The 72,089-nt window shown below is 31.5% G+C and overlaps 4 protein-coding genes, 2 long non-coding RNA genes and 1 pseudogene across 36 annotated transcripts in view; 3 read left to right on the top strand and 4 right to left on the bottom strand.

Moving 5' to 3' along the window:
- LOC146918289 (uncharacterized) overlaps positions 1-214 on the top strand; it is a 658-nt gene extending 444 nt beyond the window's left edge. The window contains exon 1 of the mRNA XM_085719947.1: positions 1-214. This exon is cut by the window's left edge and continues 444 nt beyond it. The gene's annotated coding sequence lies outside the window, so the exon portion shown is untranslated.
- Positions 215-340: 126 nt separating this feature from the next.
- LOC146918288 (heavy metal-associated isoprenylated plant protein 19-like) lies at positions 341-2,425 on the bottom strand (annotated as a pseudogene). The gene is made up of 3 exons (XR_015016139.1): positions 2,273-2,425; positions 2,068-2,149; positions 341-801 (listed from the first exon to the last, which is right to left on the bottom strand). The product of XR_015016139.1 is annotated as a heavy metal-associated isoprenylated plant protein 19-like (transcript).
- A 28,008-nt stretch (positions 2,426-30,433) lies between these two features.
- On the top strand, positions 30,434-32,559 carry LOC146918287 (Bifunctional inhibitor/lipid-transfer protein/seed storage 2S albumin superfamily protein). The gene is made up of 3 exons (XM_085719913.1): positions 30,434-30,830; positions 31,084-31,164; positions 31,388-32,559. Exons 1-3 carry the CDS (start codon positions 30,473-30,475, stop codon positions 31,531-31,533), a joined length of 585 nt encoding a protein of 194 aa, XP_085576039.1. The 5' UTR covers positions 30,434-30,472; the 3' UTR covers positions 31,534-32,559.
- Positions 32,092-34,864, bottom strand: LOC146918286 (AT-rich interactive domain protein). The gene is made up of 2 exons (XM_085719914.1): positions 34,420-34,864; positions 32,092-32,558 (listed from the first exon to the last, which is right to left on the bottom strand). The coding sequence occupies exons 1-2, from the start codon at positions 34,771-34,773 to the stop codon at positions 32,388-32,390; spliced, it is 525 nt and encodes a 174-aa protein (XP_085576040.1). The 5' UTR covers positions 34,774-34,864; the 3' UTR covers positions 32,092-32,387.
- A 16,593-nt stretch (positions 34,865-51,457) lies between these two features.
- LOC146918284 (uncharacterized) lies at positions 51,458-59,598 on the bottom strand. Of its 30 annotated transcripts, none has more exons than XR_015016102.1 (11): positions 58,871-59,598; positions 58,292-58,590; positions 57,843-57,862; positions 57,707-57,746; positions 57,417-57,562; positions 57,142-57,287; positions 56,714-57,071; positions 56,190-56,422; positions 52,698-52,755; positions 51,950-52,613; positions 51,458-51,818 (listed from the first exon to the last, which is right to left on the bottom strand). It is a non-coding gene; the product is annotated as an uncharacterized LOC146918284 (long non-coding RNA). The 30 variants fall into 30 exon arrangements; XR_015016121.1 differs by having other exon boundaries at positions 52,523-52,613; XR_015016120.1 differs by lacking the exon at positions 51,458-51,818 and adding an exon at positions 56,570-56,628 and having other exon boundaries at positions 52,366-52,613.
- LOC146918285 (uncharacterized) lies at positions 52,839-55,498 on the top strand. Its single transcript, XR_015016131.1, has 2 exons — positions 52,839-53,406; positions 55,184-55,498. It is a non-coding gene; the product is annotated as an uncharacterized LOC146918285 (long non-coding RNA).
- Positions 59,599-65,606: 6,008 nt separating the features above from the next.
- Positions 65,607-66,556, bottom strand: LOC146918283 (uncharacterized). The gene has a single exon (XM_085719911.1). It carries the CDS (start codon positions 66,479-66,481, stop codon positions 65,798-65,800), a length of 684 nt encoding a protein of 227 aa, XP_085576037.1. The 5' UTR covers positions 66,482-66,556; the 3' UTR covers positions 65,607-65,797.
- Between the last annotated feature and the right edge of the window lie 5,533 nt (positions 66,557-72,089).

The raw sequence follows: 72,089 nt of genomic DNA, 5'->3' as shown, positions 1-72,089 counted from the left end.
GCCTGCATTTGATATGATCAATCAGTAGAATAAATATGTGTGTATTGGTGTATTTTAAACTTGTTTTTGAGTCATGTTGTTTCATATGCATCATATCTTATCACCACCTCATGTAAGAGATATATATGAGGTGTATAATGATGGGATATATTGATTAATAAAATATGTATGTTGTATTAAGGAATTGATATATGTTGGTAACAAATTTCTCATATATTACTCATTCTTCTATCAATTTAAAATTCTTTTTACAATATATCAAGAAAAATTTGTAGACCAATTATTTGGATTGGTAGTTGAACTTCTACAAAATTGGTTTATAATTTTATAAATATTCATATCTTCTCAAATATGTAGACCAATTCCTATTTCTTAGAACATAACATAAACTTGAGGGCTTAAAGCCAAGAATCCATCTTTCCAAGTATATTAAACACACTTACAAAAATATGAGTATAAATTATGAAAAATTATCACTAAATAACCAATTACAAAATTTAGTGTTATTCTATAGATTCAAAACTGGCAATTTGTTGCATAGTGAACTCTATGGTTGAGGGCAGGCATTTCTCTCTTTGTTTCTACCAATCCATAACTGTTTCTTTCAATTGGTTTTCGGGGGCTGGTAATTGGTTTCTGCTCTTCAATATTTTCAGCATTGTTTTCACTCAAATCTTGTATGTCCAATATCCCAACTCTTCGATTTGTTTTTCTTTATCTTGATTGCAACATCTTGAGGGATGAAGCTGCCACACACAATTACCCTGTTTTGCTTCTTCTCTAAGAAATGGCTCTCCAACTCTAGAAGCAATTAAAATCAAAGAAACAAGATTATATTGTACATAATTATTTTTTTAATAACAAGTGTTAGTAAATTAGTTTTTATATTAGTTTTTTCTCCTTTGCTCAACTTTGAACTTAGGACCTTCAATTTCTACTCAATCCTCTATTGTACATAATTTTTAATTTCAAAACGATGCATGGATATGATTACTTGATCAGTAGTAAGAAAATCATACTACCAAAAAATGATTATTCTTTGAGCACACTAAAGATCAACATTAAGGAAATTGGGTTTAAGATTAGTTTATAAACAAAACTTGCATTCATTTTTTCACATACATGCTTGTACAAATGACAAAATTGTGATGGTTTTACACATGATCTAAAATGGACAATACTTAAGAAATAGGAGTCGAACATATGTGCTGCACCCGAGGCTAATCGACCAATTAGCCCCTTAGGCTTTGTTTGCGAGTTGGGTTTTGGAGGGGAGGGGAGGGGAAGGAAAGACTTGTGGAGAGGTAAACCCTTGTTTGGGAGTTTTAAAAAACATGGAAAGGTTTTGGGAGGGTTTTGAAGGGCTTCATTTATCCAATTTTAAAGTTCTCCCAAATTGGAGGTTTTGGGGGTTAAACATACAAATTGACAATTTTGTCCTCATAATAATTCAAAATTCCAATTATAATTTACAAGATAAATTACATAGTATAACACAATGTATTGATTTTAAGAGAAAAAAATGGTAAAATAGTAAAATTATCACATAAGCCCTCCATCTCCTTTCCTTGGTGGTTTCTTTAACTCCCAAACAAGGGGAAGGTTTTCCCTCCTTTCTCCCTTCCCTTCCTCTCCTAAGCCTTTCCTTCCCCTCCCCTCAAAACTCGCAAACAAAGCCTTAGTCTCGACATGGGGCTACTTTTTTGGTACACAACAAATTTCAATTTCATTGTTTGGGAATCAAGGTCAAGAGTATAAACAACACCGACACTCCTCTAACCATTGAGACGTCTTTCGCAAATATTGAACCATGAAGACTTATAAAGATTTACAACGGACTATATCTCAGAAAAAAGCACTCAATGGACTTGAGGTCGGAACAAATATCATCAAGAAAATTAAAGAAAAAATAATTTGTTTCTAATAGAAAGACATGCATAGAAAATATGGTTTTATAGAAAATTATAATAGAAAAAAGCGAAAGATAAAAAATGAAATTTGTTTCTAATTAATAAAATTAAAGACTAATTTCATTTTTCAATGTTGAACTTAAAATTTCTTTTTTACCTGGCATTTCAAGTAGGGCTCTCTTCACTTTTCTATAACAACCATTGCAGTCAATATTGATCCTCATCACCATACAAAAATACTGCTATACAACAAAAGAAAAATGATTTAGAATATGGTATTTATGAAAAGCTTGAAAAAGACACAAAACATGGTTATTAGTTAGAGCCCTTCAAATAAATGGTTACTAGTTAGAGAGCTTTGCCTTCACTGTCATGAAATCAATGAGAGAGGGAGAGAGGAAGAGAGTAAGATAGAGATAGAGAGTGTTCAAGTCCAAAATAATATGAATGAGCTAGCAAAAGATTAAGAGTGGACCTTAAAACTTTGAAAGCTAAAAAAGTTTATTATGAGCTGGTTAGCATTTTCATCATTTGATAAAAATGATTCTCATTTGAATTGTAGAATCTTATTCTATTAAGAACATGTTTACGCCATGTAATGCAATGTAGCGTTGTTCCTCAAATTATTCTTGCCTTCTTTGTTCTAGTTTGTGCCTGCCACTACCTAAACAAAGAAAGAACATACTTTTTGTGTTGAAAAGTTCTTAACATAGTGCAAGAATGAAGTGGTCTGATCCTTACAAATATTTTAATTTAATAGAGTGTGCATGTGTTGTGTATGTACGTTCTATGTGAAAATTATAATAATTAATGATATTTGAACAACTATTTGATGACAACCTTATTTTTCTCTCTTTTTATTGGTCAAAAATAATTGAGAGAGTAAGAACATGACATGACTATAAGATATGAGAGAGTTGTCCAAAAGTTGTCGTAAAATAGTTGTGATGATATTATTTCTCAATTTTAGTCATGAATATTTTACAATAGAAGTATAATCTCTTTCATACATAAACTTTAGTATCCGCTCTTGAATATATACAGAAGAAAAACTTTATAAAAAAATTTGGTAAAAGAAAAAAAAATTAGGGAAAAGAAAATTTTAGCGTATGTTTGTTATTTAAAAGAACACTACGTTTTTTCTTTTCCCTAGTTAGCGTATGTTTGTTATTTAAAAGAACACTACGTTTTTTCTTTTCCCTAGTTAGAACCAATTTATGGTTGTAGTTAAGGAACTCACTAAGATAGTAAATCTCATTATGTATAGTTTTAAATTTTTACTAATAAATAGGTAAAACGCAAAGTTTTCCTTTTCCCATTCAAGTTTTTGCAAAGGATTCTCCTTTAACCGAAGCTTATTAATCGGATGAGTTCAACTACTTGTCTATTTCATGTACTAGTATAGTGACTGTGCATGCAAGCACGGGGAAATAAATTTTTTTTATCAAATGTATAGATTTTATATTATGTTATCTTAAAGTTATAAGTGTGGTTATAATTCAAATTTGATATGGAAAAAATATCATCTTAATTTTGTATATATTTTGAAATATCTAAACATTGCACATAACGATTAAAGTATTTGGATTTATACTTATACTAATTATTTGTAGTATAAGATGTACTAATTGTTAAACTTAGCATATGTAATATTTTTGCAAAATTACACCGACGTACCGTATATTATTATTTGTTGACATAGTGTATTTTATTAATCATAAAAACTAAAAAATTTGTATTTTTTTATATAATAGTCGTGTAAGATGTATACACCTAGTTCTGTGAATGAACCCGTTAAATTTTTACGGGTGTGTATAAATATAGTTTGGGCTATAGAAACGCCGATTGTTATTTGTTTTTATTTTCACAAAACCAATGGTCTAATGTAAATATTAGACATGGCAACGGGGGCGGATCGGAGGCGGGTTTGAGTATCCCCGTTCCCTCGCCCCCCGCCCCCGTCCCCCAAATCATATCGGGGGTAAAAATTGAACACCCAACCCCGCCCCCAATGGGGACGGGTCTCCCGGCCCCGCCCCCACCCCCACCCGCGAAAACTTTATTTTTTATAAAATATTTAAAAAAAAACATATTTTCTCATTTTTTTCATAGCAACAAAAACACAAATAATTATATTAATAATTTTCTATCTAATAAACTTATTTCAAAAGAGTAAAATAATTATTATAAATATGTTTCTAAAGAGTAGTAATATATTAAAATAGGTTGGTGCTTATGGAAATAAGATTATAAAATTTAATAAACAAAATTTTAAAAAGCGGGTGCGGGGCGGTGTAAGCATCCCCCGCACCCGGCCCCGCCCCCGTACTAAAACTCCAAATTTCTCCCACACCCGCACCCGGTTAAATTGGATTTTCCCGTTAAATTCGGGGAGGGGGCGGCCGGGTCTGGCGGGGGCGGGGTTTGTTGCCATGTCTAGTAAATATTGTATTTTAAGGTAACAACGATGTAAAAAAAAAAGTTCCGCGTATTGTTATACCTGAATAGTGCATCAATTAAAAGTCAATGGTAGGAGGATCTGTTTATATAGAAATTGCATGTCTTGTAATGACCGGTACGCCTTACAAAGAAATTAAAAAAAACGACTTCCAAACAATACGCAACTTTAGTTTTCTAAATTATAGCAACAACAATTCTCAAACATAATCAATGATCATACTTTTTGAAAAAACTTCATGATACACAACATTTGTGGTCTCCTTGCAAACATTATTATCTTCATCCAAGATGAGCGACTTCAAACCTTTTCTAGAATTAACTCGAGAGACAACGACATAGAGTTGTCCATCCGTGAACACGGGTTAGGAAGATAAACTCCCACTCGAGATAAAGATTGACCCTGACTTTTATTTATTGTCATTGCAAAACAAAGTGTCGATGGAAATTGTACGCGCTTTGAATTTGAAGGGTAGTCTTGGATCACTCAGAATAAGATTCATCCATTCCCGGGAATGAATACCCCGGTACCTGCCCTTTTTCCCGTTATTACGGTAGCAGCTATTGTGCTCTTCCCTAGATGTGTAACTGTCAGCCTCGTACCATTACACGGTCCATTGGCACGATCGATGTTTCTCAATGATAAGCTAGTGTGATACCCATGCTAAGCACAGGAAATTAACGTACTTATTTTTTTTTACTCAAGGAATTAACGTATTTATTAATGTTTTATAAAATACTATTTTAAATTGAAAACTAATTTACACAAAGTTAGCGAGTATTTAAGTTATTTGATATATAAATCAATATAAATTTAAAATAACTTTAATATAAATTATAAAGTTTTTTGACAAAAACTATAACTTGTAATATTGGTAGTTTTTGTAAAAAATATTATATAGTTGTATTAAGATATTTACTTTTACAAATATAAAGTATATATATGTAGTTTACAACTATATATATATATATATATATATATATATATATATATATATTTTAAACTAATACTTTTATCGTAACTAATAAATGTTTCGGGGGTTGAGTAGTTCAAATGATTTGAGTTAAGGAATAAGGAGTTGAAGGTACTGGGTCAAACTCAAACGAAAGAGTAAATATTAATCTAACAACTAATTACTAACTTTTGTCATCGGAAAAAGGACAATTGTTTGAATCTCTCCAACATGATAATATTTACCCCAAGAATATATTACATTGACATTTAAAAAAAATAAATATTTACTATTGTCAAATTCACCTTTTGAAAATGGTTTTTCCTATAAGGTCTATGGTAGCCCATGTTCCTATTATGATTAGCAAGTCTTTAAAGATATAGATACACACTTCGAACTCGTACCGAATGCGTAAATATATTAATATGTAACATGCAAGTCTCTAAATATTATCCATACTTTTGAGATATTTTGTAACTTTTAGTCACCGTAATCATTAACCTAGTTTGAAATTGACTAATTACCTTACAAAGAGGTCAATTTGATATCAAATATGGTGTTGGGTGTTTTCCTACCTCAAATGGATTAGATTGATAAAAATTGATGGATATGAATTTACGGCAAGTAGGGGTGGGTTTAGGTTTGAGGATGAAATTTCTCCAAGACTTTATTTACCCTTCAATAGATATATTTTCAAGCTCAACTACCTTATTGTCTCATCCATTTCAACACTTCTTTTACCTCGTGTTCTTGAATGCGATGATAGTAGTTATAGTTTATATCCTCCTCTCCTATGTTTATCATGTTCGGGTATATATATATATATATATATATATATATATATATATATATATATATATATATATATATATCACAACCTTTATTAAATAAGTTTTGAAAATACTACTTCTATTTACCTTTTATATCTCTTTCCTGAACAATAAATTTACCATCTTCCTTTTTAATACACTTCACTTTATCCATATATGTTTTCTTTCTTAGTTGCCTCTTAGCGAGATATATATATATATATATATATATATATATATATATATATATATATAAACTTTTCTCTCTCATTGATGTGTAAGGTTTGGTATGACCCATCAAAAGCTTGTGTTCTTACTGCGTTCAATGCCTTCTTAGACCCTTTCTTAACTCTCTTATAATTTTCCTAAATATTTGTACTTGAACACATATACCACACTTTAAAACATCCCCTTTTGATTCTCACTGTAATTTGAACATGTTAGTGCCACCAAGATTCTTTACTCCTAGCTAGTTCCAAAACCTATTAATTCTTCTCGGTGTTTTTTTTTTGTTGCAACTTTTCTAATCTCATACGTCATCTTGTTCCACGTATCATTTTCGCTTCTATGTAGCTTGACGCAACCTTCCTTTAAAATATTTTGTAGAAAAACACTTTGTGTTTTCATCCTTTAAGTGCCACCATTTGATCCTTGTATCCCAATTGTGGTATCTCCTCTTCTCTCTTCTCTTAACCCGCATCAATAACCAATACTATATGTTGGATAGTCAAACTCTCTGTAGGTAAAACTTTAAGTTCAAACAAATCATTCTAGCAGAATTACTAATAAGAAATAAATCTATCCGAAAACATGACATCTCACTCTTGTATGTAATAAGACTCCTTTTTGTTTTCATAAAGTAAGATTAAAAGACAACAAAAAATATAGGATGGATTTACCCTATGCATTTATCTCCGCGAAGCTATACCCTCATTCACATCTTCAAAACTTATCAAACACTCCTTACATTCCCATTTAGATCCCCTTCTAGAAAAATATTTTCTTCTTGTGGTATGTCTTGAATTAAGTCTTTCAAATCCTTCCAAAATTTTATATTAGGATATTCTTCCAACCCTACCTAAGGTTCATAAACACTAATAATAATAAAGTTGTCTTATATCCTTTCAAAAAATATTTAAAGATGTCTTATTCAACTACAAATTTCTGGGCTACAATCCAATCTCCTATCCTCTTTACATGTACAATATCCTTTTTCCATTATTTATCCACAAGAATGCCTACACCGTTTCTTGATCCAACTTTTCCGGTGTACCAATGCTTAAATCTTGAACTATCTAATTCTTTCACCTTTTCAGCCAGCCCTTTAGTTTCTTGTTGGCACATAAAATTAATCTTCCTCCTAGTCACAACGTCAACTATTTTCATATATTTTCAAGTAAGGGTGCCTTTATTCCATGTTCTAAAACGAGGTTCTGCTCTCATGAACTAACTTCTTTACTCACATTCGTTCGAGAAAGATGTATCCACCCTTGCTCATTTAACATTGTACTTGAGTTATACAACGCGTTTCTTCTATGAACCGACCTAGTGTTCACACTTTGTTAATACGTAGTCCATGTCATAGAGATTCAAAGTGTTTTTTTTTTTAAGAAGAGATTCGAGTGTTTAAATTATATTCAAGTGTTCAAATTTAAACATTAGAATCTGGTCCAAGTCTTGAAGTTTTTATAATATAGAATGTCATTTAATTATATATATTTTTAAGATTTTTTTAAAAAAGTTATGTGTAATTATTTATTGATCCAACCTAACGAAACTTCATTGCATCGGGTAATAAATTACAATGAAAACCGATCCATCCTGTGAACATCTATAGGCGTGGATGCAACAACATGTATAAAACACCAAGTATATATAATCACAAATGGTTTGACCAATTTTCTAAACTTGCAATTCTACGGTTATCTTGTAGATATCTTTCACATGTAAATATTTTTAGAAAAAATTTGGTGTGATTATAGTCACACCAAACCATATGGTGCATCCGCCCATGGACACACACACACACTCATAAGAATGATATAAAATATCATAATATTTTTAAAAAAATCAACAAATAATATATTAATGTGATACATTTGTAAATGTTTGGTACAGGCGGTAAAAAGATAGATCTTGGACATTAAAGAGAAATCAACAAATTATATCAACTTGTGATAAAATGAAATGGACTGGTTTTCCCTTTTTATTTTAATAATACTTAATATTTTAATCTATTAATGTATAATTATAGTTATCAAAATCATTTTAACCATGTACCTTAGATTAAAAATGATTTGAATATTAGAAAAATCAAAATATTTTTATTTATACATTTTCATAAATGTTTAGTTTAATCGGTTAATTTTAGTTTGCGAGTGTGAGATGGTTTTGTAAAATACGGACTCATACCTTTGACTCACTAAAGTATTATTAATTGTACGATTAATAGAAGGAAATTACGTAGAAAGTAAAATATATTAATAATATTAAGATGTAAAATTGAATTAACAAATAATTAGATTTTATTTTTGTATCTTATCGAAAGAAATAATAGTTGACGATTTTACAATGAACGTAGTGAATATCTTGATTAATCAATTAACATTTACTGAAGTACTTTCCCCGTAAGATTCTTCTTGTTAGGTAAGAGTTGTGGGTTTGATTAGTCGTTGTGACCTCTTGATTTAACTATTAACGGTCTTCCAAGCCGGTCTAGGTCGAAGGCTATTGTCGTTAGGGTTAGAGTTACAGGCTTCGATTAGTCGTTAAAGAGTTTGATTATTCATTGAACGTTCGTCCAAGTACTTTGACTCCAAGATTCTTTCAGTTAGGGTAAGAGTTGTGAGTTTCGTCGGTCATTCTGAAATCTTAGAAGTAGTTTAGCTAAAAGAATCTTGTCATTAGGATGAGAGTTGTCGTTAGGGTGAGAGGTTTAAGCTTGGTTTGTCGATGACAAGAGTTTGATTAGTCATTGAACATTCATCCAAGTACTTTAACTACAAGATTCTTTCAGTTAGGGTAAGAGTTGTGAGTTTAATCGGTCGTTATGACAATTGGAAGTAGTTTAGGTCGATGAATCTTGTCATTAGGTTGAGAGTTGTAAGCTTTTCTTAGTCGGTGAAAGATTTGACTAGTCTTTAAACATTCATCAAAGTGCTTTGACTATAAGATTCTTTCGGTTAGGGTAAGAGTTGTGAGTTTGATCGGTCGTTACGACATTTAGGAAGTAGTTTAGGTCGAAGAATCTTGTCATTAGGATGAGATTTGTAAGTTTGATTAGTCGATAAAGAGTATGATTAGTTGATAAAGAGTTTGATTAGTCGTTGAACGTTCATCTAAGTACTTTAACTTCAAGATTCTTTTAGTTAGGGTAAGAATTTTGAGTTTAATCGGTCGTTCTCATGTCTTTGTATTTGTTTATGTCAAAGAATCTTGTCATTAGGGTGATAGATGTAAACTTGTCATTAGTTTCATCACTCGTTTTGTGGTTTTTCTACTAGGGTTGGAATTTATTTGTTCTTCCTTTTCAAAATCATCATTTTTCTAATTTTCACAATTTTGTTCCTTCTACTAAGGTTGGACCGTATTTTATCGTCCTTTTCAAATTCATCATTTTTTTAAATTTCCACAATTTTGTTTCTTCTATTAGGGTTGGACTTTATTTGATATTCATTTTCAAATTCATAATTTTTCTAAATTTCACAATTATTTTTCTTTTATTTGGGTTGGACTTTATTTGATCTTCTTTTTAAATTCATCATTTTTTTTTATAATTTTCACAATTTTGTTTCTTCTATAAGGGTTAGACTTTATTTGATATTCCTTTTCAAATTCATCATTTTGCTAAATTTCACAATTATTTTTCTTCTATTAGGGTTGGACTTTATTTGATATTCTTTTTCAAATTCATCATTTTTCTAAATTTTACAATTATTTTTCTTCTATTGGGGTTGAACTTTATTTCATCTTCCTTTTCAAATTTATTATTTTTCTAATTTCCACAATTTTTTTATATTCTACCAGGGTTGGACTTTATTTGATATTCATTTTAAAATTCCCCATAGTATAGAGCACAAAAGAGCTAAAAGAGGTTGTTTTCTTTATATATAGTGTAGATTACGTGAAAAGAATATATTAACAAAACAAGGGTGTTATTTAAAAAAAATAAAAATAAGTAAGGGAATGATTATTTTTTGTTGAATAAATGCAATGAATTGAATATTAAATAAAAAAACTTAATTTCACTTTAAATATTGTTTTTGGTATAAATCATAGTACTCAATTTCCCTTTTCCTCTTATGCCAAAATAATCAAATTTTATCTCCCTCCAATTTCACTTTTTCTTTTATGTCAAAATAATCAAATTTTATTCCCCTCCCATTTCACTTTCCCTCTTATGCCAAAATAATTGAATTTCATCTCCCTCTTACCACTATTTTCACTTTGGCTCCAACATTTCCCTCCATTTAATTTTCGGAAAAAGTCCCATATTGAATGAAACTAGATTAAAATCTATTTTTCTTCTCCAAATCAAAACCTAAAAAACAAAAGCCACTCCATATTTTCTTCTTCCTCTGTCGCTGTAGACTCTTTCTTCTTCTTCGTTCTCCTTTTTATCGTCACCACCACCACCAACTTCCGGATGCCACAACTCTTCGTCCAAACCTCCTTTAAAATTCCGACCACCACCATTGAATTCCTCTCTTCTTCCTCTACAAAAGCCCTCAATTTATTTTTAGATTGGAGAAGTTTAATTTTTGAGATCTTCCCCTTCTCTCTTGTTTTCCGGCCACCGTGAGTTGCCAATGGGAAAACCAAACCCGCCATATTCTTCCTCATGTTGTCGGCAACAAAACCTCTATGATTATTTTGCAATCGGAGCAACTTTGTCGGCGACCACCGTGCCGAGTTCACCTGCGCGCCGGAAAAGTTGTTGACGGCCATTTACCGCATTTTTCTCCTTCTTGGTGAGTTTCATCTTCTTGGTTCAAATAAATGTAAAAGTTATCTTTTGAGGTATTAACACTAAAGATGTTTGTACTTGCTTTTGTAAATTGATTTCATATTTAAGCATTTGTATCTTTCTCTTTATACACTCATATATTTACACTAATGTCGGTCATAGTTTTATCATTGTAATTGCCAATTGATTTCGTTTTGAAGTCGAATTTTAGTATTTAGACAAATTAAATGGATTGGAACGAGTTTGTGTACATGAATGTCGAAACAGGGCTGAAAATTTACTAAATTTTGACTGTCTTATTAACTGCTTCCAAGTAAGAAAAGCTTTTGGGAAGCCTTGGTGGCCTCTTCTCCAAAACATGGAAACCAAAGAAGACACGTACAATAATAGGCCCTGTTATTTTTGGAGGTTAATATTTTCTCTCCATATGTTTTCTTTTCTAATTATTGTGTTGTATCATTATCATAGGCATAATGTGCTTCATGTTATTTTTATCTAATTTTCAGGTGAAGTGTTCAAGAGGGCCTTACTATCACAAGAAGTGTAAGTCTAATTTTGCTTCAATTTAGTTGTGTTGATTCAATGAAGTTTTTGTTTCATTTTTGTTCATACCTTGTGATTTATATTAAGGGAAGTGTCACTATAGAATGAATTCACTTTCTAAATGTATACAATGTTGACTCGGATTCACAATATAATGTTGATAACATTCGATTTAAATGTTTTTTTTTCCATCAACTTCCCGAGCTTCACACCGTCGAGATTTATGCCGTTGAAATTCGACGCCGAGCTTCACCTTGCGGAGCTTAATATATTTTGCACAAGAAGCATGCTGCTTGGGCAAGGGGGTTGCTATATGACTTAACTTATATGGTAAGTTGCATTCGGCTGCTTGGCTATTAAGTCATCGTTTCTATCTAAGGCTTTGTCAATAGAGAACTATGCAGCAGGCAAAATCACAAGTATATCTACTTTTAATATGGTATTGGCCTTGGTTATAAAATATAGGTGGATATTTGTTTCAAATTACTTAAGTTTCGGTACCACTTTAGGGTCAAGTGCATCGAAATCAAAATTTATACGAGTTTGAAGTTTGGAAATTTTGTTATGAATTAAGTTGATCTTTTCAAGTGTTTCCCTTGTTGTGCTCCATTTAATATCTAAGTAACATTAGGGTTCAAAATAGGTTGGGGGTCTTGTTGCCAATATTTCTCAACTCTGTTAATAGAAATGGTTTATATATTCCTTACATGAATCACGAAAGCTCATGAATTCAAACTATCTATCTTATATTTAAGATTGTTTTACTTTTCATTGGACTACACTACTTTTATTCATATCATATTACCAATTTTACTAGTTGGAACTGAGATGTCTCGGCGTTGCATTTGGCATAGCATAATTGACCCGATTGAGAACTTCCTTTTGAGTTTGGCATTTGGCATAGCATAATTGACCCAGTTGAGAACTTCCTTTTGAGTTTGGCATTAAAATATTTATGCATGTTGACGCTTATTTAGTGCTCAATTCTCGGTGTAATGTGAAGCCCTTCCCCTATATCACATTGCAATGCCCATTGGGAGAAAGCTTAGTTTGTTGTTCACTTGATTTGTGATATTTATCCTTATAAAACACATATTTATGTTATATAATTGAGGGTTATTTCCAAGTTTTAATTTTTGTGTTTCAAGAATAAGTTTGACTCGGGAGCAGTGGCTAGCCTTCAAAGAAAATTGTGCACGACATAGAACAAGCCATTCGTAAAAGGAGTCACGCTCATAAGGATGAGAAGATTTCCATATGCAGGTTGAAGTATTCATGTCGTTGTCTTATGATTGCCAAGTGATGCGGTGATACTTGATGTCTCAACTCTCAAGTGACATGACTTTGCTTTGTACCTCAACCATTTTGTTCGGGACTTTAAATCACTAAATCATGTTTTGTTCGGTGTAGTGCAATTGAAGTAGAACTTTGTAGGAAAACTCTAGAGAAGGTGAAATGAATGCTATTCAATGCGGTAATATGATATTTCCTTCCAAATATTTCTCTCTGATGGTTTTGTGTTTGGTAATATGCCAATAAGAAATTCTCAAATGAAACATAATAATTAAAGTGTCATCAATTGTAAATTAAGGAACCAAAATTGAGTAAATTTATTTTTAAAAGACCAAAATAAAATTTAAAATTAACTTATAGATCAAAAATATAATTTACCTAAATTTAGAAACTATCAAAAATGCTATTATGTCATATATGGCTCGGCCTTGGAGACTACCTACCAAGCTTTCCCTTTCCTTTCAAAAACAATTTCTTTATTTTTAGGCAACCTATTTTACCTTTTCATTTGTCTAATCTAATCTAATAAACTCATAAGGTAACATGTGTGGTTATTTTTTTCTTCTCTTTTTATTTTATTTTTCCCATATTCACACAAAATACATTTTTAAATGGGGAAGGAAAAAAAATTTCAAAAAAAAATGGGAAGGAAAAAGAAACCATCGGCTGCTAAGTCAAGACATTCAATTTTACGAGGTTATTTGGTTTGCAACGAGTGTGAAAAATATGGAAAGAAAGAAACAACAGAATTTTTAAAGCAAAAGAAAGCTCAATTATGCAGTGGTGGACAAAATAAAGTCATTAACTTACAGATGGTTGAAGGAGAAACTCGTAACTCTTCCTTTTAATTATGGTGGCTTAGACCGTTTACCGTTTTAGACATACGCTAATTTTTCTCGTTGTTGTTTCTTGTGGTCCTCTGGGTGTTGGCTTTTGCCTTGTAATTATTGTTTAGACTTTGGATTTTTTTTTTTTGTGTTGGCTTTTGCCTTGTAATTATTGTTTAGACTTTGGATTTTTTTTTTTTTTTGAAGCAGTTTATACTTTGGATTGACTTTGTTTTTTTGGTAATATATTTTATTTTAGCCTATTCAAAAAAAAAAATTAAAACTATTTTATATATTTCTCCACGAGATTCCAACCATATCTAAATAATAATTACATCCATTAAATATTATTCATTGATTTAATACTAATTCATAGAAATAATATTTTAATTCCCTATTCGGTACCATTGGATCCATTTATAAATTTCGACATTTTCATTTCCTTTTTAAACTCCAAAAATTCAATATATTTTCTTTCTATTTTCTCAAGACCGAATATTATTTTTCCTCTTTCAAATTTTAGATTTTTTTTCTTCATCTAACTCTACTATTTTTTTTTATTTAACGATGAAATTTATGCACATGGTGCAACTATTGTTCTTGTTTAATGCTTTAGTTTCTCAAGCTTTTAATTTGATTTTTAAGCTTAAAATTTTAGTCTGTTAATTATTTTTCTTTTGAACAAAAATATTTACCGAGTGAAGTTTTGAGTGAAGTGTTTGAAAACATGGAGGCTAGTGGCGGCGTTACGGTGGTCGGGTCGGATCGGATGCTCCGTCGGAGTACCACGTAGCTCCGAGAACGGACAACCAAACTCCGACCACCGGATCGGATATCGTCGTCTGCTCCGTTGCCGCCGGTGATCGATTTCACGGCGGAGAAGCGTGCAAAAGTGAAGCCGATTAGCTCGTGATATGCTTCTCTCGTCAAACAAACATGAAGGATGGGGGAAAGAAAATTAAGGTGAGAGTGAGAACCAAGCTGATGGCACGTGTTTCTAAGGGGGTGTGAATTACTACTCTCCATGTTTCAATTTTAGTAGGGGGTATACAAGTAATTGCTTTGAGAAGTGGTGGGTTTTTTAGGGGGTGTGAGCAAGCAGAAACAATAAATGGAATAGTTTATAATATAATATGTTTCATTAAAATATTCCAAAGAGGTAAAAAAGCACTTTTTTACCGCCACCCGTCCTTAACTTTTTCCCCCGTGCATGTGCACAAATCTTTTGCTTGTGCAAAGCTAAATGGCACGCTTTGTAACCTTCATCTCGATAACTCAATTTTCCCACGTTACAAAAATAACACTTTTTACAACATTTTTTGTGAAAGAGTCGCTTTAAAAGAATCACAAATGAGGTGGGATTTACAATGCACAAGCAAAAGAGTTGTGCACAACACAAACTTGTGCAAATGGTGGGTCCAAATTAAATCTGGACCTTCATATATTATTATTTTAATGTCAACGGTTGAGATCCGGAGAGATAAAGGTATGGGTGACTGTGATGCTTTGTTGGAACGGTACACGCGGGTCCCGGCAAGTTAATAAATCCGAATATTTTAATGGTTTTTTTTTTGGCGAGATATTGTGTTGGGCTTATAACACAAAATGTGGCCCAAAGGGTGGTAGAAGGCACAAAACGTGGCCCAAAGGGTGGTAGAAGGAATTTATCACTTTTCCTTAAATCATAAACAAAATATACAATAAAATCATATTTATCAATTATATATACAATAAATCATATTTATTAATTAAATATACAATAAATCTTATTTATTCATTAAATCGAAAATGAATAAAAATTTACTAGAAGTTGTTGAAGTAAATTGAACCGCTTAGAATATGAATAATTGGATTTTTTTTTATTTTTCAAAATCATATTTAATTATTTCATTAAATCGAAATCATGTTTATAAAATAATTGGGTTTTTTTTGTTTTCCAAAAATTTAGAATAAGAATAAACATAAGAATAAATTGGGTGTAATAGTTGGGTAATAAATAGACAGTTTAGTCAACTGTTGTAAGCAAAATATAACATGTTAGGTTTATTTAATAAACGGTGTGTGTGATGTATATTAAAGACCACATAGATTAATTATTGAATAAATATAAAATGTCAAGTTTTGCTTATTTTGGTGACCAAAGTGTGTACGTGAGCAAGTTAGAGTTTATGTATTTTTAAGAAAAAATTTCGGTATTTTTATTCTTGAGTTTATTTAATTAATGTAATATTATGTTATTTTGATTTCAATGTGTTTAAAAAACAGTTGTAATTTGTAATCTATATTGAATTTATAAATTAGATTTATAATAATAACGATAAAAATAATTAAATACAATCCACGTAGTGAATATCTTGATTAATAAATTAACATTTATCCAAGTACTTTCTATATAAGATTCTTGTTGTCGGGGTAAGATGTGTGGGTTTGATTAGTCGTTGTGACCTCTTGATCTAACTATTAACGGTCTTCCAAGCAGTTTAGGTCAAAAACTATTGTCGTTAGGGTTAGAGTTACAAGCTTGATTAGTCGTTAAATAGTTTGGTTACCTATTGAACGTTCACCCAAGTACTTTGACTCCAAGATTCTTGCATTTAGGGTAAGAGTTGTGAGTTTGATCAGTCTTTATGACAATTGGAAGTAGTTTAGGTCGATGAATCTTGTCATTAGGTTGAGAGTTGTAAGCTTTATTAGTCGGTGAAAAATTTGATTAGTCATTGAACATTGATCTAAGTACTTTGACTACAACGTTTTTTCGGTTAGGGCAAGAGTGTGAGTTTGATCATTCGTTATGACATCTTGGAAGTAGTTTAAGTTGAAGAATCTTGTCATTAGGTTGAGAGTTGTAAGCTTGATTAGTCGGTGAAATATTTGACTAGTCTTTAAACATTCATCAAAGTACTTTGACTATAAGATTCTTTCGGTTAGGGTAAGAGTTATGAGTTTGATTAGTCGTTACGACATCCAGGAAGTAGTTTAGGTCGAAGAATCTTGTAATTAGGATGAGATTTGTAAGCTTGATTAGTCGATAAAGAGTATGATTAGTTGATAAAGAGTTTGATTAGTCGTTGAACGTTCATCCAAGTACTTTAACTCCAAGATTCTTTTAGTTAGGGTAAGAATTTTGAGTTTAATCGGTCGTTCTCATGTCTTTGTATTTGTTTATGTCAAAGAATCTTGTCATTAGGGTGATAGATGTAAACTTGATTAGTCGATTAACGGTTGGATTAGTCATCGAACGTTCATCAAGTATTTTCACTCTAAGATTTTTTCAATTAGGATAAGAGTTGTGAGTTTGATCAGTTGTTTTGAAATCTTGGAAGTAGTTTACGTCAAAGAATCTAGTCATTAGGGTTAGAGTTGTCATTAAGGCGAGAGTTTTAAGCTTGATTAGTTGATAAAGAGTTTGATTAGTCGTTGAACGTTCATCCAAGTACTTTCACTCCAAGATTCTTTCGGTTAGGGTAAGAGTTGTGAGTTTGATCAGATCGTTTTGAAATCTTGGAAGTAGTATAGGTCGAAGAATCTTGTCATTAGGGTTATAGTTTTTAGCTTCATTAAGGTTGGACTTTATTTGCTCTTCCTTTTCAAATTTTTCATTTTTTTAATTTATTTTTTTTTGGTACAATTAATTTATCAATTTTGAATAAATGTAATGAATTGAATATTAAATAAAAAAACTTAATTTCATTTTAATTATTTTTTTGGTGGAATCATATTACTCAATTTTCTTTAAGTTAGGGTAAGGGTTGTGAGTTCGATTAGTCGTTTTGAAATCTTTGAATTAGGTTAGGTCAAAGAATATTGTCATTAGTGTTAGGGTAGTAAGCTTGGTTAGTCGATTAAAGAGTTTGATTAGTCGTTGAACATTCATCCAACTACTTTTACTATAAGATTCTTTCAGTTAGGGTAAGAGTTGTGAGTTTGATCGGTCGTTCGACATCTTGGAAGTAGTTTATGTCGAATAATCTTGTCATTAGGGTGAGAGTTACAAGCATGATTAGTCAGTAAAGAGTTTGATTAGTCATTGAACGTTGATCCAAGTACCTTCACTCCAAGATTCTTTCATTTAGGGTAAGAGTTGTGGGTTTGATCAATCGTTTTGAACTCTTTGTAATAGTTTAGGTCTAAGAAACTAGCCATTAGGGTGAGAGTTGTAAGGTTGATTAGTCGATAAAATGAGTTTGATTAGTCGGCGAACGTTCATCCAAGTACTTTCACTGCAAGATTCTTTCAATTAGGGTAAGAGTTGTGAGTTTGATGAATCGTTTTGAAGTCTTTGTAGTAGCTTAGGTCTAAGAAACTTGTCATTATGGTTAGAGTTGTGAGCTTGGTTAGTCGATAAATAGTTTGATTAGTCATTGAACATTCATCTAAGTACTTTGACTCTAAGATTCTTTCGGTTAGTGTAAGAATTTCGAGTTTGATTAGTCGTTAAGAAGTCTTTGTAGTAGTTTAGGTCAAAGAATCTTGTCATTACGGTTAGAGTTGTCATTAGGGTGAGAGTTGTAAGCTTGGTTAGTCGATAAATAGTTTGATTAGTCATTAAACGTTCATCCAAGTACTTTGACTCCAAGATTCTACTTGATTAGGGTAAGAGTTTGTGAGTTTCATCGGTCGTTCTTAAATCTTAGAAGTAGTTTAGCTGAAAAATTATAGTCTATTTTGCATTTGATTACCGCAGTAAAAATCAGTCCAATCTATATTAGTTTTTTTTTTGATACAACTACATAAAACAATTTTTTATTGCAAAATAAGTTCAATTTATTTTTTGAGAAGTTACTCTTAACAACTTCCCGTTGAAGTTGTTTTTAGTTATTTTTTAAATCCAATTTTTTTAAAAAGCAGTGGCAAACAAGTGTAATATTCTTAAAAGTGATAACTTCTTTTTTTAAAAAAATTATAATAAATGGGCTCTAGCTTTCTAATACAATGATTTAGAGATTAATTTATCTTCGATATAATACATTAAAGATCAATTTAAGTTTTGTTTTTTGTCAAAGACTAAATCGACCATCAATAAAACTACAGAGAAATGATTTGAGTTTTTGCTAAAAAAAGAAAAATCTCAATTTCACTTTAACCACTTTTTGTTTGGCGGAATTTTTTCACTTTCCCACTTCTCCCAAAATAATCAAATTTAATTTCCCTCCTAATTTTTGTCAAAAACAAAATTTCCCTCATAGTTTTTCCCTCCTCTTGATTTCATCTCTCAACATGGCTCCAAAATTTGATTTCACCATGGCTCCAACATTTCACCTTATCTAATTTTCAAGAAATTACAAATTCAAAGAGACAAGATTTTCCATATTTTTTATCAAAAAAAGATTTTCCAAATACGAAACTTTCTCTGTCGATCCTTCGCCGTCCTTCTTTGTCGTTCCTTCGATCCTTCTCCGTCATTTCTCCCAAATCTGAAACTTTCTCTCATTTCTCTTTCTATAACCACCTCACAGACCCAATCAAGCCCTTCAAACTCCTAAATCAAACCCATCTCTCAATCTCACAAACAATCGAACTCTTAATCTCAAAACACAAAATCGATCCGATTCATTCCCCCAATCGCATCCACAATCGAACCCTTCTCTCAATCCCGTCGATGATGGTTGATTCTTTCACCGATGAACTTGTATGCTGTTTTATTTTTTGGGTAATGGGTGTTGATTGATTTTGTGTTTTTGTTAGCGTTTTTTTTTTTTATCGATCTTGTGTTATGGGTTTTGCAGGAACGTGAATCGGACGAACTTGAACGGAGTGTGGAACTTTCGTAGCCTAAATTGGTAAAGCTGTTGGAGAAGACCGTGAATAGGTAAATCGTCTCAAACATGTCACATATGTTAAGATACTTCGAGCTTCCTTAATTTTTATTTTTTTGTTAAGGATGGTCCCGATTTTGTTTTTTTTCTCTTCAATTTTATTATGTTTTTTTTTTAATAATAAGCTAAATAAACAATTTTTTTTGCTGTGATTTTAAAGTTAGTAAGTTTGGGGTGAATTGTAAATGCATTTTCCTCCTTGTCGATGAAATTATCCCAAAGAATGAAGGCCATCCTTGAGTTCCAATTCCATGGGAGTGGGTGAATTGTAGTACGCTAATATTTGAACAATTTCTCACTTTATGTTGCTCATGCCGGCCTCAAATGCTCTTCGTATAAATTGTGGTGGAAAGTCGGTGACGGTAAATGGAAGCACATACAATGATGATTCAGATACGAAGCACCATCTAGATTCCACCAGAGTGGAGCGAATTGGGGATTTAAATGCTGGTGTAGTTTAGTAACAAAGTCGAGAAATTCAAGTAAGTGTCATTATGATATTAAAACTACAAAATTGTAATGCTATCTTCCTGTTATTCTTACCCCGCACTCTTTTCCTGGTTTAAATGTTGTAGGAATGCTAAATACGAGGAAGCATTAGACAAATTTGAGTATGCTTTGGGAACAAAACCAACCCTAGGAAGCGACGGTAGTAAGTTATAATGTTGCATGATGTTACTCTAAGCTAAACCAAGTTATAATGATTGAAATAATTTTTATGTAATTCCAAGTTGATCCAAAGAAGTCAATATTGGTTTATAAGTTCCCTCATAACCTCAAAATACTTGTAAATGACCATTTTAAGTTAAAGATGCCAAAGTACTTTCTAATAGGGACGGATAACTATAGTTGTTATAATATTAATTTAAAATTTAAAACAAAGGACAATTAGCTCCCAATTTTTATGCACATCGATCAATTGGATGTACAATTTTTATTTATGGATTTAATGCGGTTTATTTGTGAAACAAATAATTAATCCGAGTTTATGTTTGTCGAGAGGAGTTTGATGCATTTCCAACGTACTATGTGCTGATGGGTGTTGTATGATTGATCGTAGAATGGTGAGTTTTATGAATTTTATTCATAAGCATTGATGATAGGATAAAATGATTTTTCTATGTAGATTTATATCACAATGACTTCAACTGTGTATCAAAACTCAAATAGTAATCTATTTTTGCTAGTACCGAATCCAAAGTGAATGAGGATAACAATCTAGCGAGAATTACTTTAGACGTACTACTTGCTAACACGGCATATTTCTGCACCGGTTGTCCCGATCCAAGCGCTCGAAGCTACTACGAAGGTTGTCTCGCGATCTTTATGCTCTTGATCGAATATGGAATGACATTGGAACGTACCGCAATGTTGATTATGTGGCTCCCGACAAAGCCAAGGTACATAAAAAATTTCTTTGAAATAAAATTATTATAAAACAAGGGAAAACAACGCCGAAGCACATAGTTGAATCCGAGATTTAGGATGTAGACCTTACTCTCTTTAACGCTATAATCTAAATTACCGTTGAATAATGATGTTTTTCCATTTCACAGGCAATCCACAAACCGTCGTAATATCTTAGTTTCCAAGTGATGAATATTGCAAAGGAACTTGTTGATGTATTTGATCTTCGGATCATGTAACAACTAACAAGGGCACCTATTGCCAAGCAATCAGAGCTTACTCTCGGTACACACAATCTGTGGGATTCCATAAAATAAGGGCCCCAAAGAAGATGAATATGTATTTGCAGGAATTAATATCAAAATTCATTTAAGTTCATTGTTGAAATTGGAGTAATAGTGGTTGCATCGACCAAAGAAACCGCACACACGGCTCATAATCGCGGCTATTACTATGGATTGAAATATGATGTGTTTCGATCGTCATTTGGTGGAATATGTAAAACACTAATAATTTCATTTTTTTAATACTCTTGTCCCTTTTTGAAAATGGAAGTGATATCGTTGCTTTGGATTATTGGAGTGTTACTCAATCATAAGCTACACCTTTGTTAAAGTTGTGAATGAGTAAAAACCCTTGTATTTCATGAACTTCTAAAATACCTATAAATTCTTGCTGCCATAATCTAATGATGATATTCATAGTTTTCATCTGCAATAATTCATCCAATTATGAAAACTACGTACGGTCAAAGTTTATTGATTTCTTCTATTATGTTTCTTACCTCGATGCATAAAATAATTAAGATTTTATCAATTAATCTTTGCTATGTCAAACCAAGTGTTTTGCTGTCCCAAAACAAACATCAATGAAGTAATTATAGTTTTTTTTTTTACGAAGTATGAAAAAATCTTAAGCCTTTTTAACATGAACCGACCATCATTTACAGATGCTCCATCTTACAAATTTCTTTTTCGAACAAGTACAAGGAGTCAAGGACCATATATGTTCATAGTTTTTTTTAGGGTGTTTTTCATATACGTTTGAAATCTCCAAAGCATATAGCAGCCCAAAGCCCGTAGTTCAAAATTAACATTATTCGGCTACGATAGTTCCGTAATATGCATTTCGAGCCACTTCACTTTTTTTGCCTAATATCTTCATATATCTTCAACGATGCTTCGAAAAATTTGGTCGCCGATCAAGAACCTTGGTTAAACTTGCATGTACACAACACATTTGAAGACTAGCCATAAATCTTCACTTTTAAAATATTTTTTGCACGATATCTTCATACATCTTTTAGATATTGAATCAACAGAATAAATAGCCACTCTTATTCGCGATTGAAGATCCTTCACAACCCCGGTCTTGTCGATCACTTGAGTGCCTTGGTCTTTTGCAAATTGATGTCTAAGCCGGTAACATTTTCGATCATAGACCTTCCCGATGGGTATAGTAGTAGAAAAAAATGCACATTCAATGTCGGTAACTAGCGCACGACAATGCGTCAATAAGTTTCAAGCTTCGAGTCGAATCTTCCAAAGGTAAACGAACACGACCGTGTCATAATTGAGCACGATCGTGCGTTACCGAAGAACAAAGAAATCGAAAAACAAACATGGAGAACACTCAAGAACAACAATTTCAATGGTGACCACCTTATTCAAAATGCATTGCAATAATGAAAACTACGACTAGTATTCAACAACCTTACATCATAATAAAGAATTAAATTTGGTGACCCAAAAGAGATCTTAGCACAACTTACACTCAGATCGGTATACGAAGCACGTACAAATATGCTTGGCCCAAAAACAAAACTAGGGTAGAGTTAGTACCATCTTGGAATTGGACTTAGGTCTACCTCAACTCCAAAAACTAGTTTAAGAGGTGAAGGTGTTCTAGCCTTATACGAATAATTTAGCCATAACTCTAATCAAATTTGGGAATCTCGACGGATCTCATATAATTGTCGTACAATTGCATTCCGGTCTGTGACAAATAGTCAATAAAAAAACAATATTTAACAAGAGAGCAAGATAATGCATTAGCATATGTGAAATCAATATTTAGATATATAAAAATTCCTTAATGATGCAATTTCAATCCGTAACACAACCTCGCTTTTTCTTTGCCTTCTTTTCCCTCTCATTGACTCCACGTTTTGTTTTCCGATCACCTTCGGCTTGCCATGATGCCTCTTCTTCACGGATGAGTTCTTCTTGTCTCTTTAGAGCAACAACTTCTGTTAAGCAACCTCAATTTTTTTGCCGAAAATATGAGCAATTAAATTGTAACCAAAAAAATAATAAAAAATTAAATATGTTTAACAAATTCTTATACAAACCTTCAAGTTAAAAGTTTTCGAAATCAACAATGAGATTTAATGAATTCAGATCTAGAAACCAAACTAAGTTGCAATCTCCAAACTTTAATGGAAAGTGAAATAAAATTTAACAATCTTGTTCAAGAAGATGAAATTTAAGTTAATGGGTAGGTTGATAGTGAGTATCAATTTACGAAAATATGAAGAAAATGGTGGTAGATGAAAATGATTCTTTGTGAGATTCAAGTGAAGGAAGAGAGAAAGAAGACTCACGTGAGATTCAAAATGGGGGTTGATGGTTAGTAAGTTTGAATTGCTACTCTGCATTTTCAGTTTTGGGGGTGTTTCCGGCAAAAAAAATAAAACGAATATTTTCTATTATAATATGTTTCCCTTTTATTAATGATTTATTTTCAGCAGGTAACCCCACCCCCCAAACCGCCACCTGTCCAAAAAAAGCAGCCCGTGTATGTGCACAAATCTTTCCCTTGTGCAGGCTAAATGCCACCCACAAATGCGGTATTTGTTACACAATAATAACATGTAATTGTTCCATGCAAAAATAAACATTTAATAAACAAAATAACAACACAAAAGTACATATCATTTGAAGTAGTAATAGATATCATATAACATAGTATTATCTATATTTATTTAAACCTTCGATTTATGTAGTAGATTATGGCAATTGTTGAATCTCGCTAAACAACATATACATATATTATATATCAGATCATCACTACGGAAATTATTGAACCCCACTGCACGACAGATGCAAATATCATATAGCAGATCATCTTTATATATCGAAATTATCCAATCGCACTAAACGGCAGATAGAAATTTCATACAAAGGATCATCTATATGAAAATTATTAAATCTTGCTACATGAAAAATACATGTATCATATAACAGATTATAGGTTTACAAAGTCTAAGATGTATGGTGGAAGATATAATAGAGTACATACATTGTTAAGTCCAGCTATTAGGACTTTATGCATTGTTAAGTCCAGCTCTTAGGACTCTAGGTGCCAACTGTTATAGATTCTAACTAACTTTAGTTACATGATACATTTCAATTCTAGTTACGCTATATAAGGCAAACACTTTATTGTAACCGTTAACAGTAATCATAAGGAAAAAAATGAAAGCTTGCAAACAATAACTCTCTACTCATGAATTTCAATAAGATACAATAATTATTAAATTTGATACACGCAAAAAAATTGTATAACAGATCATTTATGCTTAAATAATTTTTGACTTATGTTGTAGACCGGCAATTAATTGATCATGCTTCACAATAACATATGTTATAGATGATTTCAGATCATAAACTAAAATTCAATGACCCAAGGAAAAACATTTATTAAATGTATCCTTCTCAAGTATTTGAACTCCCACTTAACTAATCACTAAGTGGATAATATTTTTTTGAAGTGATTTTGCGATGCATCTCTTTTCCATATAACTTTTAAGAAAAAAATTGTGTTTTGATGTGGGTTCAAAAACTAGTTCTCATCTTATAACATTTTCTTATAAAACTAGGAAACAGAACATAAAATTGTACTTTCACTCAAAGATGATTGGATACTAAAATTAAGTACATTTGAAAAAGCAAAATAACTTAAAATTATATACTAAACATTCTAAAATTCAAAAGAAGGTATATAATATTATCAACTATATGAATATTTTAAATATTGTGTAAAAAAATCATCTTTGATGTCTTGTTCGTACAAAATTATTCTTATATGTCGACAAAAGATGAGTTGAGAACTCTTAGCAGCGAACTCTCTTTGTCTCTTACAGTATCCCTCTAACATAATGATGGTTGGGTTAGTTGCACTTGGGTCTCACTAATTCAGTGGACCTCATTACCTAATTAGTGAGACCTATTTCATGGTGGAACCTATATACATTTCATCAAATTATGGAATGAGGGATGAAAAGAGAGTGTCTTGCTAATACATATCAAGATAAGTTATATCGTACACACTACTAGTTCAAAAAATATCACGTTGTGGCCTATTCTTTCCGATTTGGAATTGCTTCCAAATTGAGTGCTTATAGTGATGTCCAATAGGAAGGGTGTCATGATACTTGGTGATTTGTCACTGGTTGGTGTATGTTTTTTGGGTATTCCTTTATCTCATGAAAAAGTAAGAAACATGCGAGTGTCTCTAAATCTTTTAATGAATTTGAGTGTCATGTCATGTTTGTTGCTTGTTCGAAATAATTTGGCTTCGCGTTCTTTTGGTTGAACTTGAATTTTCTGAAATAGAACTAACCTCCCTTTATGTTGACAATACAAGTGTCATCCATATAGTTGAAAATCTCGTTTTTCATGAACACATCGAGCATATTGAAGTTTTTGTTTTTTGTTTTTACGAGAAGCATATTGAAGTTGATTGTCATTCAACCGGTGATGCCTATGATGATAGACTAATATCCCTTTCTCCCGTCAACAATCAATTGAAAGTTGTTGATATCCTTACCAAGGTTGTTACACGCCCACGTCATCGGTTTCTTGTTAGCAAGTTGATGTTCATTGATCAGCCGTGTCAATTTAGGAGAGGGGGTGAATAAGTTCATTGGCTCTCTTTATTATATTTATTACTCCCTCTGTCCTTTTTTATAAGAATATTTTACAAAAAATTCGGGTATTATGAAAAATTGTTAGAGTAATAAAATGTCTTTTGTACTCCCTTCGTCCCTATATCTAAGCGCTCTTTTGACTAAAAATTTGTCTCTATGTATAAACTCTTTTTCAAATTACTTGATACATTTATTATTATTTTTTCCTAAACGTACCCCTAATTAAAATTATTAACTTGTCTTTTTTTTAAACAATTACTATTAACTTGTCTTGAAATATGAAAAGTCAAATTTAATACACGGACAAACAAAGGACAATTTGGTAATATTAACACGCAAAATAGACACATTAATTGCATTAACGGCTTTTATTAAGAAATGTTAAAAATACAAAGGGTGCTTATATATAGGGATGAAAGGAGTATATAAATGCATTTAAGGTTATTTTTTCAAATTTCAAAATAAATTGGCGATATTAATAAGAGGTATATTTAGAAAAAGAGTAATAAATGCATCTAGTATTTTGTAGCGGGTCTTATATTTAGGGACAACGATTTTTTTGTAAATGGTCATATAATATTGGGACGGGGGAGTAGTTTGTTACTAGAAATAACGACTCAAATCAGAAATTGATTTGTTTTAATTAAGGAAAATGCTAACAAATGCCTTAAGATTTTATAAAAATTAAATATTAAGATTTTATAAAAATTGATGAATTTCATGCATTGGAAATTGAACTATTTAACTTTTTTAATAGACATTTTGTAATTATGAATCCTTAAAGAGTGCCCTTAAAACACTTGTTAGCAAGACCCTTGATTTATCAAAGCTTAAATTGGTGTCTAGGGTTTTGTCTCTCCGTGATTCATCAATTGCATTGCAAGCTCTTGATTTCAACCATAATGGTTGCGCATTGGGCCTCACCAATTCAAAAGGATTGTAAATTATGCTATTTCACACAATTTCTAGTGGTTAGGACTCTCAACAAATGTGACATCCCACAAGTTCAACCTAGCATTTTTTTCATTTACATTTAGCATATCTTAAGCTTTTGTTTACCATAGTAGAGGTTTTGGAGAAGAAACATTTTTTCCAAAATCTCTCAATTTGCCCGCCTTAACTACTTTTCACCTACAAAATTTCGAATTTTTTTGCGCATATATTGCAAATATGTATTGCAAACATATATAACACAAATATAGTAGAAAGAACTGATTCCTAGATGTTGATGAAATGAATGAAGAACTTATTTTTATCTATTAAAGAAATGTAGAAACTAGAATCTATGTGTTTGTGGGTACTCATGCACATATTGATCACTTGTAGGATTGGATTGAGAGCTTTGAAATTGAGGTAAGGATTTGTTCCTAACTTGTAGAAAAGATTTTTAGGTGCATCTTAGTCACATGTAAGACTAGGTTGAATTATAATCCAGCTCAAAGGAACTTTAGAAATGTTATATATAAGTTTACGGTAATGTAACAAGCGAGGGTCGGCCCAAGGATAAAGCTACTAAAACTCTCGTTTTAGGCCTCCCAACAAAAAAACATTTTTCATTAGATTTTATAAACAAAAAAGCCTCATATACAAATTAAAAATGTCTCATATTAAAATTTGCTTTAGACCTCACTTACAAATAAAATTTATTGGACCGGCCCTCGTAACAAGTTTTCATAAGCTTGCAAGTGTTCATGGAGAGACCATATAAAAGAGTTTAGGTTGTGGAATCTGAACTTCTAATTTGCAATATGAGTGAGAGTAAGGGAAATGATGGACCTTACTCACTTTAATCTAATTTAAAACATTATGTGCTTCATGAAGCCGCAAATTATAATCCGAAGCTTCAAGCTTCATACCTTTGGTCTTTAGAGTTTATGTTACAATTGTTTTTATCTTAACCCTCCGACTTATCGGAGAAAGAATCCTAATAATTCAGAATTCGTCCGAACATATTTCATTCATAATTCAAACTCAAATTCTTTTAAAAAATCCATCTTTAACATAAATGCATTAAACATTTGAGTCCAACCACTTGTTTAGTTCATGTATTGCATGAACACACAAAAAGTGCATAATTTTCCTTTTGAGATGCTTTTGCAAACCTTGGTTTAGTTAAACTCACGAAAATAGTCATTTTTAATTGAACTTTTTGATCCGTCAATTTTTATATTTGTCGCCGACTTAGTCCTAACCCATATTTTTTACCCCAAAATGATGACTTTAACAAAATAGTCATTTTTAATTGAACTTTTTGATCCGTCAATTTTTATATTTGTCGCTGACTTAGTCCTAACCCATATTTTTTACCCCAAAATGATGATTTTTAGTGACTTTTATCCCAAAAGTTATATTTTCTCTTGAGATTCAACATCCATTTTAGAGCAGAAAATTTGAGCTGAAATTAAAATTGCAACAAATATGAAAATTTATGGGTCAAAAACTTCAATTTCAAAAAGAGGATGGAAGAAAATATTTCAAAGAATTACATTCAAACTATTTTCTCATCAACTTTAAATACTATTGACAGTCTGAAGTTTATAAACACTACTATACTACTAATTTGAGTCGATGCGGGACTATTTAGTTTTAGTGCCTCTTTTCTTGCTCTTAAAAGTCGAACTCTTAGGTTGAAAAGCTACATATTTTTATCTTTCCACAAAAGCATCATAGACTCAATGATTATATTTGGACAAGGTTTGAATGGTATAATTCAATTGGCCATCCCTAAATGTTTATCTCTTAATCTATTCGAGCATTTACATTCTGAAGAGCTTAATCAAACAACACCAAATTTGAGGCCAACCTTACTGATGTATTCATAACAGGTACTAGATGGAACCAATTTAATTCGTAGGAGGTAACTAAACTAATTGAGGATCGAACTGAACAATCGTGATATGCTTTTGGGGTTAAAATACAATCCTGATATAATATGCTTCTTTTAAATTGAACAAGGGGCCTTACTTGATTGAAAACATATATACTCAGATATCAAATCTCACTTTGTTTAATTATCCATCCTGTTTACAACATGTTCATATTTTTTGTCTTTGCAATATCTATTATCAATCTTTTGTCATTGGTACTGCAAAATATTATTGTTCAAAGCTTGTTAATATAAGAAATTGAATGCACAATATTATTGTTTAAGGCATCACAATTCACAATTATGTGAACTAATTTCTGAAGTCATTGAAAGTCAAAATGAAAGCACTTGAATATGGATTTTGCATGTCACTGTTGGATATCATTGAAGGTCTACAACAAATATAGTAGAAAGAACTAATTCCAAGATGTTGATGAAATGAATGAACTAATTATTTTTATCTATTAAAGAAATGTTGAAACTAGAATCTATGTGTTTGTGGGTACTCATGCACATTTTGATCACATGTAGGATTGGATTGAGAGCTTTGCAATTGAGGTAAGGATTTGATCCTAACTTGTAGAAAAGATTTTTGTGTGCATCTTAGTCACATGTAAGACTAGGTTTGAATTATAATCTAGCTCAAAGGAACTTTAGAACAGTTATATATAAGTAATGTCAAAAACGGGGCCGGTCTAAGGGTAAAGCTACTAAAGCCCTTGCTTTAGGTTTCTCAACAAAAAAGAATATTTTTCATTAGATTTTATAAACAAAGAGGCCTCATATACAGACTAAAATTATCTGATATTAAAATTTGTTTTAGATCTCACCTACAAATAAAATTTATTGGACCGACCCCGGTAACAAGTTTTCATAAGTTTACAAGTGTTCATGGAGAGACCATATAAAAAAGTTTAGGTTGTGGAATCTTAACTTCTAATTTGCAATATGAGTGAGAGTAGGGGAACCGAAAGTAAGGTTCTTACTCACTTTAATCTAATTTAAAACTTTATGTACTTCATGAAAGTAAACATTATTATATGAAGCTGCAAATATCTAAGCTGAAGGGTAATATTGTTTTTTGCTAGTCTTTGATGATCTAGTGTTCTGTCTCACTACATTATTCATTAAATAATTGTTATTATGTTTGAGCTGATTTGACAACATATAACCACTTGTGGAGTTGTGATTCTAGTTGTTATTAATGTCCCTTTCTCAAGATTCTATTTTAGGATTGGAACTTCAACCTTCTTCATACTTTTGGTCTTTAGAGTTTGTGTTACAATTGTTTTTGTCTTAACCCTCCGACTTATCGGAAAAGGAAACCTAATAATCTGGAATTTGTACGAACACAAGTTAATTCTAGTCAATTATCGTTTCAGTCATAATTCAAACTCAAATTCTTTTAAAAAATCCATCTTTAACTGAAATTCATTAAACATTTGAGTCCAACCACTTGTTTAGTTCATGTATTACATGAACAAACAAAAAGTGCATGATTTTCCTTTTGAGATACTTTTGCAAACCTTGGTTTAGTTAAAAAAAACAAAAAGTGTGTGATTGACAAAACTCACACCTTTTTTACAGAAGATAAAACTCACATATAGTGCATGTAAAAACTCACAAAAAATTTCTAAATTTACTATTTAGACACATTGCTAAATATCTCTCTCTCCACACACTATCACAAACACAATGGCTTCTCTTATTCATTGCAACCTAGTTTCTCTTTTCTGTCACATTTTTCTTTTGTTGATAATTTCTTATCCACCCAACATACTTTCCCAGGATCCAACCTCCTCAAGCCCTACAATAGCTCCATGCACATCAAGCCTCCTTCCTCTCTTTCCCTGCATGCCATTCGTGCAAGGCGCGGTCAGCACTCCGGCATCCGGCTGTTGTAGCAACCTCGAGCAACTCTATAGCCAAGAGCCACACTGTCTTTGCTTCTTATTTAACAACACTACTTTTACCTCTTTTCCAATCAATAGGACACTTGCTCTACAAATCCCAACTCTTTGTAACCTTCATGTTGATAACTCAGTTTGTCCAGGTCACATAATCAATCACATTTAACCTTAAGATATACCTAAAGATTATATATAATTTAGTTGCATATTATTACATTCAAACCATGAGCCCTAGGCTTGTTTCTTAACTCTTACTTCTAATGCTACCAGTTTTTAATTCTTATGTTCAATTGTATTATTAGCATACTTAGGACATGAAAAAACATGTAAAAGTGATTATTTTTTGAAAAAGTGATTCTTTCAAACTAAAAACTGATTTTCCTCTATTTTTGTCAGGTGTGAAAATGCATGTGCCTCCTTCATCTTCACCAGATTCTCAAGTTTCTTTTCAGACAAGGAACAACTCTACTGTTGCTGGTATACAAACCATTTTCCATATTCTTATTAATTATTCATTTATCTTCTATATCATTTTAAGAAATCTAAGTTGCAAAGTGAATAGGAAATGTGAATCTTTAGAAAGATAGGTTAGTTTCTTATTTGTTACACATATTTGTAATTTTCTTAATTCTTTTTTTTTGGTCCTGGAAATTGAACTAATCATGCTTTCGCTGATCCTCTTTCTCTTTTGATTTTGTAGCTTCTCCATTATTGTCAGTGCCACCAAGATCCAGCATCATTGGATTTGGATTAGGAAGAAGTGAAGCCATTAACTTGAAGGCAAAGAATGGAATAATTGTTATCATGGCTATCACCATATTCATGTTCATGTTTATTTCCTTTTAGAGATTAGGGTCATCAGATAAATTATATTAGATTGGTTGTGTTATTTCCTTTTAAAGTTTGAGTGTGGATTGTTAGTTTGTCTATGTCTGTCTATGTAACTGTCAAAAAGTTGTTTCTTTAATTGAAAGTTGTTTTTGTTATATTTAAAAAATTATAAAACTCTGTCTTCCCTCAATTGTTTAAGGATTAAGGCAATTTAATAATGTCTTTGAACTGACCAAACAACACCCTATTTCAATAAACAACTTAGTTTGCAGTTTATATTATGAGTGTTAAACGCTTATGAATGAGCTATTTCTATAACAAGATAAAATAAAGTCAAATTGTTTATGTATAATCTATAAGTTGTTTTCATAAGCTATCATGGAGAGCTAATGGAAATAAGCCGAAAAACAGTTTATGAACATGTCATAAGCTGTTTTATTAAGTTCTCCCAAACAAGGCCTAAAGTGTATATGTTGGTAGATAAGCTCAGATAAGTCAATCCAAACATAACTTAAGTGAATCATAACATCATTTTGCCAACATTTGTAACAAAATAGTAAACCAAACAAAGCAGATCAAAACACACATTTAAGCCATACAAACCACTATCCATATTCAACATTTGAATCCAAATATCAACTCTAAATTTCAATGGTTTTTTATCTATATAAGTTGCAGCTTCTAAGAATTGAAAAAATATACAACACGGGCACCAACACGACAATTTTGCCTCAGAATTGATACACTTAAGTGTGTTTGTGCAAACAGAAGCATTGCCTTACAAATTGAGTGCAATAAGTTTGAAATTTTCATTCACTTGGATTCATATATGCTAAAACAAGGTATGTTTGCTTGTATCTATGGATGGACTAGTTCAAACTAGGAGCTACCTCTGTAGGATTGGACTCGAATATGTCCGATTCAGATGTTTCAGGTTGTTCTAAAAGTTCTTGAGACTGAGATTCCTTGTATGCAGGAGTTTCCTTAAAATCTGATGCTCCTAGATTGTAATTTATGGCTGCATACCCACCACCGAGTACCTGCAATCACGATGAACTTATATTATAAATTTATAACTGAACCTACATGTTGATATATGACAAGATTAGCAAGCTAAATTCTCTAGACAAGACATTCCTTGGCTTCAAAGAAACAAACGAATATGAACACAAGAAGTAGAAATGCAGAAACAACAGAGTATTCTCACAAACATGCCTAATCTATTTAGGAAGTTTTTGGCATACAACTTAATAAAGTACTAATCTATTAAACAAACCTTGTGCTTAAATTCAACAAACTGTTCACATTTTAGCAGAGCAATAAAATTTGAAAGGATGAAAATAAAAGAAAGAAGATTAGATAAAATCCACATAAGTAATTTTATCTTCGAAAACTTGGTTAAATAAGCTGAAATAAATTTGTGAGCGTATTGTAGTGAACGTTTAAAGCAGCGTTTCATCAGGATTCATAATATTGCAAAACAATTGTGGTCAAATATAGTATCATGCGGCCACAATAACGTTGTGAGACATCGAAAACCTTAACATTTAAATAACCTAGTTATGGCATGAAAAACCTTAATACTGCAGCACATAGATAAATGGGTATGTTATTTTTATGAACTTGTTTTAGGCAAATATTTACTTTTCTAAATACTTATATAAGTGAAATTGTCACTGCATATACTCAAAATTAAACTCTATCCTCCTCCAAATTTCTTCTTATACTAAAAAAAAAAACACTCACAGAAAACACACATATAAACATGACACACCTACAATTCATTAGCAGAAACTCGAAAGCTTGAAGTCGCAAAATAGCAAAAGAAAAGGCAGTTAAATCATATCGCGAAAACACAACCAAGATGGATCGAAATATTAGATCATGTGGCAACAATTAGGATCATGATGTAGTCATATAGACATAAAAAAAATCTTAACATCACAATCCAACCCAATTGTTCTAGTTACTTATGATTTTTCTCACTACTTTATTTTCACTATAATTTTTCTAACTACTTAGTTCATATTTTGAATTGGCGGTGAGTCTGACATGGTCAGATGACCCAGCGCAATTTTGGCAAGAAACAACACTTCAAAGTTTCAACAAAATTACGATGTCACCGTGCTTTCGTCAAAGTTCAAACTCCCCGTCAATCCAAACATGTTCCTAGATAAGTGATTATGTCGCCAGATAAACTCAAAAGTTAACTCTGCACTCTTCCAAATTTCTTCTTATACTAAAAAAATCAGTCAATCAAAATGCACACATACTACTAGGTTTCTATATTAGGCTTAACTCATCCCCAGTAAGCCCCTTCACGCATACACCCTCTCACGCTCAACACTATTGGGTATTTTGCGTGAATATTAATGGTTGTTGGCCCGTAATGGATACGCTTAATGGATAGTACTTGTGAGACTATTTGTACGGAGTTGCAAAAAAAGGTTATACCGTATATCACAAACCCTTCAAGATACTTATGAAAACAACTTGTACCTTTTTTTTGTAAGAAGCTAAATTAGCCCACTCAAATTGACACCGGAGAGAATCGAACATGAGACCTTGAGGAGGAGCACACTCCCAGTGTCCCAAGTCAATACCACCAGGCCAACCTAAGTGGGTTAAAACAACTTATACCATGTATCGAAACATTTTAACTTTATTTTATCTTGTAATCTTGTGTTATAGAAATAGCTTATTCATAACAACTTATATAATATACACTTATCCTATAAGCTGCACAATAAGTTGTTTATCCAAACAGGGTCATATATTCTTCCAAAATTCTTCTAATACTCAAGAACAATCACTCAATCAAAACACACACATACAAATAACACACCAACAATTCAGCAACAAACAAAACAAAAGAAAAACAAGATAGAAGTAGAATTATACCGCAAAAAGACCACCAAGAATCCACAACCATTCTCCAACAAACCCAACAGTATTCCACTGAGGACCTTCAAAGAAATCAGGCTCTTTGTAAGTACCAGGAGGTCTCCATTCAAAAGGCCAATCTTCATCAGAGTAAAACGGTATTTCAACTTCATTCCTTGGTTCTATTTCCTCATCAACAGTGGTTGTTGGTTGTTGGTTCCTTCTTGAACGTGAAGAAATCTTCTTAGCTGAAACTATGTGAAGTGTTCTTCTTCTAGAAGAAGGTGGTGGTAGGAGGGTGTAGGGTGTTGTTGTGGTGGTCTTGTTGTAGAGGATTCCTGCACCACCGCATGTAGCTACGGTGAATGCCATTAGAGGGTGTAAAGAGTAGAGAGAAAGTGATGATGATGTTGTAGGAAGTAGTAACCTTTGTATGGATAAGAGACAAACAATAACTATGTTTGAGGTTTAGATTGCATGTTTCGATTCTTAATAATAATATTTTATTTGTTGGAGATAAGATTATACAAATAATTAACTAATCTTTGATATTTTTTTTATTAATCTTTGAAAATAAATAAATGAAATGAAAAGTACTATCCGAAACTTATACGCACAAATACAATGGTGAATTTCGGTTTTAATTTGGATGAAGATGTCAATCTAACTATATCGATGTTGTTAGTTAAGTTGTTTGGGAGTTTATAGGAGAGTGGAGCGGAGAGTTTTAGAAAAAATGAAGAAACATGTGGAAGAAATAGAAGACGTTGGAAGGAGAAGACTTTAGGGTTAATTTTTTATTCATAGTAATATAAAATACATCTCGGAACTCAAAAATTATATTGGATGAGGGTTTTAGATTTATATGAATTTTTTAAAGAGAAATTCTTACATGAACTCTTACCTAAGAGATCATTCTTACACCCAACCAATTAAAATCAAACATCTCATTAAAATAATAAAAATAACTAATATCATAATTTTTTCTCATTATTTTTAATATTTCTCTCTCTTTTTTCCACTATCTTTAACCAACAAAAACCACCCACCACCATTTATTGTTTCCATTTCCTTAATTAAAATCACATTTTTTTAAAGTTAATAACATGTGTCATATTTTTATTGGTTGGGTGTAAGAATAATCTCTTAAGTAAGAGTTCATGCAAGAATATCTCTTTTTTAAATTCAATGTTGATATAATATTCTTAAAATTAAAAATATACTAATCAAGGGATTAGTTTAATATTATTTAAAAATTTGTTCTTTCATAAAATGTGGAAGACTTCTCCATCTTTCTATATATCTCTCATCCTCGAAAACCCTCTCTTCACTTCCTCTCCCTCCAATCACCTTAATCCCATTGCTTTAAGGGAGTAGGTGAAAGACAAAAAAGAATTGTCAAAGAATAAAATAAAATAAAATAAAATAAAACAACACAATGAGGTTTAAAAGCACAAATCTCTATCCAAAGAAAATCAATATACACTCATATACGTCCTAGCGCACTCGTGCGTTAGTAAAACACCAAACTACAAAAAAATTAGAAGCATAGGTTAACGAGCATCGGACCAAGATTCTTGAGAGCGAGAAGTGGATCCGACCGCCAACACGATAACTAACGAATCCACATTCACCAATCGGTTGTTGGATAAACCACAACTATATTAAGCCATTTATGTCCCAACGGTTTGAATTCAATCATTTCGGACCGAACCAGATTGAGGACGATAACAACCACCCAAACCACCACGTTGTGTGGCGATAAACCAAACCAAGAGAAAACGGCATATCTCTATGGATCCGGAAGAATCGAAATCAAGAGGTGATGCATCAACACAACAAAGACCGGTTCGTGCCGGCATAACAACACCAATTCACGATTCGAAACAAAACCCAATCAACGCCGGATTTTCAACATATCCGACCCGAATAAACCTAACAACATAGAAACCCAAATCACAATAACGAGCTCGATTTTCAACTCCTTCACTCACCCAAACAAACCGTACGCCGGCAACGCCGATATTGAATGAGACGATCGTAGCACCTACGTGATCCGTAACGGCGAGCACGGATCCATCTAGAAACAACTTGAGCATAAGACGCAACCGCCGACGACGAAGCATTGCCGTTAGCGAGCAGACAACGCGGAGCAACCCCAATTGGGGTTTGGTGGTGACGCAATTGGGCCGATCGCACCACCGAATTGAATAATATGTTTGAAACTAAAAATCAATTATAATAAGTTATTTTAAGTTCAAGTAAGGATCAACTTTACAGACAAAATAAGTTTTATTCGAAAACACTTGAAAGATCGAACTTAATCAACTTTGTACCATCCAAAATGAAACTAAAGATACTTAAGTTCACTAGTAGTGTCAACTTGTAAATTACTTGCTAACATTAATGAACATTCAATTGTATTTAATTAAAGTTTCTTTTTACAAATGTATTTAATTAGAGTTGTCAACAACTCATTTATGCTTCTTTAGAAAGAAAGAAGAAAAAAATCACTCATTTAGGCTTTAAAGAGTCCAGCCAAAAAAATGGAAAGGACAGCTTGTAATTTTTATACTTTTATGGGAGAATATAGGGACCCAAAGGGAAGAACAACACAAAAACAAATTATAAGTTAACGTAATTAGTTTTAGGAATAAACCATCGATTTGGTTTTTGAATTATTATTTTCTCTTTAATTTGATTCTTGAATTATATAAATATATTAAGCAGTCCTTGAACTATAATAAATCTATCAAGTTTTTTTTTTTTTTTAGGGATAAAATAAATCTATCAAGTTAGTCTCCTGATTTTCTTAAGAGAGAGGTGGCTCAGAGACAATCTTGATTGATTAATAACCCTAGAAATACTTAATACTAGTGTGTTAACCCGTGCAATGCACGGGCGCTAGGCTATTTTTTTTTAGTCTCTAAACTATATTATATGTTTTTTAGAGTATAAAAACAATGGTGTCCCTAAAAAAAATGTTTCAAATATTATTTATTTAGATAAAATTTTGATATCATAGTTAATATAAGTTAAATAAAATAGTATATTAAGAGATTAAATGCAAAATATTATTTAAACTAAATTTTTAGATGCTATAAATATACCATTTTTTATATTTTGTCCTTGTATACAGTTTTACATACGTAGAATTTAACGTAGACGATCAAAGTTGCAGATGAAAAGTATGCATGTCACATTTGTTTTAACTAAAACAATAGAGGGAATACAAACAAACAAAAAAACAATCAAATTACATGTGCATAACTACAAAAGATTAAGTCAACTCTAGGGTGTTAATCCGTGCAATGCACGGGCGACAACTACTATTTTTCAATCTTCGTAATTTTTTTTTTCAAAGAAAATTATTTATTATATATGTTTGTGTGTTTTTTTTAAATTTGCTCGTTTTATCTTATGTCGCAATGACAGATATGTATTCCTTACTTTTATGTTTATTAGTGATAAACATACGCCCTTTGTTTTTGTGAGTTAGTGAAAAACATACTTCCATTATTTTTTATATTTGTCAACAAAATATGTTTGTCATTTTTTATGTATCAATCACAAATATGTCTTAATTTTTGCAAATATATTTATTAGTAACAAAATTATGTTTGTCGACATTGTTGTTTTAATCTTTGCAAAATTATGTTTGTCGTCATTATTGTTTTAATCTTTGAAAATTTATTTATTTATATATTTATCAGTAACAAAATTTGTCCAATGCATTTTATATGTATTAGCGGTAGCAACGATTTGTGGCAAATTTTTATTTTAACTATCGGTGGCAAATATTTGTATAATTTTTGTTTATGAATTACTAAAAAAATATTTGTCTCCTGTATTTTTTTTCATATTTATCAATGATGTATATATGTGTCCAGTGTTTTTTTATGCATCAATGTCGAATGTTTTTCTATTTATTAATTACAACTCTTTGTCTCGTGATTTTTGTACCAATGATGAATATTTGTGTTGTGATTTTTTCAATATTTTTCCTTAAGAAATTTTTGTCTTGTGTTTTGGTTTTTTTTTTTGTTACATATTTTTTAAAAGAAAAGTATTTAGTTCATATTTTTTTTATGTATCAGAACCAAATATTAGTCTTGTGTTTTTTTTTTTATGTATCAATGGAAAATATTTGTCCCGTGTTTTTTTTCTTTCTATTTATCAATGACACATGTATATCTCATGTTTTTTAATGCTTCAGCGACAAAGATTTATCCCATCATTTTTTTCTTCATATTTATCAGGTGATGAATATGTATCTCATTTTTTTTGTCAAAAAAAATGTATCTCATTTTTTATATATCATTGAAAAATACTTCCCCACAGTTTATATTTTTATATTTTATATTTATTAGTGACAAATACTTGTCTCGTTTTTTATGTATCAATGATAAATATTTATTCCGTGTCTTTTCTATTCATCAATGACAACTATTTGTCTCATGATTTTGGTAGCTATGATGGATTTTTGTGCTTTGCGTTTTTCAATATTTTTTAGTAATAAACTTTCGTTATGTGCTTTTTTTTAAAAATATTTTTTTCAAAGAAAAGTGTTTGTTTCGGATTATTCTATGTATCAAGATCAAATATTAGTCTTGTATTTTTTTTTATGTATCGCTGACAAATATTTTTCTCATATTTTTTTTCTATTCATCAATGAAAATTATTTGTCGCTTGATTTTTGTACCAATGATGAATTTATGTGCTATGCTTTTTTCAATATTTTTCCCTAACAAATTTTAGTCATGTCCTTTTTTCGAACATATTTACAAAGAAAAGTACTTTTTTCATTTTTTGTTGTATCGGGAACAAATATTAGTCTTGGATTTTTTATGTATCGATGACAAATACTTATCCCGTGTTTTTTATATTTATCAATGACCAATAATTATCTCATATTTTTTATGCATCACCGGCAAATATTTATCCCATGATATTTTTTTCTTCATAATTATCAATGATAAATATGAGTCTCATATTTTAACATGTATTAGTCTCATATTTTATTTATTTATCATGTATTAATCTCATGTATTTTTTTCCTTCAAAAAAAATTATTAAATGGATTACTCATAGATTCAATTCAACTTTTTTTCTTAAAAAAAAAAAAAAAGATTCAATTCAACTTATCCTCACTCATTTTCAATTTGAATTTGGTTTAAGCAGTGGAAGAAACTGAAATTCAAAATTTATGTTATTTTTTTGTGGAAAAAAATTTATGTTATTTTTTATTTAAAAAAAATGTATGTTATTTTTCTTAAAATAAAGTTGAGGTTTCTAAGAAAAATAATTATAAGTCAACATATCCTTATTTGTTAATACAAACCAAGGAAATGCAATCGATGTTATGTTTTTTTATTTTTTTATTTTTAACCTATAATTGCTCAAGTCGAATAATTTTTACGATGTCATGTATTTTGTGACCCCGCATGAGAAAATAATTAAAAAAATACTCATATAACATATTAATCTTTTATAAATGACGAAAGCATAAGAGTATTATAATATAAAATTTTAAAAACTCACATAGTTATCCATTAAAATACATAGTTATCCATTAAAATTAAATGAATTGTCATTGGTTTTTCGAGTTAGTTGAATCACTTGATGTTTGGTAGTAAATACATTTTACTACCTATTTTAGGTCAACTATAAGTTAGAATCCAAAATAACTTTTAAATAGTAACTCAATCCTTGACATTAAAAATGTAATTAATCAAATTATTTGTAGGTTAGATGCAAAAGAAGATTTGCTTTTAGCTTTTGTAACCAAAAAACAAAGAAAAGATGATTTGCTCGACAAAAAAAGTACAAAAGAATATCTTGTGAAAACAAAATAAAGGAAGGATAATCAGTCCTTCGTAGGTTATGAAAAACTCCAAGGGAATACAATTAGTCTTTTTTTTTTTTCTTCCTCAAAAAATCATTTAGTCTTTTTTTATGTTTTATACTTAGTTTTGAAAGTTATCAACATATTACTGTCGTAGACTAAATATAATACAATATCAAACATATAATTTGGGGTACGTAAAAAGTAAAATTTATTTAAGTTTGTGTCCGTTTACATGAGTTGGACATGTAATTACATTATTTTCTTGATCCATAGTTGTCATAACACCATCAAAAATGTATTCATCCTCAACCTCAACTTTAGCTAGCATTCCGATTATATCTTAAAAATTTATACAAACTTACGATATCAAAAATATTTTAGATCATATTATTGTGTTATAACACACCGACGCTTTATAAATGACGACGGTTTATCGGTATCATAATATAAAATATAAAAAACTCACATAGTTATTCATCAAAATCAAATGGATGGTCAATGGTTTCTCGTAGTTATTCGAATCGGTTGATTTCCATAGCCCGACAATTCTAGCAAAAAAAAATCATTTACTTTTGTTGTTGTTAATTCGAATGAGAGAATCATAGTTGAGAGCCATTATCAAAGAAGGAATTAGATAAGAATGGTTAAGCGGAATGGTACAAAATGATTGAGTATGAAAAGTACTTAGAGCATGAAAACTTACTATTGTCATCTAAATGCCAACATAAAAGCAATTTTAATGTGAAATCAATATACTGCAGTCAACGCTATTATAATGGAGAAAAAAATTCGTTTGAATAATTACATTTCGTCTGAATAATTACATGGAGAAAAAAATTCAATTCTATTATAATGTGTATTTATTAGGCATGTATATATGTCAAGGTTATATCAATTTCGAAATGGCTATCTATGAGAAATACAATTATTAGGTGAGTGGTTTCCTCCTACATCTAGTTTGATTTGAATGCTTTGCCAAAATACGACACGTGGCATTTGATTTTTTTAGTAAACTTTAGAATGCCAAGTGGATTCCTCATATTTACCATTCTAAATTGTATGTATAGAGGATATATTTATAGTTCATCAACCGAATTGAAGAGAGAGTGATAGTTTGGAGGGTATTATTTACTATATTTTTATAGTTGATGAACCGAATTAAAGAGAGAGTGATAGTTCATCAAATCGTTAGTTTATTCTAATTTTATTTTGGTAAAACTACTTCGAAGTCTTTTATGTTATTTATTTGTAATAATTGAGTCATTTATCTTTTTTTTGTTCCATTCAAATCTTTTATCTTGTTCATTTGTAACACTTGACTCATTTATCTTTTTTTTTAAGTTCGAATCATTTTTCCGTGAAAACGTGTACAAGTTAGTCTTTTCTTAATTTTTTTTATTAACAAAAAGTGTTGAGGTGATTTGCCATGATTATTAGTTATAGTTTTTATGATAAATAATTTTTATGGTTAAAAAACTCTTAAAAAATAAACATTCATCTTCTTGATAAGTTGATCATCTTCACCATCATCATCTTTTTTATCAAATCCATAAAATTTAAATCACAACGCCAAGTTTTAGTGTCTCAAATCAAAACTTAAAAAACACCAACCCTAATAATCATATGTGGCTGGCCTCATTAATATTTTTTAATAAAGAAAAAAAGATTAACTTCCAAAAATTTCAAAAGATAATGGATTTGATCGGACAAAAAAAGATAAAGGACTCGATTATTATAAATAAATAAATAAGATAAAGGACACCTGAAGTAATTATATTTTTTATTTTCTATATCATTTTTTACCGTGGGTGTATTTTTTAGGGTTAAATATGTTTTTGGTCCCTATAAATATACCAAATTTTCGTTTTAGTCCCTCTAAAAATTTTCCTTCAACTTTTAGTCCTCCAAAAATTTTCCATCTTCACTTTTGGTCCCTCTTTTAAAGTAAACTCATATGTAGAATTCATATTTACGAATAAAATTTTGCAAAAAAAATTCATAATATTATAAGAATCTCTCCCAAAATATTTTAGAATTTTTTAACAAAACATGAATTTAATATGAATTTTTATATTTTTGATGGTTAAAAATTCATATTAAATTTATGTTTTGTTAAAAAATTCTATTTTTTTTGGAAATATTTTTACAATATTCTACACATTTCTCGCACAATTTCATTAAAAAATACTAGAATTAACTTAAAAATAGAGACCAAAAGTAGTAATTGAAAATTTTATAGCGACTAAAAGTTGAAGTAAAATTTTAGAGGGATTAAAACGAAAAGTTAGTATATTTATAGGGACCAAAAACATATTTAACCTTTTTTTTATGGGAAATGTTATCTTGTGCCCTCTAGGCACAAGTTAAGAAGCCGAAGATAGAAATATTTTGTTGGAAATTGTGCATTCAATATTCTTGAAATTTGATTTCTTATCTTTTCAAGACAAAATTTATTATTTAATTCTATTTTTAGATTTTTAACATGTGTCCCGAGGGCGTAAGTTAACACTACCCTTTTTTATTAGTTTGTCTTTATTCTCTTAGTTTTGAGTGGACCTTAGTTAGATGGGCCTTTCACGTCTTCTAGTAGGCCTTTTATTCTTTTTAGTTTAGTTTTAAGGAAATTGCTTTTTAAGCTGACGAAATTACTCACACGCATTTGAAATTGCTTTCAATATTGTCACTTTAACATTTAACTTAAAGCGAACATCTGTTAATTATCATCGTTAGAGATATTAAAATAAATTTCAAATGCGAGAGAGTTATTTTAGAAGTTTAAAGAACAACTCTTAGTTTTAAACCTATCTCTTCAAACTTGAGATAATTTACATTTGTTTTGAAAATATAAAAATTTATCTTTATATAAATTTGTTTTCGAAAATTTATCTATTTCTTAAAAAATAAGTTGTCGATTCTAATTTATCTATTTGACAAAAGGGTCCTTCAAAAGCTAATTTCTCAAGGGTTGTTTTAAACTTTTATATTTTTCTAAAAACTAGACTCTAACCCGTGCGATGCACGGGTTTTGTATATAAATATTATATTGATTGTACATTCAATACTATCCTATGAAAGGACTGCAAAAAACAACCACAAAAAAATGCAAAAATTACACTAATTTAAATTATTAAATTTATTTTCTTACCAAATAATATTACCAGGTTGTGTTCTTGAATTTCTTTTTTCTCAATCTTCATATTCGATTACATTCATGTTAAAAGAACAACTAAAATAAACAAATTGAAAATAGTAAACATTTTTGAAAAGTTGGAGGGAGAAATCAAAGTAATGTTATAATCTAGTGTAGTGATTTTTGCAAATAAAAAGCCGTAATAAATAACTTCAAGTAATAATATATGAGAAACAAAGAGGCCGACAAAATTATCATCTAATCGAGTCAAATTATCAACAATTTTAAAAATACAACTTTAATATCGTAACAGTAGTAAGCATACACAAAGAAACCGATCCTAACCGCAAGGGTCGTTAATTCTATAAAAATGAAAAGGAAAATGAACTTTTATGTGGTAACTGAAATAAGAAGAAATATGAAAAGGAAATTTTATGTGGTAAACGACGAAAAATAATAACAACAACAAAAATAATAATATATAATAATAATAAATACCGCCATCAATAAAGGAACCATTAAAAATGAAAAGAAATTGTTATCGAAAAGGAACCGCTAGGGCGTTTGCGTCTTTAAAAAAATGTTTTAGTACCGTGTTATATCAATTTTGGAAGCAACAATATTTCAATCAAAAAGGAGGTGACTTAATGGTGAGAGTTGTAAAGTGTAGCCATGAGGTACCGGTTCGAATCCTTGAAAACCTTTTTTTTCATAAAAATATTCAGACCCGCCAAAAAGGGCGGGATTAGGGTTAGGTCGATCGTCTAACATTTATATATATTAAGATTAAGATATAGAAATTATTTTTAATCAAAGGGACATTAATAACTATGTTTAGAGTCTCGCGAAAGGGTTTAACCTTTGTTATTAACGATATAAAGTAAAACTTTTGCCAACATGTGTATGTTTGATTCTGCGTTAACATAAATAGATTTTGAGTTAATTGATTGTGTAAAATTGGTTATGAATAAAAGTGGGTTGAATGTTAAGAAACTTATTTTTGAAAATTGCGTTGACACATTCCATTTGGTGGGACACACATGTAAAATACGCTTTTGCCCCCTCGGCGATTAGCGCCGAGGAATTTGAAATCCGGCTACAAGCTTAGCCGTCGAGGAATTCCTCGGTAGTTAATTGCCGAGGAAAGCATTTATGCAGACAGCAGTTCTGCATTAATGGTAAGCATTTCAAAGCCATTTTTCGGCCGCTTTTACTGTAATTTTACTCGCAGCATTTCCATATGCAATTCAAATTATACAACAATGAAACTCGGTCATAAACAAGAAAAATACAATATCTTTTACATATGTCCATAATTAAATCAAACCGACATTTGGTTCAAACCACACAAAAGTTTGAAATTCATCAAAACGGAACATAGTGTCCATAATCAAACAACACATTACAAGTCATTACACATCATTACACATCATTAAATTAAATCCCTACTTACATTCATTACAATTGCATATGGAACGAACATATATATATAATACATTATTGTCCACCATATTCCTAAACATAAATCCGACGTCGCTATCGTCTTTAATAAGCCAAGGTATATAGCTTGCCGTTTTCCATGTGAATTCATCTCTATCTTCTCCTAGGTCTATCATTGGCATTAGAGAGTACAAGTGACGTGTATATTGATTTTCACCAAGATGCTCAAAATAAGTGTTAAGTTGTGTCTTCAAATCATCAATAGAGTCCGTCGGTGTTATCATAACCTTAACCGTCTTTTTAAACGCGCAATACCTAACACGCCCTTCAATTCTTGCAACCTCTCGACATGTTTCACTTGACAAAAGCTTTAACAAAATAATCATAGATTAGAACAAAATTAAATGGAATGTAATAACGAATAAATCAAATGCGCAAACATTAATAAGCTATAAATAAGTATTGCACTAGTTTCAAGTCAATAAAAGTCATGTTATCATATATATCAATATAAATTACATAATGTTACTTATATATTGGCCACAAAAAATTGGCATTACAATTTTGACCCCAAAATATACGTCGGTGTAATTTCTACCAAAAAAAAGGACTAACACCGACAAAAAAATCCCTTGTTAATTGCCAAGTGATTGGAGAAGATCAAGTGACATAAAATCTTCCTCATCTTCCGCAATAACTTCAAATTGTTGCTTTGGTTTTTCAGGAGTGTCCAACAAAATAGGCGCCGCTTTGTTTGATTCCTTTTGTGGTTTTGGCGGTTTGTTCCCACTTTCAATAGCCATGAGCTTTCGGAACAACTCATGTTGATCCAAATACTCATCTTCCCAAGTCACCGCATCTTGTTTCTTGTGATTGTGCCACTCCGTAGATGATGGAGGTAGTGGACAACCATTCCTCAAGTAAATAAGCACAAAGTGATTAGGAATTACCCCAAGGCACATGATGGGAGTTTTTTGCTTGCCCGGCGGTGGTGGCCCTCTTAGTGGGAAAAAAGATTCGAGTTACCAACTTCAAGATTTGTCAACACAACCACACACCTTTTGTAATAATTAGCAACAATGTGCCCCATGTCCGGAAAAGTCAACCACTTATCAACAAGATGTGCACAACTTTTTGTATTTGCGGGAGGATGTAAGCCATTTAAAATGTAGTTATAACGATCCTCACCCGCAAATACTTCAACATAATCATCTCTATGATCTTTCAATTCTTGAATAAGATGTGTACGAATCATGAGATGATTTTGTTCGGTTAAGCCCATGAACTCGGCTATAGCCCGGAATCCACAATGTCCATCGCCAATAACATCCACCACTTTTTCAATAAATGGAAGCATGAAGCGTGGCATATAATCAATAGGCCTCATAACCGGGATAGCCTTAGGCTTTGGATACCGAGAAGGTGGTGGAAGTGGGGAAATTGGTGCTTTACCAAGACGAGCACCTTTTTTCCTTTTATATGATGATGTTGTTGGTGATGGTGACGGTTGACTATCCGGATTTTGGGAATCAACAACCTCCCAAGAAGAAGGGATCCGGCTAGTGGATGTAATTCTTCCTTTAGACCTCGCAATGTCCACTTTTTTCTTGGCCCCCTTGGTTGTTGCTTTTTGTGGTGGTGGAGACATCATGGTGGTTTCGTGAAATGCCAATTGCCGCAAAGCCTCCTTGACTTCAAGCTTCATTTGGAAAGGGAGTTTCTTGAGACGTTCTACAATACCCTTCAACTCATCATCCACCGAAAAACCAAGTTCATTACTTTCTTCTCCCATGCGTAACCTTTGCCAATGGTGGTGTATCTCATCCAATAAAATTGGCTTTTCTTCAAGGAGTTTAGTTGCAATTTCGCATGCACATGGTAAGCCGTAAGATGTCCTTTCGAACACAACCACAAATTTCCTTGTTCATGCACAACGTTTCCCTACAACGTGACTCTTCCATAGCAATGTTGTCCAAAGCATATCTAGACACATGACCACCTAAGCCGGAGTACAAAGTGACATCTTTGAATCTATGTTCCAACACGGTAACGCTCCGACCAAAGGCTGTTTGTATCGCAAAGTGTGTTGAAGCAACAACATGTTATGTATTTTCTCCCAACAAGTACCCAAATCACCCACACTATTGTCTAAATATTTCTTCACCAAAGCATGAGCCGATTCTACCCTATTGGTGGATCTACAACCAAGATGCAACACACGGTCTGTCCATACCCTCACTATTTTCTCCTTCACTTCATTCAAGGTGGTCATGGCATAGGCTAGGAAAGGTGGGAAATCACTACAAGCATCTTGGAACTCCACTAATGCATTTGCATATAACTCTTGAGTGGACGATTCAACCATATCTTTCCATGCCCTCATGATCTTCTTGACAACATCGCGATTACTCACCTCTTTCCCATCCTTTTTTCCCATAGGATATTTACAATCTAAGACGCACCTTTGTTTAACATTTGCTTGCACATGAAAGTAACAATTCATACCATAACTTTCCGGGAAAACAATTCCAACCGCTTTCATCAAAGACCCATCTCTGTCGGTAACAATCACCTTAGGCATATTCATCTTTGAAGTAAGAAGTTTACGCAACATTTTTAAAACCCAAACAAAGTTTTCCTCTTTCTCATGCATCAAGAATCCAAACCCAACCGAATATGTCAAATCGGTCGAAGTTACCCCAACTACCTCAAACATTGGCATCTTATACAAGTTGGTTTTGTAGGTGGAGTCCATAACCAAAACCGTTGGAAAATTGTTAAACAACTTAACGGATGTTGGATGAGCCCAAAAGATATCTTCGATTGTATTACTTTCACCATGTGTTCTTGAGTAATAAGTATAGTTGTGCTCCTCCAACTTCGAGATTAGATATTGCAACAAACCTTCTTGTCACCTCTATTTGCCTTCCATATTTTTTGACGTTCATTGTACACTTGCTTCACATTTGTCATGCAATGTGGTCTTTTGTTCTTCAAGTGTATCAAAATATTTCTTGGAAGCATCTTGCTCTTGGTCAAGTCATGTACAATCTTCTTGTCATCCTCCTTTAATCTACCGGCAAGAATGTGTCCTTCTAAAGCCGGCTCCATCGCATGGTTGTGAACTCCATTAAGAATGTTCAATCCCCATTCCTTTGTTTGCGTACTTTGATATCCACTAATCATGAACAAGCACCCGCATTTTCTTGAGCCCGTTGTCGCATGCTTTGGTTTTTTTTTAGGCACTTTGTGAGCTCCACTCCTTTCACACACTAGGCGCAATATTGGATGGATCAAGCTTGATCTTTGTGTAACAATTGTAAATCCCGCCTTATTTGCTTGACACCGTACCCACCCAAGCAATTCTTCTCTATCTTGAAACTTAATGTCGTCGAAAAAAACCTAGCCGTGTCCACTTCGTGGGCTTGAAGTGGGACGACACCGGGGCTAACATATTTAGAAGCTTGTTCAATGTTTGGTTTGACTTCAACCTTAGGCGGCTTGACATCTCCGAAATTTGGACAAAATTATGTTTTGTCTCTTCCGAAACATCTTCCGCGTTCTCGGTCATTACTATAATTAAACAACACATAAATATGAATTAACAACTAACTAATGCATAAACATCAATGCCATAATGAACTAAAACAAAAAAAACAAAAAAAAAACAAAGAAAAAAGTTTGGAAAAAATGGCGTAGGCCGCCATTTTTTCGCACCAAAATTTTTTCCCAAGAGTTCCTCGGTAGTTAACTACCGAAGTTTTCCTCGGCAAGAAGGTACCGAAGATTTCCTCGGCAACCGCCGAGATTCCCCATGCCGTTGTTACGTGATCGACGTTGTAAACCAACCATGACAGTGTAACATTTCCAAAAAATAAACCGAATAAAATGCACAATACCCGTTTTTTTACGTCAAAAGTGTGTTGAATCATCCTATGCTTGATGCTTGAATCATTTTGGAGCAAGATTTGATGGAAAAAAATTTAGGATTTTGGGTTGGATTGGAGTTGTATGGAAGGTGATGAGAAAATAGTGTGTAGGGGGAGCAGTGACCGTTTCATCCGATGAAACGGCTTTTCTCGGCAATTAACTACCGAGGAATTCCTCGGCAGCTAACTGCAGCCGGATTTCAAATTCCTCGGCGAGTTAACCGCCGAGGGGGCAAAAGCGTATTTTACATGTGTGTCCCGGCCAAATGGAATGTGTCAACGCAATTTTCCTTATTTTTTGGTTACAAATGTTAAGAAACTTATATTTATGTGTATCTTTGAATACATTCATGTAAAAAAAAAATGTTGAACAATAATCTTAAGTGTTAAAATTAAACTTAGAATCAAAAACCCAATTTTATAGTTGTTGTGGCGAATGTGAGGTGAGTTAGAAGTCTCACATTGCTTGGAAAAGTAAAGATTAAACACTTTATAAGTGAGAAGATCCTTAACTCAAAGATTAAGATTTTAAATTAAGATGTGACGTCCAACTTACATATATGGCTGTTCTGAATAAATTCTACACATTTAAAATTAATTTTGACCCCTTTAAAAATGAACCAAACATAGACTCTAACATTTACGCATAGAAGCCATAAAATAAACTATGTACGAAACAAAACTTTTGCATACTAGTCTAGATTTTCACACTATTTTTCACGTTTTTTTCTCCGCTTGAGAGAATTCCAATTTTATCAATTGAAAATAGATTCTCTTAATTTTTTTTCCTCTCTTGTAACATATCTGTGTATGATGTAAAACAAATTTATTTATGTAAATTTGTCAAATGTTAAGATCCTTCCGTTTAAAATCTTTTCAATTCCCTCCATTTAAATAGATAAATATATAACGATGGTGGAACCTACTTGATTATAGTATCCACAATTTAAATTGTGTCAACGTCTTTTTTATAAGGTCTTGTTAACGAGAGCATTATGGACACAATTTAACAATTCATAATTAAGAAAGTGTTTGTAGAAAAAGTTAAATAGTTTGATTTTCAATGCATTGAATGTATCAATTTTTATAAAAACTTATTATTTAAAGGTGGTTAAAGAATGTCATAATGGCAGCCGTTAGACATTATCTTGAGGGCATCTTCAACGGAGAATCTTTTGGTTAACAAGGACCCCAACCGGTTAAGGACCTCCATTGGAGGAAGAAAAAAATGAGTACTTATCTCGTTACCGACAACTATACAAGGACTATATCCCTCATCAAAAATTAACGAGTCTCATAATCGAAGAAGAAATAAAATATGTATAAGTTTGTCTCACCTTTCAAATTCATCTTATTCTTTCTATTTGAATTTCTTTTCAATTTTTTAAAGGCACGCATAAATGACGCAATACATATGATATAAATGACATGTACATATTGAGTCTATTTAACGTGTCCTTATTAGTTTATTACCATTGTAGATTTAATCGACAAAGATGTAAAAAATATTTGAAAATTGTCATTCTCCATTTCAAAACTACTCATTTACTTGACTCAACGAAAGTTAACTCGCGCTTGACAATTTTTAAGGTCAGCTTCAATCTCTTTTTAAGTTGGATTAATCGATTTTAAAAGCGCCAATGTGAATTAACTTTCGTCGGAAAATGTCGAACGTGCGTTAACTTTGGATAGATCAAAAGAATGAGCAATTTTAAAAAGGAAAAATCACAAAAGTAATTTTAAAAATATTCTTATGTACACTTTCATTTAAAAGAGAAGATCTCAACCTAGACAAGCCTAATCACTGAATCTAAAGTATGTCCATAACATTACACTTCTGCATGAAAGACATGTGTAACCGAACAAACAAAGTATCACCAACCACTTCGTTGATAACGAGGTGGATGCGCTTTATCTTTGGATTCTCCATTACTCTCTGTCTCTGCAGCATAGTGAGTGAGTAGTACAATTACAGAAGTAGTTGGTGTTTAGCTAAAGGACAAACTTCATAGCTAAGTACCGTACAAGCTTTATTTTTCTCATTTTTTCCATTTTTGTTTTTAAATGTTTTATGAATAATAAACTCATCTTTTTTTTAGAAGGAATAAAATTTTAACTCATCTTATTATTTTCCTATCCAAATTTTTTTGTTACAAGTCCTCTCCGTCCAAGATATAGAATATTAAATATGAACTAGTTCGCCGCCCCGTGCTATCGCACGGGTCAATTATGGTGCTTCATTTGTTGCATGGCTTAAGGGATATTTTCTATAATTGTTGTTAGTATGCCTAACTTACAAAGACAGTTCTTGCAAGAAACCTCAATATGATTATGACATATCTTAATAGGTGAGTTTAAAAAAAAACATAGCTTATCATATTTGTTTTGCAAGAAACCTTGATTATGGTCCACAATACTTGCATGCGATTTACCAAGTGTCACATTTTTTTTTTTATGAAATAGACTGAGATTTTGTTGAAAGTTTTGTTAAAAAAAACGTGACAAAAAAAGTGTGGAGGAGGGTATGAAATAGCCTGATCTTAGATATTATTATTAGAATTGTGTTGACTAAAATTAGATTTTTTTTTTGGAAGATTTGATTAAAAAAAATGACAAAAACCAATTAAGCAAGCATAAGATATATTGATTGCAAGTTTTCTTCCTCCCAGAGATCTATGCTCCATGTGAATTTAATTAGCAATTAATAAATTAACATACAATGCTTTTTTTTATAGATTAAATTAACATACAATGTTATAACCTAACATGACTACATGTAAATATGCAACATTAACACATGGTAGAGCACAAATGTGGCCAATGTATGAATATATAATCCACCTTTTAAGAAGGCAATGAAAGGAAAACATTAGTATACCACCTAGAAAATGCCTATAAGTAACAAAGACAAAGAGGATGCAAGTCCTTTTGTTGGCCACCATGGCAACTGTGAGCAGTGGTTCCCTAGAATCTTCATTAGCAATCTATTCCAGTTGAACATAGTTCGTGACTGTTGCAAGCAGCGCCTTAAGATATCATTACAACAACGATGTCTGAAAGAAAAACTCACCTGCATTTGAAGCAGAAGATACTCTAAGTATTATATGCCTTCATCTAGCATCTAAGCTTATCTCTCACATAATACTTATTGAGTTGAGTAATGATCTTGCCTAATAGTATATGAAATGCATTGAAAATTACCATATAATAACAAAACTTAACATCGAAAAGATGGTCATCGTCACTCGATTGATAGAAGAAAAATGCCAACGCACAAAAGACTTCCAAAGTTTAACTAAAAAAGCCTAAATCTGCATAAAATAGCAGCAAAGAAAATAGACAATTCTACGATAATTTTTTTCATCAACAGGAACAACAACATCAACAAAAATGAATACAAAGCCATAAATTAAATTCAATTAAACTAATAAAAAGGGAAATCAACACAATCAAAAGGACAAATCATAGATTGAATGAGAGAAACAACACCCTCAATCTAGAACTTCCACCACAGTATTCTACCATTAGTCTACTAATATGTTCTTCGCCCACCAGTTCTTGTTTGAGAAAAAATGAAACTTCTTGCAAAGAAAAAATGAGTGTGGAAAAGATCAAAATGATAAGAACACAAACATTACTCATTAGAAGTACCTTTAGATCCATATCCATTTGATTTTCTAATTAGCAGAAAATCTACCAACTGAATTAAATAATATAAAATATAAAAAAGGAAAATTTTCTTCATAATAATATATTATACATATATTATGTTACCCATTCTTAAACTTCTCAACTTGTGGACGATCTAAATTAATGAGCAACTTTGAGTCAAACCATGCATTTGATAGATTTGGCTTATCATTGTCTACATTTAGAAAGGAAAAAAAATGTTTGAAGTCTAAACATTTGTATTAGAGTAATTTAATGAATAAGGTAGTGATGATCTAACCTGCTAGCTTGAACATGGCACTTGTTAAAATCAAGACAGTTGCACCCTTTTGTCCCTTCTGGTGTATCATAAGTAAAATATTGAAACCGTAATATCCCGCCCGACGGTATCGGTATATTAACCGTTGATCGTGTCGATGAATTTTATTCATGGAAAGTAAGTGTGATGGAAATATTTATTACGAGATGTCGGCTTAATACGAGATAAGTATCGTAGACGGATGTAACACGTTTAAGGCAAGGGCATTTTGGTAATTGCTCGATTAAGAGATATTTATATGGAAATGGCCAAAGAATATCTCATTTCCAATCTTCTCTCTCTCTCTAGGTTTTTTGGGCAAGAGCTTTCTCTTCCTTCCCTCTTCTCATGCGCCACCCTCTCTTCTTTTTTCTTCCATAATTTCTTCCTTTTACTCATGTCAAGCTTGTGGGTTATGTTCCTATATGATCTTCCAAGTTGTGGGGGTTTGGTTTGGGTTGTTCCACTCTTTCTCCTTAAGATAAGTTCATGAAGAAATGGGGTTTGTTGATGTCAAGAGAAGATGATGCAAGCTAAGGTTTATTCATGATTAAGAAACAAAGAAGAAGATGATTTGAAGATGGATTGTGGAGTTAAGGCCGTAGTTGTTGGTGAGTCAAAAGTTAGGGTTTTGAGACATGGAGTAAAGAAGATGCTTGAAGCTTTGGAATCAAGTTCACAACATGACTAGGTGAGTTCTATAGATAGAGTAACCTACCTTTGGGTTGGATATTCATGTTTTGTGCTAGTTTAGTTTCTATGACCTTTTATTGAACCTAAAGCCATGCCTTGTGTGACATGATAAATTGCCATGGAACTTGATCTTATATATGTTTTCGTAAGCTATTTTGAGTACATAAACTTGTTAACAATGTTTGGAATGAGTTGGTACATTTAGGAGATAAAAAATTGGAGTTTTGGGTCGAAAATGCCACGAACCCGCAGCCGAAACACGCAGGTTCGCAGCGCTGCGCCTGAACAAGGGCGCTAGGCGCCCAAAGTCAGAGAGGCCAGCGCTAGGCGCCCACTCTCCGGCGCCAGGCGCCCCCGACAGGGCAACTTTTGTGTTGTTTTGTGCTCGGGTGCTTGGGGCCAGTCGTGTGGGGGTCCGATGCGATCGTGTTGACGTATATTTTTACTCGTTTTCACTTATTTTACAACCGGAACCATCTTGACTTGGTTAAAACTTTGAATTTCTAAATGGTTTGTTACTTGGGTTATGGCATTTTGGGTCCTCGGAATTAATAGAAAAATGTACCAATCATCCATAGAACTCGAACCGATAATCATGGCAATTTAACATGGGTCACAAAGATGACTTAAGAGAGTTTAAGCATGATGGGGTAGTAATGAACTAAGAAAGGGAATGTATGTAGAGCCTCGGCTTAGCTAGTCGAGAACTAGTATGTTTAGCAAGAATCCCTAGAGTGATAAGACGCGAAGTGTAATCTCTTCGCACAAGAGCTAGTATGATTAAGCAAGTACGTAAGCCGTGGTTTGACTAGTTAGTCTCTCCACCATGATTAGGTATGAATATGAACAAGTAAGAGTTTACCACTAATCGGTTCGATTAAGGTTCCGAGGTAAGCACTCAAGTATGTATATGTTTAACTTATGCACGACAAGACTATGACTAATAAGTGTAGGTGACATGTCTCTTGATATCCACATCGGGGGATACAAGGGGTTCTCACTATGAGAACGATTCAAGCCGTAAGGGACCCGCATGTCACCGAGTAACAAGACGTAGGTGTTCGTGTCTCTTGTTATCCACGCCGGGGGATACGGGAGGTTCTCGACCTAAGGGGAACGGTTTAAGCCGCAAGGGACCCGCACGACACCGAGGGAGTCCGATGTACGTACATCGGTCATGTATGGGATTGATTTCGGGGTTACTCCACCCGGGACTATCCGTAAAATGAACCAAGATAATAATGTTTGTTCAACGCTAACATAAATGAACTTAGTTACGTTTATGTATGTTATGATTATGGTTCCATGCACGATTATGATTATGAACACGTAGGAACTCATGTACGATTATGTACGAGAATAAGAGCATTAGATGCTTTAAGACAGGTACAGAACATGGATTAGAACAAGAAATGAACATGTTACCGATGACGATCTTAGGATTCCCCTAATCGTCCGGTTTAGAATCGTGCCATGATCATGTTATGCTTAGGCCTCGATACTTAGCGTGTATTCTTGGCAATGCGGTTCTAGGTTCCCTCTCGACCGCCATGACACGTATAGGAAGTGAAGCCTATAACAAGTGAGATAAGACTATGACGGCTCTAGTATGCACTACCGTCTAAGTATGCAAGTCCCCACACACGTATAATCAACCGTCGTGTTGTAATGTAGACACGTGGTGACCGTAGGTTTCCCCCGAGGTTGCCTATAGCCTAGGATTTAGGGGAACTCACCGAGACATTATGTCTCATCCCAATCCTTATTTGTTTCAGATAAGCAGGATGTTTATGCATGTTCGGTGCCGGATGGATATTACTTCAAGGGTTCGTTCGTGAAGTCACGCAGGATGTTATGGACTTCAAGGATGTATTTTTATGTATGGATGAGTTGTATTGTATTATTATTTATACGAACGGAACTTGATGTAAATATTATTCATTCGAAGATTTTAATTGTTGTATATTTTAATGTATCCGGTACTAATATTAACGCACGTGTCGACTTTCTAGATACGTCCGGTATGGGTGTTACGTAAACAATGGTAAGCTTGTCATAATTAGACTATTAATGAAGGTGCTGTCAGCATTATAAGATGGTTTTTTTTAATTAGAAAGAATTGTAGGATTTTTATAAAATGGATGCACATGTTCAATACCAAACAAAATATGCAAGCAAAAGAATTAGGAAAATCAACACAGGGTGTAAAGGTAGTCAGCTGAGAACCACCACCCTTTGCCTGTGTAGCAAATTAAATGTCAAAATCAGAATAATGGAGGATTTTTGATGTTGGAGGATTTTTTGATAGATTTTGATGTTTTGAAGGTTACAAAGAACATTGCGGAGGAAGTGAGAAGTGCTTGTAACACAAATAATTTGAACATCATTCATCAAGATCAGTCTTTCATGCGACATTTTCTTAAAGCAAGCTAACAACATAACATATCATCCTACAAACTCATATTACAACTCAAAATAGAACCATGACTGTAATATTAAAAAGCATAGATAGCAAGAGGAATAACAGTCCTAATTAGATTGATATTGAGCAACTACAGATTGAGGTCAAATATATAAACAAAACCAGTGAATTCAGTTTCAATCCCAAATCTCATTCAATCAACGCTGACCCTATTCTCGTCGAAACCCAAACCCGATTGTGTTGTGACCCTAATCCCAAATACGTTACCAACAATGAATTAAATTGAAGAAGAGAATAGAAGGTGGAGAGTGATGAGACTCAAAACTCAATTCAATTCATAGAAAGGGTAAAGTGGTTACCTTGAGAGAAACTTCACAAAATCAGCAAATCTGTACGACGATAGAATAGAGCATTAAGCAGGGTGGATGTTTGAGATTCAGCGACGGGAGAAGCATTGTTGATAAAGGGAGAGAGCAACTATGAATCAAAAATTGACCGTATTTTATTACAGATCCGTAGCCGGAGCAGACAGATCGAAACTTTCCATGTTTCAAAACTTGTGTTCCATGTAGCTCCATTGTCTCATATCAAACTTGAAAAAAAAATTGAGACAAATGTAAAAATCAGTATTAAGCATTTAAATGTTTATTTACTAATTGATAACCTACCAAATTCTTTAAAAAAGTAGACTTAAAAAAATATCAATGTAAAACCAACTCAAATACTTTTAATAACTAACTTGATCCAATTTTCTATCAGCAATGTGTTAGTTGTGTAGATCTTTAATAATGGTATAACCTTCACAAAGGGCAATATTGAGGTACGATTTGAGCACAATGAGAATATGAGCAGAGCATAACAAAAAATCTTTAATATTCCTTACCTCAACGACGCATGCGGAGAAAACACTATTGGCAAAAAATCTAGTAAAGAGGTAGGATTTGAGCTCCGAATCTGCAACCATGGCAATAATATAGAGAAAGCAGACGAAGAAAGGAACTGAAAAGCTGATGAGTTGCGTTTTTTGAAAGTCTTTTACTTCCAAAAGAAGAGATACATGAAACAATCAAAAAGATGACATGAGTTTGAAGAAGAATTATTGAACATTGGATCACGTCTTTAAATGAATCTGCTAGCTTCACCCAAAAAATCCTTCCCATACACTCAAAAAACACAATAGCTGCTCTATAACCCTCAACTATACTCAGCTCCTTCCTATACAGTTAAACGGAGGATTTTACCTGCAATGAATGATTTTTTTTAATCTTAAATGCTAAGATAAAATTTTAAAATAGATCCATAAAGACCAACCTGCAAAACTATCAGGTGAATTTCCGGTAGAAAATTGGTCCGATTACAACTGCTCAGCATGTCCCTTGCATTCTTGACAACCCCTTCTCATTTTTCCACGTCAAAATCGTCCAAATCTACATCGCGACTTCATAGCATTTCTGTTCCTGCAAGGTTGTGAGCAGACCAAAGAAAATCAGCATTGCAACATACAATGTTTCTTTATGATTTTGTTTTTACTACATTGTTCTAAAACTCCAAACTATTGATACACTACAATGAAAGTGTTTATCTACCACACAACATAGGACCCGTGTCTACTATTTTGAGGACTTGCCATCAAGAAAGCCTTGTGTAAATTCTAGTGATCCTTTTATCAAACACTTAGAGTGCAAAGTAGCTTTCATCATACCATGGAATCTCTCCCTCATACTCACTTTCACTACACGTAAACAACACCATAAAGCAATCAAATTTCATATCATATAAATTCACAATGTCAAAATGAAAGAAAAATATACTATTTAGTTTCTCTCAAATTCGGAGAATGATCAGATACCATATGATAAGCACATCCAAGAATTACCTCAACGACACCGATCATCACCGAATTGCTTCTTGAGACACTTTGGATCTAATAATATAAACAATGAAAATTTCTAATAAAAAGAAAACTCGTAATAGGCAATGGATCTGCAAAAATTAAAGTAACAATACATTACCTTTCCATTAGAAAATTAACCTGCAAAAATAAAATGAAAATGAAATGTTAGTTATTGTTAAATAAATCAGAACACAATTTGCAAACCACATTGACATTAAACAAAATTGACAGAAATAACACTTGTAGAGGCACCTAAGTTTGAAGCACACACAACAATCAAAATACTACAACTTAAACATGCCGGTGTTAGGCTCTCAACTCTAGCACTATAAATTAAGAAACGAAAGTGAAGGAAGCATACTTAATTTTGAGGAACCAAAGTAATTACCATGCTAACTTAAATTGGAGGAATATTTTTTCAAGTCATAGGCATCTTCGTTTCAATTTAAATTAGCTTTTTCAATGAAAATGATAGTGCAATTATAGATTGAAAAGAACAATGTTAAAACAGAATCTACAATCATGCATTTCTCACAATAGAGGAAGTGAAGACAATATTCAAAAAACCTGTTAGGGTAAGCAAAACATCAGCCGCCTCCTTATTGTTCTTGTTATGTTGAAATTTTCTAGGTGAGACATTTACAAAGATGGTTTCCATGCAAAGAAAACTACCATTTGAGAATATGACTTTTACAAATGAAAGGTGTATGAAAAAAATAAAATAAACCAGAACCAAGATGACATGATCTGTTGAAGTGCATAGGAAAAAAAAATATAAGATTTTTGCTTTCGGATTTGACTTACTCTATAAATTTAAAGATATGAGTATTCCTCCTGGAGAAACCATGCTTCCCCTCTTTCTGTAACTGCCATTCATTCATCAACACAAACCACATTCAATTTTAGGTCCATATAAAATTAAGGTTAGAATATATCATACAAAATAGAATGCATATATTCAAATGAGCATAGAATCAAACAGTTAGCATGCAAAGTACCAAATGAGCATAGAATCAATTGAAAACAAAACCCACCATGATGTTCAAAATTCAATATTCTACTCTCTACCTTAGAACACACAGAAGCACTTATTGAAAACACAAATTTACCATTATAAAGCACACTGACACGAAATCAAAATCAGACCTTCAACCCAAAATTATACAAATCAATATCAGAAGCACCTCTTGAAAACAAAAATCAAATATTTTTGATCCATTCCTTGAATCTTACAACCTGCACAATCAGAACAAAACTAATGAGATTAAATCAAATCAAAACCGTATGGAATAAAATCAATTAGAACAAAACCGTATGGTTTGTGAAGGGAAAATTTGAAAATGGGTTTGGAGAAGAGGAAGAAGAAGGGAAAATCAAAACTGTATGAGAGAGAGAGTGTTTGGGTTCTGTTTTTCAGAGAGAAGAGGAAGAAGAAAGGAAAAGATAGAGGTCAGCTTGAAGGAATAAACAGAAGAAGAGGAAGAAGAACATGTTCTTTTGTTCTGTACTAAACCAAACCGACCCTTTACTTCAATTGCTCAATTTTCTGTTATGAAACCGACCCTTTACTCCTATTGGCTAATTGTATTTTTCAGTTTCCAAACCAATTCACATTGCCGACCATAGACACACCAAGGATTGAATAGTCAACACTCTGCAGACTCTGCACATGGCTTTGCATTTTTAACGTCCAGAATTCCTAACACATGTGATATCAGCTCCTCACATCTACCAAACAGAAGGGCAATGCTGTCTTTTAATCAAATTTGGAACCTAGGGTTTTCCCGCTCAAGGAATCAGCATGATAAAATGGTAGAGCCAGCTTAGGAAATTTCTAGGGTTTGCAAGCAGTACTGGCTTCCCTTTAATATAGTAAGATTACACCAAAAAAAGTTAAATATAAATATTTTTCATAATCAAAATTTTAAAATAATTCAACAAGATATAAAAAATCAACTTTTTCTATTAGATTAGACTTTGGTCGTCATATATAATTTATATAGACACTAATATATGTTAAAGAGTCTCACATCGATAAGAGATGATATGACTTGGTTTCGACAATTTGTTTATAAGTGGGTGCAATCCTTACATCACAAGTCGATTTTTGTAAGAATGAGTTTGACCCAAAATTTCAACATGGTATCGAACCTCCTCTATGATCCGTTAGGCTACATGCTATAAGGTTTCCGTTATAGGGCCACCTTCCATTTATGTCCACGCTCCAAATGTTCGATCTTGCGGTTCTTACGGTATCGTGTCACCCTCCATTAATGTCTCCGCCCTAGATGTTCGTTCGGGACGTGAGGCATGTGCTAAAAAATCCCACATCGGATAAAAGATAATATGACATGGTCTAACAATGTATTTATAAGTGAGACAATCATCACCTTACAAGCCGGTTTTATAAAAATGAGTTAACCAGATACAAAGAGGTCGGAATTTTAAACTCTAAATTCACTTTTCTACACGTATAATTTGTGAATCTAGCTACCGGATAACTCACACAAGAGATCTGGTCGGGTTCCAAAATACTTGTAGTAGTTGCTTAGTTTATGAGGAAAGTTGCTTAGAGAATTAATGTTCATCCCATATAATACACGCTAACACGACAAATCAAGAAAATAAAATAGAGATTTTTTCCTTAAAGAAAGAGAGAATAAAATAGAGATGTTTTATCATATTTTTATATCAATTAATTCTCTTTTAAAGAAATTAAATTTGTTGTATTTTTTTAGTAGTGTTACAAAGTAACGAGGAAAAAAGAAAAAGAAAAAAAGAAAGAGAGACAAAATTACGTTCCAAACTTATCTCTCGTAATGAGAGATTCCATGCCAGGCGGAGGACAATTCCAACGAACGAAGCACCTTGCATGTGATCCTTCCTTAGCCATAAAATCTCGCACACATATTTTGTTCCCTAAGAACATGCATTAATGTTGTATTTCCATTTCATTGTAAAGCATCTCTAATATGAAGGATGTCGGTAACATAAGTGTGTAAGGTATGATCACGACCGACGGTAATTAGGTTAACCGCTTCCAAACAATCACTTTCACAAATAATGTTGACATAGCCTTTTATACTACAAAAATCAAGATCTATCCGTATAGCATGTAACTCACTAATAACGCATCACCTCCAGGTTTCATAGTGAGAGAAACCGGCTATCCAATCTCCATTAAATTTGTTGTATGTAAACATTTTACATTTCAGCTGATCACAACATTTTTTTACCAGGCTTTATAAATTAAATATGATTAAAATCAAATATATTTGATGATCCAAGTATTATACTCCCTCCGTTTCAAAATGAGTGTCGTTTTAGGTGTTTACACACATATTAAGAAATGCAATGATTAAGAGAAAGAGAATAGTTATTTTACCAAATTATCCTTATTAACTATTGGTTAGTTTTAAAAGTAATACTACCTCCGTCCCAATTTAATTGACACAATTTTGTTTTTCACACATATTAAGAAAAATATATAAATAAAGGGGAAAATGGAATATTTTTTTTTGAACAAGCGGAAAATGGAATATATTGTATTAGGAATGATAAAAGTAGTATTATTTAGTGTTATATTGTATTGGAAATGATGAAAGTTGTATTGAAAATTGAAATGGGTCATTATTTTGGGACACTTTTTTTTAGAAAATGGGTCGATTATTCGGGACGGAGGGAGTACTTTGAAAGTAGTGTGTAAAGTATTAATTGGAGGGTACAATTGAAAAGAAAAAGTTATTATTGCATTGGAAACCGAAAGCGACACTCATTTTGAAACAATTTTTTTTGGCTAAAGCGACACTCATTTTAAAACGGAGGGAGTAATTGATTGATAGCGTAGAAAATATCCGTATTGTCAATACATATCAATGACATTTTTTAAATTATGTCGCTTATTTTTCTTATGTAATCAAAATATAATTACATTATCCTCGTGAGCTTAGCTCGCTTAGTAGGGACAAAGCATAATAATATGCAAGGTATGAGGTTCGAACCTCGGCCACCACAAAATATATATATATATAATTACATTCTCTAAAGTATTTATAAAAGTTTGTTTTACAAAAATAAAATATGTTATTAAATAGTAAAATCAAAATTAATTAAAGTGTATATTAGATATTACGGTGAATATGTTATAATCACATTGATTTATTGTGATTTTGAAGAAGTTACAAAATATAATTTCTGAAAAATCTTGGCGGATCACCGTAAATCGACATACGCATCGTGATACGAAACATAAATAAAAAGTAATTTTATAGGTGAAGGTTTGCATGTATAGAGGTATCACAAACTCTCTAACAAAAAAATGATCACAAGACAACACAAACTTTGCTTAAAAAAAAACATTATTCCTACGCCCCAAAAATAATAAATTTCATATATAACAATAAATTAAATTAGTCCAACTCAATTCCAGATTAATATAGCTCTTTTGCTTAGAAACCGGATGATTAACCAAAAAATTATAGGGTTAATTAAGTTTTTAGTCCCTATAAATATTCACAGCTTTTGTTTTTAGTCCCTACAAAATAAAATCACACTTTTTAGTCCCCGTGACATTTTTCTTAAGCATTTTAGGGACCAAAAATGCTGATGGAAAATTTTTATAGGGACTAAAAATGCTAATGAAAAATTTTATAGGGACTAAAAATGCTGTTGGAAAATTTTATAAGGACTAAAAAGTGTGATTTTATTTTGTAGGGACTAAAAATAAAACCGTGAATATTTACGGGGACTAAAAACTTAATTAACCAATGAGAAGTTATATAAACTACGGGTTTTTGTTTTATGAATGAAAATTTATTCCTAAAATAATGTTCTCAGAAATGGTGATATGGAATCTTAATTTCAGATACTTCTTAAAAAAAAGGTGTTTGGTTTATATTTATGAATTATTTGTAAAGTGTATGAGTGATTGTTGGATGGTTATTTAAACTTTATTCACATCTTCATTAAAATATTCTCTTCGTCCCTTAATGTAACCTCCCTTTGTTTTTTTTTTCACATTTCTTAAAAAAAGTTGTTAGTGTAATTATTATGTTTGTTTTGTGTGTTAATATTACCATATTGTCTTTTGTTTGTATATGTATTAAATTTGATTTTTTAAATTTCAAGATAAGTTAGTAGTATTAATTAGGGTATGTTTAGGAAAATATTAATAAATGCATCTAGTAATTTGAAAATGAGTTTAGATTTAGGGACAAAAATAAAGTCAAATGGATGGATAGATATAGGGACGGAGGGAGTATTTTATTCTCGTCTATTTTCTTGGGAATAAAATCATGCGAAAGTGAAAATTATTTTATTCTTGGAAATGTTGTATATTTGAAAATTAATTTTCTAACTTTCTAACAAACATATGAATTCATCTTTGTAAATTGTAACTTCCTTATTAATAAGGGTGGCAAAATGGGTCAACTTGTCGGTCATCTCACGTACTCCCTCCGGTCACTATTATAAGTAAAAGTTGACTTTTTAGGTTCATTCAATAAATGATGTATGTGGTCAATATGTAGACTACATACATCATTTATTGAATGAATCTAAAAAGTGAATTTTTGCTTATAATAGTGACTAAAACCATATTTTAGCCAAATAAATAATATAATATGGTATTATGTATAATACTATTATATATCACTTAAAAGTTAAAACAAGTATAGTATTATACTCCCTCCGGTCCTTATTATAAGAAACAATTGATTTTTTTGGTTCATTGTGTAAGTGATGTATCTAGCTAGTCTATATTTACAATAAGATACATTAATTATTCTATGAACCTAGAATGTCAACTTTTTGTTATAATAAGGACAGGAGGGAGTACTTGTTAAAAAAGTTGTTTAATTTGTATTTATGAATTATTTGTAAACTGTATGAGTGGTTGTTAGATGGTTATTCAAACTTTATTTACATCTTCATTAAAATATTTTATTTTCGTCTATTTTCTTGGGAATAAAAACATGGGAAGGTGAAAATTATTTTATTCTTGGAAATGTTGTATATTTGAAAATTAATTTTCTAACTTTCTAACAAACATTTAATAAGGGTGGCAAAACGGGTCAAACTTGTCGGTTCGGTCTGTTTAATGTTATTTTTTGCGGACTAAGTCGAAGTTTTGAACTCACTTACTATAGTTTGCTCGTCCGGCTTAACTCATTGAATAAACGGGACGGATCGACCCACTTAAGTCGTTTTTCTTTCTTTTTTTAGACTTGTTTTATCCTCTCTCTTTTTTTTTTTAAAAATAATACTCATTTTATCCTTTTGATTGTTGGATTTATTTTAGAATTTGTTTTATGTTGTGGATTTATTTTTTGTTGGCAGTATTTTCCTTATTTTGCTACTAAGTACGATATTTAGTTCAACAATTTATTAATTATCTTGTTTTACCACAAATTTATTTGATGCATTTCTTTTATAATTTGTATGCCTATTAATTACAATATTTAGTTCGACAATTTGTTAATTATCTTGTTTTGATCTCGTTATACACTAACCTTGACTTGGGTGTCAATATATAAGTCTAGGAAAATATGCAAGTTTTCAAAAAAGGGTTTTAATATCGAGAAAACGGCGGCGACAAAATGTTCTTGACAATGATCGTTAACACTTTACCCATTGAACGGAGTGAAAAAAATCATAAAAATTATCACGACAAATCATTATTACGTCAAGGTTGGATAAAAATCACATTTTTTGTATAAATTTGATCGTAAATTACAAAATCTTATAAGAAAAATTGGAATGAGAGAAGAAAAGCGAGTTGAAGTGAGGAGGGATATCATTCTTAGGGTGTGTTTGGTTGTTAGGTGAGGGGAATGAATTGTGATAGAATTTATCTTGCATTATTAATTTTGGTTAAAAATAATTCTAATTAAAAGTGATTTATGTTTGAGTAAAAATAAGTTGAATTATAAACGTATGCGTAAATCAATTCTATAACAAAAAAATTACAAATCTTATCGTTAAGTAGAATCAATTTTAAAGACATAATCAATCATACCGGACAACAATCAAATGTATTAGAATCAATCTACACCTCTACAATCAATTATGATTCTGTTAGAAGTGTTGCTAATCATACATTTGGAGAATCTTGTCTTCCACAAAATTGAAATAAAAATTGTTGAATGTTTTTAAACCAGTGTGACATCCGTCTGTGATTAGTTCAGCCGTGCAACAACCAAAATTTATAAGACATCGTACATTACAATCTAAAACGCAAAATCTTTAACTCGATCACCAACAACCGCAATCTAAATCTTGAGAATAGGTATTTCAACTTTATATTTTTTATAATATTTTTAGATATTTTGCTTTTCCTTTAAAAAGAAACTGATATTTTGTTAATTTTATGTTATTAATTAAATTTAAAATAGATGTAGTATTTCTGGTTGTATTAACTCTTCATTGGACAATTTGTAGGACAACCAAATTTAGAAAGAAAGAGAAATAGTGGTAAGAAGTAAAAACATAACGTAAGTATTAGAAAGAAAGTTGTAACAAAAATTGTCAAAAAATAATCGTACAAATATCATTTCTCCAACTTAAAACCTGAGAGTGTCCTCCTTAAAATCTCATATTCGATTATCTCAGGTGTTAATTTGGATAGATTAATTTAGCTTATTTTAAAAAAATAGATATTGTAGTTTTATTTATACATTATTTTCTATTTTGTTTGTGTTCCTTTCAATAGATTTTATCAATTTAGCTGAACAAATATTTTATTACGGTAAAAAATAAAATAATCATATTTGGTGTAAAACTAAACTATTTTAGTTTTGTATTTTTCAAGTTAATAATTTTGCAAGAACCCTCATCTAAACCAGAAAAGAGAATTAAGTATGTAAAAAACAAAACAATGTCATCATTTGGGACCAATTTGTTTCTCATTAAATTAAATTTCAACAAAAGAACCATTAACAAATCTTAATCCTACAAACTTTTCCTTTTCACATCTATCACCTACATTTCTAATCTGCCATTTTTTCATCCTTCTAAAATTACCCCAACATTTTCTCAGATTTACATTTTCCACCCCAAAATCTCAACGCCACCTTCTTACATAGCTTGTAAAGACTCCGACCGCCACAAAACATCCGCCGCCGCCGGTTCACCATATTCAAACAACCCATCCCCAGTCACAAATTCTCCGGACCCGCCATCACTCTCCGACAACAAGCCAGTTCCATAACCAAAGTCATCAAAACCGGTAAAATCATCATCAAACCCAACAAAACCGGTCAGGTCCACCTTCTCCGGTTCAACCGAACCCGGTTCATTCAAACCCGGTTCAGTCACAGTTGGTGGCAACCCAAGTTCATCATCAGAAGCCTCAAACAAGTAACCTAAGTTCATCTCCATCTCACCTGAACCGGTCATTTGAACCAGGTCGGTCTGAACCGGTTCCGGTTCAGTCAGACCTGGTTCAGTCCCAGGTGCAAAAATCTCTTCTTCAAAGCTTTTGATAACTGAGTCAAGACCCATCACTGAGTCAGGCTCAGAATCACGTTCATGAGCATTGTTTTCATCATCAAGTATGTTAAAAATCTCATCCGAATCAAAAACCTGACTCGACTCACTCGAGTCAACTCGGGTAAGCTGAGTCTCAGTTTTCTTTTCAGATGACTTAACATCAGAAAAGGAGTTAACCCTACGAATCTTAGCATCAACTGAGTCAACACAGTGAGTTTGAGTTTCAAACTCATCATCAACTCTCTTTCTCTTGTCGGTGGAATTCTCCATATTGGAGAGAAAGAAATGGAGAGAAAGAAAATAAAGGGTCGAAATGAAACGAAGTGAGAGAAAGTAAAGAGTGATGAAGAGAGAGAGAAAGGGTGAAAGGGTTTATATAATGGTTGGAAAAGTGGGATAAGGTTTATTTAATTTAATTTTTTGTCAAAAATAATTAATTATTTTAATTTTAGTTATAATTAATTAATTAATTTAAATTAAGATTGTGATAGGCGCGTGCAAATTGGGTAAATATAAAACAAAGTTCTTTCACGGATGTCTCGTTGTTTTTTTATTTCTTTTTCCTTTTCTGACCAAATACCAAAACAAGTTGCGTGTGTAAAAACCATAATTTTGGACATTTTCTACTTTTACTATTCATAAAACAGTTGCTTTATTTAAACGTGTGTGAATGTTGCACACATAAGCTTAATTGATTGACTATCTTGTTTTATTATACTTTATTGATAGATAAAATGATAAACATCATCTAAAATTTATGTACAATTATAACATTGGAAATTTAAATTTAAATTTAAATTTGAATGAAGTGGTTCAATATAATAATATTGATATTGTCTGTTATACTTTAGAGATGTTAGGTCACGTTTATATGAAAAAATAATTTTTAAAATTTATTGAATAATTAATGTATCCTGGTTACATTTACAAAGCTAGATAAATTAATTATTTCATGTATCTTAAAAGTTAATTTTCGCTATAAATGTGATCGAAGTGAGTACTTTATCATCTCAAATGCAAACCGTAAAGTGAAAAATAATAGCAAATATGGACCTTAAAAATTCAAACTGTAAAGTGAAAGATAAGTAAAATATGATCAAAAGTTTATCTCTTATTTCTACGAACGATTCATTCTACAAGAAACTCGTTAAACCACTTAAACATAATAACACGATACAATTAGATCAAAATCAATTAAAATGATGATGAAAATTGATAACGACGCTTTTTTTTAGAAACTTTACTTTTTTTCCTTATAAGACAAAAAAAATTATGATTGTCCCTAATTACTAATATTCTTTAAAATTTGTTTTTAAATATAAATTACCAAATATATTTATTTTTCTTCAAATATAATTTGTATTGATTTTGTTAGTTTACTTGTGGAGATGAAAACTTTTTTTAGGCAAAAAGTAAATGAAAAGTTTGAACTAGACAATATGGACATATTAACTTTAGTGTATTTCCCTCCCTAAAAAAAAAAAACTTGGGTTATGTTAACTTGCGGCCTGAGCACAGCGTTAGTTAATCCAAAAAAAGAACTTTGCATTGAAAAACATACGATATTTTAACTTTTTAGAAGTTCGACTACACGCTTTTGACGCATATATTTCTATAACGAGCTTTTAACACGCGCCCGAGACACAAGTTAACATTATTAAAAAACTTTAGTGTATTTCCTTGATACATGTGAGAGTGACAAAAGATGCATATAAAAAGGACATGGTATATGATTTTCTATTTATTTTAAAGTATTTATTTAAATATAAATTATTTAGGATTAATTTTTTCCCATCTAACGTATTTCTAGATCCCTCTCTTTTATTTAGAAAGCAAGTATTAAATATGTCCATATACCCTTGACCAAAAAAAATAAAATATGTCCATGTAGTTTATCTTAGTTTATTTATTTTTTCATCAAATAAGTTGGTGGATATACTCACACACTTTAAATGTGAAGAAGTGATAGTACATTTTTCTCTCACTATTATAAACAAAAATCTATATTTTAAATTCATTTAATTAATGATGTATATAATCTTTATTATAGACCACATACGTTATTTAATGAATGAATCTAAAATATTAATTTTTGCTTATAATAGTGATCGAAGTGTATGTCCGAAGTTCGAACCTCGACAAGTATATATTATTGTCTTTGTAGCTACTCTCTTAGTTGAATTAACGATGTATGTGGTATATATTATGGACCACATATATCATTAATTGAATGAACTTAAAAAAATTAGATTTGTTTATAATTAGCAACGGAAGAAGTATCAACTAAGTTTTGCCGACAAGATTTATCTTAATTTAAGATAGGGTAGTGTTAACTTGTGCCTTTAAGGCACAAGTTGAGAATCTAAAAATAGAATTAAATTATAAATTTTGTTTTGAAAAGATAAGATTTTAAATTTTTAGATTTTAGAATATTGAATGCACGTTTCCAACAAAATATTTCTATCTTAGGTTTCTTAATTTGTGCGCTTGATGGCACAAGTTAAGATTTCCCTTTAAGATAATATTCTCCGGTCCTCTTTATAAGAGAAACGTGCGTCAACAAAAATTAATGTATCTAGTTAAAAATTCAGTCGATACATTGAGTTATTGACCCAACTTTCTCTTATAAATACGACCTAAAGGAAGAATACTAAAATGGATAATTAAAAACCAATAAAGGGGATAAGTAGAGTTTTCAAAGTTAAGAATTCATGGTGTGTCTGCCATTCTGCATTTTCCTTTTTTTGCGTGTAAGATCCGTTGGCCATTACTGCAGACAGATGATTTTTCTTTTCTGACAATAAACTAAATTTAATTAAAATTTGAAGTCCGGTGGTAGGACCCACATGCCTAGGAAACATCATGTGTGCTTTATTCAACTTTTGTATTTTTAAAGTTTTAGATTTAGTTGCGTCAAAAAATAAAAAAAGTTTGAGAGATTTGGTACTTAGGAAAATTTGAGAGACGTGAGTGGGTCAGTAGTGGTTAGGTCACACCACAGATGGTGGTGAAGGTAGATTCTTGGCTTGGAATTGGATTGGTTTTGTTTTTCTGTCTATTTTTTTAAACGTTTTTCTTTTTAAATTTTCTTTGTTAAGATGTTATTGATGTGAAATTTTCATCGTGGTTTAATTGTGATTAAAGATATTTATCGAGAATAAACGATTGTTATTGTTCTTTTAACTTATTATTTTTTATGGAAAATGATAACGAGTGTACATTTTTTGATCACAATTATAAGCAAGAGTCAATACATTAAATTCATTCATTAAATGATACTTCCTCTAGTAACATTTATAAACAATTTTTACTTTTTAAGATTCATATAAGTGATGTATACGACTATATTATATTCCGTACACATCATTGTTTAATGAATTCAAAAACAAAAGTTGCTTATAAATGTGATCGGATAGAGTATATGTAGTTTATGATAAAGATCATATACTCTTCGTTGTCAATTATAAGCAAGTTTTGATTTTTTAGATTCATTCGATTAATAATGTATGTGATTTATATTATGGACCACATTCATTATTAATAGAATGAACCTAAAGAGTCAAAATTTACTTATAATTGACAACGGAGGAAATACATCATTAATTGAATTAATCTAAAATGTTGATTTTACTTATAATAGTGATCGTAAGATGTACCTTTAAAACAATCTTTGAGTAAGTTTTTTTTTAATAGAAATTGGTGCATTCAATACATTGAATTATTTAACTTTTTTTTGGCAAAATTACACAATTTGTCTTGTAACTTAATTTCCGGTAATATTTTTGTCATTTATCTTTGTTTGTCATAATTTAGTTCTTTATGTAATAAAATGACAATAACTTATCATTTTTTATGAGATTTTTTCAATGAAATTTGATTTTCTAGATTTGTATGATGGATATTTGAGTTTGTTTGAGTTTGATATTTTTTTTAGTTTTTGATTTTTTTATTAAAAAAAGAAGATAACTACGTTGACATTTTACAACATAAAAGACTAAATCGGGATAAAAAAATATAAAGGACGAAAGTGTTATCCAAAATTAAGTTAATAGACAAATTGTATAATTTTGTCTAACTTTTTCTACAAACATTTTCTTAACTGGAATCCTTAAAGTGTGTCTTTATAGCACACGTTATTAGCAAGACCCTTTTTTATTAGTAAACTTGTGTATCAAATTCATCAATTATTTAAAGCGTTCAAGTCTTTTACCACTTGAATCGATTAATTGTTTGTCTCTTTATTTTGTGTATACGCTAATATTGATGTTAGTTGAGTATCAAAAAGTTGATATCGTATTTCGCCATTTATAAGTATTGAGATACACCATCTGATCTCAATTATATATAAAAAAAATCGAGTTTATTGAATAATTTATATAATCGATTTATAATATATAGACGAGGTCTACCGATTTTCAATGAATGCGAAAAAGAATCACCGTCTATATTTAAGAGCTTAAGAAGTACAAAATTGTTGTTCAAATAACATATTTTTAAACAATAAATATGATCCTTAAATGCGTCGTACATTGTTTTTATAATTTGTTAGTATATCAAAATTAAAAATACATCATCAAATGCATATTTGTAATTTTATAGACGAATTAGATCCTTCTTTTTACGAAAATATCCGGATAGCACTTATGTACCATTATGGTATATACCATTGGCCAATTAAGGTGTGCCACGTGGTATACCTTTTAAAAAATCTATTAAATAAAGCCTTTATAAATAACATTGGTAGATGACACACTTCAATTGACCAATGGTATATAATATTGATAGCATTATGGTACCCATGTGGTATCCAAAAATATCCTCTAATGTTTGAACCTAACAGAGGGGATTTTGTTGAATGTTGATGATCTAACCATTTAGAGGGGTGATATTTGAACAACTCATTTGCATAACTTATGTGACAACTTCTTTTTTTCTCTTTTCATTGGTCAAAAACAATGGAGAGAGAAAAATGAAGAGAGAGAACAAAAGTATAATGTGAGTATGAGAGAGAAAGTTGTCAAAAAGTTATAGAAAATGGTTGTACAAATATCGTTTCTCAACCATTTATATATTGCTTTCTACAACTTAAAATATTATATTCGTGAGGTTCAATAAATTATATGATGAAATCAACATAACTCTTTCATTTTATTTTATTTTTGATAAAAAAAACATAGCTCTTCATGTTAGATTACAAACTAATTTATTAACAAAAAACAAATTAAGAATAAAATAACCAACAAAAACATTTTTGATGATTAAAATAACTCAAAATAATATTTGACGACCTATTTAAAATTTTAATACATTCAAAATTATAAAGAAAATTTCTCACATATCAAGAGACTAAGATGGTTGTTTAAGCATATTATTTAAAGATTATAAATAAAACTTATCACATATCAAGAGACTAAGATGGTTGTTTAAGCATATGAATAATTTTAGACATGGAGTATTAGAATTAGATACGGTTTTGTTTGACAAATCTTTGCTTAATTTATAATCACTTTGCTTAATTTATAATCAATCAATCAAAACACAAGTAAAGAAGGTTCCAAGTTGTCAAACAACACATCGCTGTTGGATGGATGCTTGTAGAAACCACCACCAATTGTTTGGCTTTTTTCAATGAATTGAATTGAATCTATGTGTATCACTATTTGGACGGTTTTATCAGTTCCCATAATTCAATTTACTTTTACTTTTGACATTGTTGGGATCGGACACTTTATTTTCTGCCAATCCTTTTCCCCTCCACTCGTTTTATACTTTAATTAGAGGGGACAATATATCGGATCTAACTAGGCTTTCTAAGATCTAATTTGGCCGTCTAGATTTCTTCTATTATTATTTGACATATGTTTATTTTTAAGAATGA

Source organism: Medicago sativa, chromosome 6 (genome assembly GCF_051527215.1).
Source record: "Medicago sativa cultivar Bolivia chromosome 6, Bolivia_mono, whole genome shotgun sequence".
NCBI lineage: Eukaryota > Viridiplantae > Streptophyta > Magnoliopsida > Fabales > Fabaceae > Medicago > Medicago sativa.
The sequence above is the reverse complement of the archived record's forward strand: the minus strand, read 5'-3'. Positions and strand labels throughout refer to the sequence as shown.

Bases quoted from the DNA above. Each gene is read 5' to 3' on its own strand.
- LOC146918287 (XM_085719913.1), top strand. From the start codon at position 30,473: ATGGCTTCTCTTATTCATTGCAACCTAGTTTCTCTTTTCTGTCACATT. The intron at 30,831-31,083 runs GTCACATAATCA...TATTTTTGTCAG, and splicing joins TGATAACTCAGTTTGTCCAG to GTGTGAAAATGCATGTGCCT. The intron at 31,165-31,387 runs GTATACAAACCA...TTGATTTTGTAG, and splicing joins GAACAACTCTACTGTTGCTG to CTTCTCCATTATTGTCAGTG.
- LOC146918286 (XM_085719914.1), bottom strand. From the start codon at position 34,773: ATGGCATTCACCGTAGCTACATGCGGTGGTGCAGGAATCCTCTACAAC. The intron at 32,559-34,419 runs GTATAATTCTAC...TCGTGATTGCAG, and splicing joins TTCTTGGTGGTCTTTTTGCG to GTACTCGGTGGTGGGTATGC.
- LOC146918283 (XM_085719911.1), bottom strand. From the start codon at position 66,481: ATGGAGAATTCCACCGACAAGAGAAAGAGAGTTGATGATGAGTTTGAA.